This window comes from Nelumbo nucifera, chromosome 1, assembly GCF_055504915.1.
Source record: "Nelumbo nucifera cultivar China Antique chromosome 1, China Antique-T2T, whole genome shotgun sequence".
Taxonomy (NCBI): domain Eukaryota; kingdom Viridiplantae; phylum Streptophyta; class Magnoliopsida; order Proteales; family Nelumbonaceae; genus Nelumbo; species Nelumbo nucifera.
In genome coordinates this window covers 36132527-36204615 of record NC_142649.1, presented here as the reverse complement: position 1 = coordinate 36204615, position 72089 = coordinate 36132527, and the positions used below count along the sequence as shown (strand labels likewise).

Here is a 72089-nt window from a genome sequence, read left to right as displayed (position 1 = left end):
TCTAGAAGGGTGGAGAACAATAAAACCATTTTCAAGTTCTCTGTGAGTAAAGAATTTATTACTCAATTTAATTATAATCTTATTACTAAATAAAATAGAATAACCATTCTTATAGAACATAGAAACTGAAATTAAATTTATTTTAAGTGATGGAACATAAAGACAATCTTTCAAAATAATAATCCATTCTCTAAAAATTAATTCTACTGTTTCTATAGTAGCAGCTACAATAGTTGCAGATGTCCCCAAGTAGAGCACCACCTCGTCATCATTCATCCTTTTGCTCTCCTTGAACTCGTGCAATGTGTTACATGTATGAGTAAAAGCCCTAGAGTCAATACACCAAGATGCAAAAGTGACCAACATGTTGGTCTATTACTTGTGTTTTGAAATTACCTTCTTTTTTCTACTTGAGGGATTCTAGGTGTTGAGGAAAATTCATTTTTCAGTGCCCGGTCTCCTAGCAAAAGTGACATTCATCTGATGACTTGTTTTTTTCTGCTTCTTTTGTTTTCCGCCCTTCCTCTGAGGCCTTTTTTTGCCCTTTTGTTTCTTCTTGCCAGATTTGCTTCCTTCAACAAGCATGGTCACTGGCTTGTCCTTTCTAATTAGTTCATGGACTCTCTACAATATATTGTCGAGCTCTTGCAAGCTAGCTATTAGTTTGTTCATGTTGTAGTTCATGACAAACTAATTAAAGAATGTGGGGATAGAGTTTAAGATGACATCAATCTTGGTGTCATCATCCAGCTTGGAACCAAGAGCCTCCAATTCATTGATAAAACCTATCATTTTCATGATATGGTCATGAACCGGTTGATTCTCAGTCATCTTGGTGGTCATTAGCAATTTTATGACATCATGGTCTTTAAACTATCTAGAATATCTTTGCAGTTTTCTATTTTGTGAAACTGCCTCCGGATAGAGTTGTTTAGTGAGGCAATATTGTAACACTGAGCAAGAGGATTTTTCTCTTCCCATTCTTGATATTCCCTTCTTGCCTCAGAGACTCTATCAAGGGGCCGTTCTGGTGTCGAGTTGGTGGCAATTTTGTTCAATTTCTCGGAAATGAGAACCATGTCAAGATTACAAAACCAGTTTGTGTAGTTTAGTCCCTTGAGTTTGTTGTCGTCTAAAAATTTAGATAATTGTCCATATGTCATTTATGATAAATAGCACTATGGCTACCTGACCCGGAGGGAGGGACGGTTTGTGGATATGAAGTTTGGAGTCACCACCTAAATTTTTGGAATTGGGAATTTAGGAAAACCTGAGATTTTTCAAGAAAAAACATTTTGATTTCCTTGGTGACTCGTTGCCCAATGGGGATGAGATTCTTAGGGTCCGGGGACCATGGTACGGTGTGGGAAAGTGTTAGGCACCCCACACTTGCCCAGTTAAATCAGCCTCTACTTTACCAAAGTTCAAAGGAAACTTTCATAATTTTTGGGCTTAGGAATAAAACACACACTAAACTAAGCAATTGAAATCTAGAAAAAAAGAGAGGAAGTTCTAAGCATTTAAGCAATTAACTAAGAGATGCATTTGAACTATTAGAACAATAACGATGGAGTGGGTTAGTAAATTAACAAACTAATTATTTGCAAAAAAAAAGAGAACTGAAATTTGTGACTAATGAGTGACTAATGGACGGAACCTACTACAAACCATGGAGATATGAAAAGTTAACTGCAAAAACTATAAGCTAGCAATAAACTATACATGAATAATAATGCTAGGACTAAAGCAACTAAGAACGATTGATATCATCAAAGAAAATTAATTGACAAATGACCCTATTTAAATCATAAGAGGAAAAAAGCATTATCAAGTTCTAAACTAATGATAAAAAGTACTAGCTAAATGGAAGAAGAAAATTAATCATATTATGATAAGAGCTTAAAAGACCAAAAGGAGCGAAATCCTAAATTTGCAAATGACATGTAATTAATTAAAATTAAGGTGACCTAATGATAATTCTAACACAAATAAACTAACTATGAATACAAACTAGAAACCTAATATGATATGACAAGCCTAGGTTATGCAAACTATTCTACACTAATTCAAAGATAACAAGGTACGAATGGGATCACTACTTACATATGCAAATGCAAATGTAGGAAGCTAATTAAACAAATGGATAATGCTAATGAAATTTAAAATAAAAGAGAGACTCACTTAAATGCTTGATTAGAAATAGGCCAAATTTAATTCTCTAAGAACAACATGAAACACAACTATTCTAATGCAATTTTCAAAAAATTGATGGTAGACGTTTCTTAGACAATTAATTAGGAAATGATTGGCATGAAATTCTAACGATTCCGGAATTTAGGCTTAAAAGTGAAAACAATGAACTAAAAACAAAAATAAATAAATAAATAAAGGATAAAAAAAAGAAAATGCATGCAAGTGATTGTTGGACTAAACAAAGAGCACTCTAAGGGTGGGACTTTCATCTCCGGACAACTAATAAACTAATCCTACTATATTACTTTGAAAGAAGCAAAAGTTTTCTAAAATAGAATGGAAACAGCAGACCTATATGAAAAAAAATAAATAAATAAAAGAATGGAAGTAGAGAATGGCATACCTTAATAGTTGGCTTTACAAAGTCGGAGTCGCCTCTCCCATTTTATCATTACATTCAATAGCTTCCCTCAATAACTCCGACCTTGACAGCTACCCTTGTTATTTCTGACTGTAACTTTTCTGCAACAAGATCTTTGCTTCAAGAATGCTTCACACTTCTTTGCTTAGATGTATGCATGACTTGGGGAGCTCTTGGACTGAAACACTGATATGGGGAGACTCTAGGGACGTGGGTAATGGCTGTGAGAGTTGGGCTCTCTCCCTAAGCTAGCTTGTGTCTAGGTTAGATTATGTGTATAGGATTTGAGAAAGGGGTGGTATTTATAGATTTTTTGAGAGGGGGATGGAGGGCTGAAATGGGTGATAAGGGAGATCAATGGCTGATGTTTAAATGGTTTTTGGAGGGAGATTGATTGAGAGAATGGGCTGTCAAGAGAGTTTTGTGAGAGATTCTCTCAATCAATCAAGACAAAGAGTGAAAGATTTCACCAATTTACCTAACTTGGACATTCCAAGTTTAGGTGATTGGCTTGACTGATTGGAGGCTATAGCTGGTCAAATCTTAGTTTTTTAAGATGTTTCTAGAGGCTGTGGGGAGGTTTAGGTCGTGGAATGCCCTAGGTTCTAAGTTATTGTGAAGAGGATTCTAAATGGAGGGCTCAGATCGAGTCTAGTTTCGGGTCTCAAGATGGAGGGGCTAACGGTGTCGGAATTGGACGATCTTGGTACCGTTGGACTCGGGATTTCGAGATCTATCCATCTATAAGATTGGATTTCAGATTTTATGGGGGTTAGGATTTAGGATCAGAGATGATCTCGATTGGACGATTAGAATCGGTTCCGATTTCAGGTCTTGAGATGAAGGGGTAAGAGGTGTCAGATTCGGGTGATCTTGGTGTTGTTGGATTCGGGTTTTTGGGACTTACGTACCTATGGTCTTGGATTTTGGATTTGATGTGAAATGAGTATTAGGTTTAAAATGACTCCGATCAGACGATCGAAATCGGTTTGGGCTTCGGGGCTCAAGATGAAGGGGTAAACGGTGTTGGATTTGGGTGATCTTGGTGTTGTTGGATTTGGATTTTAGGCTCTACGTACCTATAGTTTTGGATTTCTAATTTGGTGTGAAATGTGGTTTAGGGTCAAAATGACACCGATCGAACAATCGAAATCAGTTCCGGTTTTGGGTATAAAGATGAAGGGGTAAACGATGTTGGATTTGGGTGATTTTGGTATCATTGGATTTGGATTTTCACGCTCTACATACCTATAGTTTTGAATTTCTGATTTGGTGTGAAATGTGGTTTTGGGTCAAAATGACTCCGATCGGACAATCGAAATCAGTTTCGGCTTTGAGTTTAAAGATGAAGGTGTAAACAGTGTCAGGGTGATACTGGTGTCTAGGTTTGGCTTTTTGGGCTCTACGTACCTATGGTTTTGGATCCTTGAGGCCCCAACTTTTATAAAATTCCAAAAATACCCCCAGGTTGACCGCGAGGTTAGCTGAAGCATGCTTGAAGCTCAAAGTGCTACAGAAAGACTGAGGAGCGCAAAATTGGGCTGTCTACAAGCACGAATATATTAGTCCACAACTTAATCATTGTTTCATGTTATGTACCATAGAAATGACATTTATCTACGTTCCATTTCTATTTGTTTATCTCTAAGATTTCCCTCTATCTCAGGGATGGAGACTCTATTCATATCTCTGGAAATATGGAAAATCACATAGGTGCTTGGGGTCAAATGTTTTAACTAAATAACTCCATCACTTTCTATGAAGGATCACGTATCCACCCATCTGATGAGTTTTTCCTTTGGCTTTCATCATACTAGGTTCATTGTCATTTTAGGTTAAACCTTTCTGACAAGTAAGTGTTGACCCGTCATATCAGGAACCCCAAGATACTGTGAAAAAGTCTTTTGTTTTAGGATATGCCTCTCCCACTAGTCTATGATGCCCCTATCTTCCTATGAAGCAATCCCACTAACTGTCTCAATAAAATGGGTAGCCCAATTTTATGGTGCATCTCTGCCCACCAATTCAATCCACTTTCATGCTAATGATGGAAGACATTTAGATATATCATATTATGGCATTCCCTATCTCACAACACTTATATTAATCATGAGTGAACAAGTATATCATTCCCTCAGTCAACTTTAGGTCTTACCATAGTGACTCCCACTGACTTTTATAAAGTCAAATTCAAATGGGCCCTAAATGGGTTAGGGTTCTTGCGGGGTTCCTCTTTGGAGAGGAAATAAGAGAAGTGCCCATTGAAGGGAGAGCATACAATGATCCATGGACATAATGGCAATAATGTGCATTCAGCCATGATGGGCGTGGAGAGCCACATAAGTCCTTTCATGGTCTAAGCACTTATGACCCATGTACGAATCACATTTACATAGCACATCACACAAAAATGATCAGAATCAAATTAAGTCTTATATAATGATAATTAATTAGACTAACACATGATCAACCCATCTATGGACCCAATTATCTAATAATGTTCATCTTGGTATATGAGCCCAACTACAAAAAGTAGTTCGTCCCATATAGTTGTCCATACTTAAATGGGATTATCTTGCCTTAATCTAATTCTAATTAGATTTTACAAGTATGGGCCGAATTGGTCCATGTAACTGCCCATCAAACCGCTGGCCTAAATATATATTTGATCACTTAATTAGTGATCCAAGGGGCTGTAATCAGTCCCCAACCAACCATAGGTTTGGCCCACATAGGTTGGACCAAAACTAAGTCAAATTGGCCTAGGGTTTGGTGCCCAAAACATGCACCAATCCACATAGATTATGATATGAAATTCTCAATTATGATTCACAATCATATTAGCAAATAAATAGTAATTAATCAAATAAATAACTAGGGCCGATAGTGTGATGGTTCGATGCCAATCCTAACAAAAGTAGGACCCCAACGAACTACTATCTCTAAATCGATCTCCATCTTCTTCTGCAATCTCCAACGAGTCTTTCGATGTAAATAAATAGAAAAACCCTAATTTCTATTGCTTACATCAGAAAAAACCTAATACATTCTTTATAGAAAATAATAAGAATTAAGTACATACCAAATAATCAAATAATCAAATGGTGTTCATTAATCTAGCCACCATCAAAGATTTCGATCTCCATCGCACTTTCATCCCAAGAATTCAAGAATGTAGCATAGAACAGTTCCATAATATATTATAAAATATAAAGATTAAATATCAGATCATTGGCCCCAAATTTGGGAACTGAATTCTCAATTTTTCATGATGTCTAGGTCAAATCGGCTTGACTAGTTCTTGTTAATTTGATCTTTCTTTCAAATCTGATTCGGTTCAATTGAAGAACTGAACCTAGTGCTGAGATAAAACTGTTGGAAGGGTTAGAATCCATCTTATGGATGGCCGAACCATGGTAGATGGTTGTCCGAAATTTCAAAAATTTTCTAACCCTTATGGGAACCGATTTCCCAGTGTTTTGAAAAACCACATTTTCTATATCCATCTTGCATTGAATTGAACTAGATTTGAAATCAAATCAAAAGGGAAAAATATATTTGATACGGATACTGCAGGCGTAGATCCCATGGTGGAAATTCACGCCTAAATCAGTCCTAAAACTAGCCTCCATTGAAGATGGAGCATTGTATAGGTGAAGCTAGTTAAACAACATTATTTTCTCTAGAATTGCTATCCAACTTGCTTGGACCGAATGGGGTGAGTGAGCCTGATCTTCCTTAATGTTTTTCTTACAAAAACTTGAAGAAAAAATGATAAAAAATCAGTTCTTGAAAGCCTAGGTCAAATTAGGGTTTCGTGGAAGAGAAGAGAGAGCTAGAGAGCTAGAGAGCTAGAGAGAGAGAGAGAGAGGTGTTATAGTCTGGTTCACCCTTTTCTTCTTTTATCTCCTTATGGAGCACTCTCCTAATCTAATTAGGAGATTATCCAAATCTGATTTGGATCTGAACTCTTTTAAGAGATAAGTCTTATCCTCTTAAGAGGATAGGTGCTTTATACCCAATACCAAACCCAAATTCGACCTAGAGCACATGACAACTTGTTAGCTTAATTAATCTTATTAATTTTGGACCTTAGGCCCATTTACTTCAAAGGCTTACGACCCAAGTTGTTGCATAGCCACTTTAGGCCTGATATTATATGGTGTGGGACCCTACAATGATCTCACACAAGTCCACATGGGTTCGGAAAAACCTCTAAAAGAGGCTAAGCCGAATTCATTGTTCAAGGTAGTGAACCCCTGATCCAATCAGCATTGGTCCAGTTTGGGCCCAACATTTACACTTAAATGATAATTGGATTCAGCCACCCTATGAAGACCTAAGGATAACGGACTAATGTAAGACAAAGCCTATCAGGTTATCAACCCTAAAATGGTTTCTTAAACTTAACCTCTTAGATGGATCCTAGGATTAAAACCTTTTTCATAAAATAGTAGTATTTAACATATAAGTACATTTTGCAAAATTAGATTTCAAACACAAGTGAAATCCACTGCCAATAGTTTAGGTTTCCACCAAAGAGAGTGTAAACCCTGAAATTCACTTTGTTCAACAAAGGGGCTGATCCTATATCTATGATCACCCACCTAGGTGAATTCTTAGACTACCCCAACATACCCAGGTATTTGACTCTTAATGGATTTCACTAATTGGCATATCAAAGATAGCCTTGTCCAATACCTAGTGTAATACCATAATCAAGTATAGGGTTATGTGTAACTTTCTAGTTTTGCCCATCTATCTTCAATGTTTAGGGCATAATTAGAAATTGGTCTGGGTTCAGTGCTTCTAATAAAGACCTTGTGGTCTAACCCTAGCAACTGAGACAAGATGCTCCAAATCCTTCATAGCACATCAGTGTTAGCCTTGTCAGGATAAACTCCCCAGATCTATCCATTGGTTGAGAACATTCTAAACTAACATGAGTCTCTTAAGTATCCAGTTTAAGGGGTAATACATAAAAACATATCAATATTAACATGAAACAATAATGTACTTTATTAATTTACAAATAAATGTTTATGTATATCAGTTTGATTGGAGTTAAGGGTATACACTGTCTAACATGACGAAGGGGAAACATCACCATCAATAGAAGAAACTTCATTAACCGAGGATGAAGACATGACAAGGATTCTTCAAGGGCACCCCATGTGTAATGAAGAAGTGATAGAACAGTTGAAGGAACTGGCATCCCATTTAAGCTTCACACAAGCACTTCAAATACCATAGAAGGTTCACCTACAACTTGGGTCACGTCCACACAACAGACCCTTGTATGTTGCTGGATATGTTTGTGAAAAGAAGATGTCACTCGTCCTCATTGATTGTGGATCTATCGTCATCATTATGCTAATCTCCACAATGAAACAACTTGGGATTGACAAGGATGAGTTGTTAAAGAGAAAGTTGACAATCCAAGGGCTTCAATCAAAAGGGACAACTTTCTACAGGCATGGTGCGCCTCGACATAGAAATAGGGGACTTGACATCTTCAGACCTTCTACATGCCATCGACACCAAGACATCCTACCAACTACTTTCGGATGTCCTTGGTTGTATGAGATAAAGGTGGTTCCTTCAACATGACACTAATACATTAAATGCTATCATAATGGAACACAAAGGAAAGTAGTTGTTGAGCTAGAGCCTTTTAACAAAGCCGAAACACATTTTGCTAATGCTAAGTTCTATGCTGATAATGTCATATAAGAAGCTCTTCCTATCTCTATGCCAAAGTCTTCCACAATGAAGGTCTAGAAGGAAAATGAAGACATAGTGCACAAAGAAGAAAATCCATCTTCAAGTGGTGACAAGAACCCTATACAAAACCGACATGCATCTGCTACTATGCTAACAACTCCACCTTTAGCACCCTCTACTAATAACCAATAAGTATTTGTACTTCGTTATACACCAAAGTCAAGGAGAAGGGAAGGGCAACTACCTTTTGAGGTAATGGCTACACCAAGCACTGCACCAATATCAACAAGTAACATTCAAGTTTTTGAGAAGGATCTTGTGCTTCCAATCTCCATGGCATCTAAGTGATTGGTCTCTAAACCATCACTAAAGAGATTTGTCAAAGCCTCATCAACTAGTAAATTAGGGCAAAAAAAAAAAGGATGGTTTGACCCCAATACTGAAAGCACCTCAAGAAGGCAAGGTACGGAAAAGGTGAAAATTGTTGGCTAGGGAACCTTGAGCCAATCCTTGGAAGAAGACAAGCCTATGGCTTAATAAAGACACAAAGAACTTTACAAAATGGAGTTCTCCACATTCTTCAGCAGAATATTGGCTTAGGATACCATCGGAGTCCACCAACTCGAATTTCACGGAGGAAGGCATCACCCAACCACATCACCATAGAAGTGGTTGATAAGAAGAAACAGAAGCATAGACAACGAAGTCCAGTCTTCGACCAACTTGGAGAATCGAGAGAAAGGAAATTAGTGTTTAATAGGCTCGGAGGACAACATGCTACTCTAACGTCATCTACTCAAGCACAAAAGACTTCAACACTCTCCTGCATTAGGCCTAAGGGTAACAATATGAAGAGAAAATGCCAGCAACAAAACCAAAGCCTATAGTGCAACATTGCTACAAAGGAAAAGTTAGAGCCTCAAAGTGTTGTTCCTTCTCGGATGAAGAGGGTGGCAAACTTGGAAGTTTCCTCTAATGATACCTTGATAGTTAGACAATAGATTATTGTTATCACATCTCCATCATCTTCTTAATCAATGTTTAACTTTTTCTTAGAATAAGGTACAAAAGTGAAAAATGAAGGGATAATCGAGGATGAAGACATTGTATCGGGTAATCACGTCACCATCGAGGAGGAGGATGAAGATCCGTCAAACTCTTCCTCAAATGAAGAACTTCAACCTACTCCACCTACCTTTGAGAGGGAGGCCAAGCAACAGTTGATGACTTGAAGAAACAAAACTTTGACATGTTGGACAACTTTTGTATGCCCTTAGCTTCAATCAGTTTTGATGTACTTTTGATATTTAATGTAAATAAATGAAGTACATGTTTGATTCATGTTGTGTGGTATACTTCTGTGTGTAAGACCCTAAAATTGGACACTTAATGAGACTTGTGTTGGTTTTAAATGTTCACAGTCATTGGATAAGTCTGGGGAGATTTATTCTGCCAAGGCTGACACTGGTGTGCTGCCAACTGTTGGGGTGGCTTGTCTCAGCCGCCAGGGTGAGACCCAAGGCACATGCAGTGTAGGATTACTTGAACCCTTGAACCAGACTAGATTTCCAGTATTGCCCTGGACCTTGGAGATTGATGGGCAAAACTGGAAAGTTACACCTGACCCCTAGACCCAATTATGGTACTGCACTAGGTGTCGGATTGGGCTGTCTTTGATATGCCAAACAGTGAGATCCTTAGCGGGGGTCAAAACTTGGGTATGTTGAAACAGTCTGAGAATTTATTTGATTGGGTGATCATAGTGACGGGATCAACCCCTTTGTCGGACAAAGGTAATGATCGGGGATGCACTCTCTCTGATGGAAACCAAACTACCGGCAGTTGATTTCAATCGTCGGAATTTTGTTTTGCAAAATTTATATATATAATATATATTTAAGTATGGTTTCAAAATATTTGCAAATGGTTTTAATTCTCGGGATCCTTGTAAGTAGAGAGTGCAGCACTGTTCCTTGCAGCCGAGGGAGAGGTCCTCTCTTGTTGGGCAGTGATTGATCATTATGGGCTGAGAGGTTAAGTGTAAGGCCATTTGGGATAACACCTGATGGGCTAATCTTGCACCTGCCCACAGTCCTTGGGTTTTTATAAGATGGCTTGGCCCAGGGACCACTTAGTGTAAGTGTTGGGCCCATAGGGTCCATATGATGGGCTCAAGGGGTTCACTGGGCTCTCCAGTGAATTCGGCCAGGCCTTGTAATAGAGGTTGGGCCTAACCCATGTGGCTGGTGTGTAGATCAATGCTTGGGTCCCACGCCATACAAAAAAGGCCAACTGGGCAAAAGTTTGGAAGACTTTTGAGCACTTGATTCTTATTGGGCCTAAAGCCCATTTCGAACTGGGCTGATTTGATCAGTCATTAACAAGGGGCGGATCTGAGATTAGGATGAGCCCAAAAGCTTATCTAATCTGCAGATAGGATTAAGAAGAGTCCTAATCCAAATACAGATTTGGATAAGGACAACTCCTTATATGATCAGGAGATCTTTTCTTAATCATTAAGCAACTGGAGGAAACCCTATTCGAATAACAAGAATTCGAACCCTAGGGGATTTACATAGAACACACCCTGCAGTTTTGTGAGATAGGATCTCAGAAACCCTAGAGAAGAAAAAGCAGTTTGCCATCTTCTTCTCTAGCTCCCTCCTGTTGCAGCCGCCACTATTTGTTGCAGTTCATTTTCTCTGTCAGAGAAAGATCAAGAAAAGTTCTTGATATCAATCTTTGTTGAAAGGCTGATTCTGTTTGGTGCTCATTGTCATCCAAAGGATTCTTGTGAAGGATTCAGTGTGTAGGACGCACTCTGCTGGTTCTGTTTCACAGTTGTTGTGTCATCTTTAGCAGGAGCAGATCTTGGTGCCTTCTTCGGGCATGAACACCAACTTTGGGAGATATTATTTCTCTGTAATTACTCCATTCTCTTTTGGTTCAGATCTGGTTCGGTTCTGGTTCAAGTAGGATCCTTGGATCTTGATTCTAAAATTAGGGAATGCGATTCCCAGTTGAAAGGTAGGTAGAAAATTTTTGAAATTTGCCCACCCATTCCGTAATTGTTTTGGCGTCCATACGATGGATTCTACCATCCCTTTCATGACACTAATGAGGAACCTAGACCAATCTACGTCAGTGCATTCCTAAGTCTAGAAGAGGAGGCCAAATACTTCAAATTACTTCAAGAGAACAAGGACATCTTTGCTTGGACATAAGAAGAATGACCAAATTCAGGTTTGTATTGACTTTCGAGACCTAAATCAAGCATGCCCAAAGGATGACTTTCCCTTACCCATCACAGAGCTCATGGTAGATGCAACTACATGACATGAGGCATTATCCTTCATGGACGGTTCATTTGGATACAATCAAATCCACATGGCACCTAAGGATGAAGAACCCATGGCCTTCCGAACACCAAAGGGGATACTATTACAAAGTTATGCCTTTTGGGTTTAAAAATGTTGGTGCTACATACCAACGCGATGCTATAGATCTTTGATGACATTCTTTACAAGAAGGTCGAGTGCTGCGTCGATGACTTGGTTGTCAAGTCTAAGAAAAGAGAAGACCACCTCGATGATTTGCATATCATTTTCAATAAGCTAAGAAGATATTAACTAAAGATGAACCCTCTCAAGTGTGCATTTGGAGTCACTTCAGAAAAGTTCTTTAGGTTCATTGTTCTCCATCAAAGGGTTGAAATTGATTAGTCAAAGATTGACACCATCCAAAACTTGTCAAAACCATAGAACTTACAAGAGTTAAAGAGTCTTCAAGGATGACTGGCTTACATTCGACTTCTCATCTCCAATCTTGTAGGATGTTGTCAACCATTCAATAAGTTGATGAAGCCTGCAAAAATTCCATAGAGAGTATAAAGCAATACCTCCTTAAACCCCTAGTACTTGTCACACCAATTCTTAGGAATCCGCTCATCCTATGCTTTGTAGCACAAGAGTAGTCATTGGGAGCTTTGTTGGAACAAGTTAATGAAGAAGGGAAAGATAAAGCACTTTACTACCTCAGTTGGACACTAATAGGAGCTAAGTGAAACTATTCATCCATAGAGAAGACTTGTTTTGCTCTCATCTTTGCCACAAAGAAGCTATGACACTATATGTTAGCACATACTATCCACCTCATCTCAAGGGCAGACCCCCTCAAGTACATCATGAAGCAACCTGTACTATCAAGGAGATTAGCTAAGTGGGTTATCCTCCTATCATAATTTGACATCATCTACGTCCCATAGAAAGCTGTAAAAGGACAAACACTAGTAGACTTCCTTGTAGATCATCCTATTCTGGCAGATTGGGAAATATCCGAAGACCTTCCTGATGAAGAGGCTTTCTACATAGACATCTTAACAACATGGATAATGTTCTTTGATGGAGTAGCACACAAAGATGGTGTAGGTGTTGGTGTTGTATTTGTCTCACCACAAAGAGAAGTCCTCCCCAACTCATTTGTCTTAACTAAGCCTTGCTCCAACAACATGGTAGAATACCAAGCTTTAATCATTGGCTTAGAAATGGCCCTTAATCTAGAAATTCACCACATCACAGTGAATAGGGATTCGAAATTGGTAATCAACTAGCTAAAGATAGAGTATGAAGTGCACAAGGATGACCAGGTTCCTTACCACCATTATGCAATACAATTACTGAAGGAGTTCGAGCATGCTACCATTGATCATATACTTGAAGTGAAATAAACAAGTAGATGCCCTTGCTAGTCTAGCGGCAGTCTTAGTACTCACGGGTGATGAAGCAATAACAATACCTATTTGTGCAAAATGGGTTCTACCCCTAAGTTACCTCAAGAAGAGGTGAAACAAAAAACTAATATACTTTCTATATTTACTATTGAAGCTGAGGACAACCTTTCACCGACTACTTATAGCATGTAAAGTTGCCTGGAGATCCCAAACTTAGAATTGAGATACGACATCGAGCACCCTGTTCCCTATATTGTAATGGCAACCTCTACAGGCACTCCTTTAATGAAGTTTACATGAGGTGTATCCACAGAGATGAAATTCAAGGCGCACTCAACCAAGCACACTTTGGAGTTTGTGGTGCTCACTAGTTAGGACCTAAGCTCAATGATCGGCTTAAAAGAATGGGATTCTATTGGTCAAACAATGGTGCAAGACTCAATAGAATATACCTAAAGATGTCAAACATGTCAATTTCATGGTGATTTTATTCGCCAACCACTAGAGCCTCTACATCCTATAGTTGCATCGTAGTCATTTGGTGCATGGGGACTTGACGTGGTTGGTCCTTTACCTAAGTCTTCTCGCCAACACCTCTTCATCCTAGTAGCAATAGATTAATTTTCCAAATGGGTTGATGCAGTTCCTCTTCGAGAAGTAAAGAAAGAAGATGTTGTCAACTTCCTCCGGACTCACATTGTCTACCACTATGGTGTTCCACATTACATAATCACAGATAATGGGAAGCCATTCTTAGTAGCATTGGTGACACAATTTTGTGACAAGTTTGGCATTAAACAGAGGTTTTCAACCTTATACAATGCAACAACCAATGGATTTGTAGAGGTCTTTAACAAAACCCTCTATAAATTACTTGAGAAGATTGTGTCCAAGTCCAAGAGAGATTGGCACGAATGCTTGTATGACACCTTATGGGCATACCCAAGGTTCAAAGTATCAGAAATGCCAAAGGTATCAGAAAGGCAATTTTAAGAGACATATTGGGATACGCCTTGGATACGTAAGCGTATCGGAGAAAAACTAAGATATGCATAGGTATGCTTGGGAACACTATAAATACTTTAATAAATCATAAAAATACATCAACAACACTAAATATAAGACCTCATTGAGGTGTATATACATTAAATTAATATATTTTAATGGTTTTATGAAGAAATATATTATAGCTACTTATAATTTCATTAAAAATCCTATGTTTAACTATAATTTATAAATTAAGTTTTAATGTTTTATGGGATGAGAAAAACCCAACTCTCCTTTCCAGCCATAAAACATGCAGTGGCACAACTTCTATGTGAAAAGATAATTAATAATTATTTATTATTTAAATAATTATTATTTATTATTCATTTCCAAAAATTATAAGAAATAAATAAACATTATATAATATATTCAAAAAATAGTTATTAAAGAAGAAATTTGAATTGCTTTGTGGATATGATAGATCATCCATAGAATTATAATATATTCAATCATTGTGATCAAAAGATAAAATATAATTAATTAATTATTTATTTTTTAATTCTAAAAATATAAAAATAAAAAAATAATTATTAAAGAAGAAATTTCAATTGGTCAGTGGATATGATAGATCATCCATAGGATTATAATATATTCAATTATTGTGATCAAATGATAAAATATAATTAATTATTATTTATATTTTTTAATTCTAAAAATATAAAAAATAGAAAAATATATATTAAAGAAGAAATTTCAATTGCTCTATGGATATGATAGATAAATCCATAGATCTAAAACATATTTAATCTTTATAGGTAAAGAAAAAAAATACATCTTCAAATTTTTATTTAATTTATATTTTCCCCAAGTATCTTCCTGAAATTTCCATAAATCTACTGATAACACAAAAAAAATTGTGATTTTGAATGTAAGAAATGTAGATCAACATAAATTTAAACATTCAAGAAAAAAATAAATCACAAGATATTATAAAAGATTGAAAAAAAATTACTTATTTTTGCCATATTTTTCAAAATTTGAAAAATCTTTAAAAAAATAACGATTCATACTTGTTTCTTGCAAACTTCTGCAAATCTAGTACTCTAGGAATGAAGTTTGGAGTTTTAGAGTCCTTTGGGGGGTGAAAAAAGGCTTATTTCGGGGAAAAGAACCTTCCTTTCCCCCTTTAATTTTTTTTTTTTAGTTTTTGGTCGTTTCTTTTTCATTGATATGCTATCAATACGCCTCGATACACCCCCGATACACCCTCAATACGCCCCCGATATGGGTCCAATACGCATGAAAAATATGAAACGTCAGATTTTCATGCGTTTCCTGTATCGTTTTTTCAAAGATACGATATGATACGCCCCATGGGCATATCGGACATCTTACCACACTACTACAAATGCAACTCCTATTGCTTTAATATATGGTGTAGAAACCATACTCCCCCTAGAGAGACAAATGAACTCCGTAAGGATGGCTATCCAAGAGGGGATTACAGAAGAAGATAATGCAAAGTTATGATTAGTTGAGCTCAAAGCGCTAGATGAGAATGAAGGGATTGAAAGGTCCATCGTATGGACACCCAAATCTTGCGGAATAAGGTGGGCGAATTTCAAAAAAAATCTCTCCCCTCAACTGGGAATCACATTCCCTATTTTAGAAAAGTCATATTTTTCAAGGATCAATCTTGAACCATGAATCAAACCAGATCTGAACAAAAGCAGTAGGAGAGGATTATACTTGATACGGAGAAATAATATCTCCCAACGAAGGTGTTCATGCCCAAGGAAGGATCCAAAGACTACTCCCACTGAAGATGGCGCAGTGTAGGATGGAGCAGAATCAACAGTGTTCTCTCCAAGAACCTAATCCTTCGCAAGAAATCTTAGGATGGCACGTGAACACAGCTTCCTATCAGTCCCTTCATAAGGAACTGATGTCAAGATCGAATCTTGATTTCTCCCACTGAACCGGAGATCGAATTGGCAGGTGAGGCGGTGGCAGGAAGGAGGCAACAAGAAAGAATTTCGCAGGGTTGCTGAATTCTTCCTTCTATGATTTCAGCTCTGAAGAGGATGTGAATGTATATTTTCTAAAGGCTGCCGCCCCCTCCTCCTTTTATAACTTTAAAGGGATCACTTTCTAATCCCATTAGGAGTTGCTGATCCAAATCATATTTGGATCAGAATTCCCTTTAACTGATAAGGGTAAACCCTTATCTTATCTGTAGATTAGATCAGCCTTCTCCTAATCTCATTAGGAGGTTTCCAGATCTGAATCACATTTAGATCTAGACTCTCTGAGTGGATAGGGTTAAGACCCAATCATATATGCTAATCCAATCTCAGAATTCACTCCTTATTTAACTGATTAAATTAGCCCAGTTCGAAATGGGCTTTAGGCCCATTAAGGTTATGTGTTCACTTAGCCTTCCTAACTACTGCCCAGTTGGGCTTCCTTGTATGGCATGGGACCCAAACATTGATCTACACATCAGCCACATGGGTTCAGCCCAACCTTTGTTACAAGGCCTGGCCGAATACACTATTATGGACAGTTTACCCCTTGAAACCCATCACATGGGCTCTATGGGCCCAACACTTACCCTAAGTGGTCCCTGGTCCAAGCCACCTTGTAACACCCAGGGACTGTGGGCAGATGCAAGATTAGCCCATCATGTATTACCCTCAATGGTCTTACACTTAACCTCTCAGCCCATAATGATCAAACACTGCCCGATAAGAGAGGACATCTCCCTCGGCTGCAAGGAACAGTGTTGCACTCTCTTCTTATATGGATCCCGAGAATTAAAACCTTTTGCAAACATTTTGGAAACCATAATATATATATACTTTTATATCTCATATAAAATATATTTTGCAAAACAAATCTCAACGATTGAAATCGACTGTCGACAGTCTTGGTTTCCATCAGAGAGAGTGCATCCCCGATCATTACCTTTGTCCGATAAAGGGGCTGATCCTATCACTATGATCACCCATTCAGATGAATTCTCAAACTGTCCCAACATACCCAGGTTTTGACCCCCGCTAAGGATCTCATTGATTGGTACATTAAAGACAGCCCAATCTGACACCTAGTGTAGTATCATAATCAAGTCTAGGGGTCGGGTGTAACTTTTCAGTTTTGCCTTTTAATCTCCAAGGTCCAGGGCAATACTGGAAATCTGGTCCAGTTCAAAGATTCAATTAATCCTACACTGCATGTGCCTTGGGTCTCACCCTGGCGGCTGAGACAGGCCACCCCAACCGACTTGGTGGCACATCAGTGTCAGCCTTATCAGGATAGGTCTCCCTAGACCGACCCACTGGCTGTGAACATTCTAAACTAACACAAGTCTCATTAAGTGTCCAGTTTAAGGGTATTACACAAAAACACACCACAAGAACATGAATCAAATATGTACTTTATTCATTTACAATAAACTCATAATGTACATTATTCTGATTGAAACTAAGGGCATACAAAAACTGTCTAACAGAGAAGAGGTTAGAAGCTCAACAAAGAATAGAGTGCTACCAAGCTCATTTGGCTCATGCATTCAACAAGAAGATTCGTCTTCGCTCTTTTTAAAAAGGAGATCTAGTCCTTACTATTCGATCACCAATCATTCTCTCACATCGTTTAGGAAGGAAATTTGACCCTAAATGGGATGGGCCTCATGTTGTGGAAGAAGTTTACACTAATGGTGCTTATCTCCTTGTCACACTAGAGGGTCTACATCTTAAGCCCATTAATGGAAAGTACCTTAAGTGGTACTATTCCTAGTTTTTTGTATTGTAATGCTCCTAGCTCGCATGAAACTAAACTATGAATGACAAAACCAAAAATGTCTTTTGCATTGTAATGTTCTTGGCCCACATGAGCCTAAACTGTGAATGACAAAACAAAATAAAAGTCTTTTGCATTATAACGATCCTGACCCACATGAGCCTAAACTGTGTATGACGAAAGAAAAAAAAAAAAAAACAAGTCTTTGCATTGAAATGCTCTTGACCCACAAGCGCCTAAATTGTGAATGGCAAAACAAATGTCAAACATGAACATTTCTTTCTTAGAAGAAAAGAGGGAAATATCAAGTCCACTTTCAACATTGTTTCACTACAATGTATAAGTTGTTCCATTTACAAGAGAAATACTACTTCTTAAAGTTTTATATCTACTTTTACAAAGAACAATGGATGCTTCTACAAGTTGTATTGTCATTTATCATTGACTTGCATCTCCTACTTGTTGGCTATGTTCAATTGTTTCAACTCACCATGCTGAGCTTTTCCACCAGAAGTTCTTCATTATCTTCCTACTACTTTTTCCTAGAGTATTATCTTTGAAGGTTAAGGAAAAGTGTTACTCTATTTACTTCTATTATTCCTCCTCTATTCCTTGCCTTCCCTCCTCAAGTGCACAGGACATTACATTAATGTGGGGCTGCTTGCTATCAATGGAAATCATGTCAAGTTTGATTTGAATTTTGTGGTTGCTAGAAAAGGACTTGTTCAATTCATGTGCATCACTTCAATAATTAGATCTACCAATTCCTACCTCCTTCTGTTTCTTAGTTGGAGCATGTTTAACTCTATCCCTATAAGCAAGGTACTCTTCTCCAATGATGAAAAGGAACCAACTTCTTGAACAAACAAGAACACATCAAGATGGTAGACCTCTTCAAGAACCTTTGTCACCATAGGCAGTTTGGTTATAGGCATCCACTCATGTGTGTAGAGATCTTTGCAACAAGATCCCTTAAAGAAATCAAGAGCAATCTTATCCCTTTCGTTTTAAATGAGTGCTCATTCTATATGATCTTCTAGAAGACTAGCAGACTCTTAAAAAAATAGAGGACTCTAGCACTACATGGTCTGCGACCCCCTTGGTTGGAGAGGTTCAAAGAGCTCCTCCTACTTAGCTATGTTTTGACAACAAGGACTTATCAAAAGTTCATTAGCTACAAGCATAAGTATGCTAAACGTTCTACAAGTAGAGAAATCATTCCTTCGAAGTTGGGTTTTTAGGCTTTGTTAACTTTCCTCCTTGAGGCAATTTCTTCTTTGGCAAAGGTATAGAAGATGATGATAAAACTTCATGACCAAATGAACTAGAAGAAGACATCACCTACATAAGCACAAGAGAAGTGTTAGTACAATAAAAAAATCAAAGTACCTTACCTCGAAAAGAAGAAAGTTCCGTGCATCAAGTCCTCTAGGGAAGAAGCTCTTTGCAAGATAATCCCTAGATTTAAGAGACCTCAAACTCGAAATTCTACAAAGCTCTAGACCTAGGGACCCCGGACCATTGAAGGTCTACAACGGCCTACTGCTGATGAAGCTCTGCATGGTGTGACTCTCTGGTGAAGAAGCTTTGTGCAAGATAATCCCTAAACCTAAGAGACTTTGGACCCAAAAGTCTATGAAGCTTCGGACCTCGGGACCCCAAACCATTGAAGGTTTGCGAGGGCCTACTGCTAATGAAGCTATGCATGCTGGGCTCTCTGGTGAAGAAGGAAGCTTTGTGTATCATGCTTTCTGGTGAATAAGCTCTGTGCAAGCTAATCCCTAAACCCAAGAAACTTCAAACCTGAAAGTCTACGAAGCTGTGGACCTAAGGACCCTAAACCATTGAAGGTCTGCAATGACCTACAGTTGATGAATCTCCGTATGTTGTGACTCTCTGGTAAAGAAACTCTATGCGAACTAATCCCTAAACCTAAGAGACCTCAAACCCACCCAAAAGTCTATGAAGCTCTGAGCTTAGGTACCCCAGACCATTGAAGGTCTGTGAGGGCCTGCTGCTGATGAAGCTCCGTATGTTGCGACTCTCTAATGAATAAACTCTATGCAGATTAATCCCTAAACCCAAGAAACCTCAAACCCGAAAGTCTACAATGCTCTGGGCCCAGAGACCCCAGGCCATTGAAGGTCTACGAGGGCCTACTATTGAAGAAGCCATACAAGTGTGCCAAGTGGTGAAGTTTGATAGAAATTAATGAATGGAGCTCATGATACCTTGACATTGAATGATGTTGTGCACAAGTGTGCATATCCTATGTACACAAGAATCCAACCATGAGATTTCGTCTCGACAAAAGGACAAAGTGACATATTGAGCTGCTATGCAGTAAATAAAAATAAAAAAGAGAAGTAGAAAGGATCCATCCTTGCGCTAAAAGCATCCAATTTGCAATCCTATGTTGTGGTCTCTATTCAGGGATAGAAAAAGGATAATAATAATGGCCAAAAAGGATTGAAGTGTTGCTAAAGGTAGAATGTTCATGAAAGACTCTCAGCTGCTCAAAAGACCCAGTTGTTTTAGGTTGTAAGAAAAAGCAGATTGAAGGTCAAACCTGCTCGGTATTGTTATTCCTAGTGGAGAAATTTCTTAAAGAAAAGGCAAAAGATGCAAGAGATGGTGAGCTCCATGGGTCAGTCACTTGGTCTTACTGTAATACCCGAACAGTTGCGGCACTCTTTGGGACCAATGTCTCACCATCGCAAGAAGGATGAATCAAATCAAAGCCAAGAATTTATCTTGACCATCAAGGGAAAGAAGAGTAGCCGTTAGAATACAATAGGAATACCTGTGGCACCCAAGACAGAGAGTGGGCATCGCATCCCTACCAATGTTTGTGCCAGAAGTCCTAGTCATTGAAGAAATAGTATTTTTCTCAAAAGTACTACGGTTTTATTAGGATTGCAACTCCCTAGACTAACAAGATTGCATGCATCATCAAACAAATATCTGAATGATATGTTTGATGTCAAGTGAATGAGAGTTTTGTTTCCATTTCGGCTTGGTAATAAGCAAACAACCTTTGTTCTTTGTTCGTGATGGGGTAACTATCTAAGCAACTAGCACAAACCTTGATAGAAAAGGGGAAAGTCTTGTTAAAAATCAATTAGAATTTAAAAGTGGTTTTCCCTTGATTAAATACAATAATCATATTATGGACAAGCCAAAACAAGTGGCAATGGGTTGTAGCTACATTACCAAAAGTATAAGTGGATTGCTACAATTGTATAAGATTGACAAGGGAGACAATATCAATAAAGCAAAAAGAAAGGGGCCGTTTGATAAGTTTTTTTTGAAAGATCTTGTGAAAGTTCTGACAGTTAAAGACGATGTGAGCTTTGCATCAAGATATTAATAGCTTGAAGGCCATTTTGTTAAGGCGCGTCTGTCTGCATGTCTTTTCGTGCAAGATGAATTGAAAAAAAATGCGAAAAATTCCATTTGGATCTTCCCTAAAATAGCCCGAAATGGGCTTCCTACATTTTTTTGGGACTGTGGTTTTCTGCAATTAAATCTTTTCCCAACCTAACAGGAGAAGACTAAAATATGGATTGCCAGGCTTCTAAAACGAAAACAGCCCATGTGAAAAGATGTGCCAAATGAGGCCAAAGTAAAGCAATAGATCCAATGTGCGTTTATAACTTTGTTGGTTTGGGCATCCAAATCATAAAGAGGTCAAAGGAAGTCAACGTGTTATGGCTGTAAATGGTACACTAACCTGAATCTGCAGTAATAACCTTTGTATTTTTGCGGAAGAAAATATGACCTTCTTCAATCTTTCAAAGATTTTGATCTCGGCTCTGATGGCAAGCAGCGGTAAAAGATTTTCACAAGCATTAAGAGCTCTTAATTGTAATTCAAGCTATTGTAAGCATTGCTTTTGCTTTTGAGTTAGTAAAGTCCTACAATGGTGGTGGAGACGTGTTTATCAAAGATTGGGGTGTACGAGTTGGAGACCAGATTTCTTACTCACTTTTCCTACCCACTCTCTATTTGTCGTGAATTGTTCCTACACATCTCTCAATTCATAATAGAGATGTGTGGCACCAATTCGCAACGGGTATAGAGTGGGTAGGAAAAGTGAATAGGAAATCCCGAGTGTATGAGTTGTACTAGGAGTCCAACAAACTATGGGACTCCTCCCTATAAGAGTCCACCAACAGGATAGTAGCAAATCCCAATTAGTGGATTGACTCGGTAGCTAATAGAGTAAGATAATTAGAGAAGCAAAAGGACTCTATAGAAAACGAACATCACATAGACCTTTGTAGAAGGAACATTGGCTACGAGACTTGTAAATTCTTTTGGGGTTTAGTTAACCAAGGTCAACCACATGTCATGACATCTCCTCAAGGTCCACAAGTTGAACAAGAACTCCACAAGCATTCTAGTCAAGTTACCAACATGGAAATCAATATCGTCGAGGACATTGGCACCATACGGAGTTCTGTCATCTCATCCTTGAGGGGGCATTTGTAGACATGTAAATTTTAAAGCCAAAGAAATGGGCTTAATTTACATGATAGGTTCTAAATTAATATGGGTCTCCATCCATAGGCTTAAGGCCCAAGTCTACATAAACATGACTATGGCCTAGAAATCCAAGTGTACTAAGTCTAATTAGGCCCATCTCCTATTGTAATAGGGTGGTCCCGTTGGTAAGACCACTAACTCTTATATAATGGTGCATGTATGGAATTAGCCCTAACCCAACATCCCACTTACATGGGATTTGTTAGCAAAGTGGGCTTAGTTGGCCGCCCTAATCCTAGGCTATAAATAGCCTTGCCTAGAAAGAAAGTCATTTTTCAACAATCACATGGCAAGAAGCTTTCCCACACCAATACTTGAGGATTAGAAAGAAAGTCATTTTTCAACAATCACATGGCAAGAAACTTTCACACACCAATACTTGAAAATTGCAAACAACCACAAGCTCCTGCAAACTCCAACAACTTCATGATCAAGAGAGAAGAAAAAAGGGAAAAGTTTCTTAGTTCTCTACAACACACTTGGATTCAAGCTCTCCAAAGAAAATCAAGCCACTACAAAAAGGCCCTTCTTTGAGAAGCATCATTCACAGCCGATCAAGCGTGAAGCCCGGAGTGAAGAAATCGACGTCAACTCTTCAGAAGCACCAAAATCAAGGAAATCTACATCAACACTTCAAAAAGTACGAGAAACATGCCAGCGGCCTTCGTATTCACCAAATACGACCGTTAATCAAAGGTTGCTCACATCATCGAGTAGAAATCAAAGAGAGTCCAAACCCCTTGTATTTTCTTTATTACAATTTTGTTTTTTTTTTTTGTAATTTGTCTCCATAAATTGTGTTAATCAAAAACACAAAATTTGTGTCGACACAACCAAACACTTTTCCTAAAAAATAAATTCTTTTCAAACAGGCAGGTGCCCTATATTGCTCATTTTCATTCATAGAAAAGGGTTAGACTATGATATGAAAAAGATATGATATCCGAAAAACAACTGACCAATAAACTGGAATTATAAACATTGTAACGAATCAGGTGTTATTTATCAAAATTCATGGGTGGGTTTTGATTGGTCAAAACTCTTTCCATACCATATCTTTGCCACATCATTAGATTTTCCCCTTAGGCTTAGTTTGGAAGCAGCACAAATGCAAATATGTACAGCGTAAATACAAACAAAATAATACAAAATATAAGATTTTGCACTTTACAAATTTGCATTTGTACTCCTTCCAAGCAATCATAAATTGCTGGCCTAGGTCTCCAAAATCGTTGCATAGATGTTTACTGGTGGATGACCGGTGGTCAATGCCCATTAACATAAGTTTCCATGGCAATCCACCAATAAACATTTATGGTGATGGTTTTATAGACTTAAGTTGGCGGTTTATGACCTCTTGCATAGAGTTTCTTTAAAGAATGAAATGGATTACCACAATTTTTATGCTATGGGTTGATTTTTCTTTCTAAAGAGAATGAGGCCCATGACAAGCATTTTATAAGCAAACAATCTAATAATGTTATTCATTCTTGCACAAAATGAGCAAGAATTGAAAAACAAATGAGGTATAAAGAAGTAAAACAAACATGACCTTAATTGATGCTTAAGCGGTAGTCTTGTGATACTGACAAGATTCAAAGCGAGTAAGAGGACATAAGGGAGAATTCTCTTTCAAATGGCATCTTCTTGGGCTGAATGGATTACCACCTGATGAGGGCAGATTTGGCCCTCCAGTGAAATTGCGACACGTCGCACCTCGTGACAACTAGGCAAGCACCCAGGCAACAACTTACCAAGTTGGTGTCCCCCCCGGGCACCGGTCTGGCTGGCCTGGCGCGACCTGCACGCGGCCAGGCGCGGCCTGCGCAGCCTGCGCGACCTGGCGCGACCTGCGCGCGGCCTGGCCGGATCAGCTTGCCACAGGCGCCGACCTGGCAACTTGGCCCGGACACAGGCGCCGACCTGGCAATCTGGCCCGGACACAGGTGCCGACCTGACAACCTGACTCGGACACAGGCGTCGGCCTGGCAACCTGGCCTGGACACCGACCCGCCAACTGACACAGGCGTCGACCTGACAACCTGGCCCGGACACAGGAGCCGACCTAGCAACCTGGCCCGGACACCAACCCATCGACTGACACAGGTGCCGACCTGACAACCTGGCCCGGACACAGGCGCCGACCTGACAACCTGGCCCGGACACCGACCCGCCGACAGACATAGGCACCGGCCTGGCAACCTAGCCCGGACACCGACCTGCCGACTGACAAAGGCGCCGACCTGACAACCTGGCCCAGGCGCCGACCTGGCCGCCTGGCAAAAGCGCCAGCCTAACAACCTCGAGGAGTTCATCACCATACCCCGATTCTGACGGGATATGACGTCTTACCATTTGAAGGCTTTTCACCCACCTAACCCGCGAGGGCACCACTATATAAGGACTCCGACCCCCAAATCCAGAGGGAGAAAAAAGGATGGTAACCCCCGCTCTCTAGCTCTCTCATTTCTCTCCAAGCCCTCTGTAATCAGAATGCTAACTTAGGCATCGGAGAGTCCCCGCCGGGACAATACCCCCGGGTCCTCTGATTTAGTTCTCGCAGGTCCCTCAGCTCCCGCCGTCTATAAAGGAGAGAAAATCACCTCACGCGGAGGGTAGTCGGGTTGCGCTGCACCAGAGAGCTCCACCATCCTCTGAGTTGCAGACCGCCTAGGAGCAAGTCAAGTGACGAGTTTGCCATCAAGCAGTTCGCCATCAGGCAGTTCGCCACCAGGGAGTTCACCACCAGGGAGTTCACCACCAAGCAGTTCGCCACCAGGCAGTTCGCCACCAGGGAGCACTACCAGGCTGTTTGCCATCAGGCAGTTCGCCACCAGGCAATTCGCCACCAGGCAATTCGCCACCAGGCAGTTCACCCCCAGGCAGTTCGCCACCAGGGAGCACTACCAGGCAGTTCGCCACCAGGCAGCTCGCCACCAGGCAGCTCGCCACCGGGCAGTTCGCAATCAGGCAGTTCGCCACCAGGGAGTTCACCACTAGGCAGTTCGCCACCAGGCAGTTCGCCATTAGGCAGTTCACCACCAGGCAGTTCGCCACCAGGCAGTTCGCCCCCAGGCAGTTCGCCACCAGGTAGCTCGCCACCAGGAAGTTCGCCACCAGGGAGCACTACTAGGCAGTTTGCCACCAGGCAGTTCGCCACCAGGCAGCTCGCCACCGGGCAGTTCGCCACCCGGGAGTTCACCACTAGGCAGTTCGCCCCCAGGCAGTTCGCCACCAGGGAGCACCACCAGGCAGTTCGCCACCCGGCAGTTCATCACCAAGTAGCTCTCTGCTAGGGAGCTCGTCACCAAGTAGTTCTCCCCCAGGGAGTTCGCCACCAAGTACCTCATCACCAAGGCACGTCACCACCGGGTCAAACAACGAGGTACTTAGCCAAAAAATTTATACATCACAGAAAATGGTACGTGACCAAAAACGGTTACATCAGTTGTAACCCCCGCTCTCTAGCTCTCTCATTTCTCTCCAAGCCCCGCCGGGAAAATACCCCCGGGTCCTCTTATTCAGTTCTCGCAGGTCCCTCAGCTCCCGCCGTCTACAAAGGAGAGAAAATCACCTCACGTGGAGGGTAGTCGGGTTGCGCTGCACCAGGGAGCTCCACCATCCTCTGAGTTGCAAACCGCCTAGGAGCAAGTCAAGTGACGAGTTCGCCATCAGGCTGTTCGCTACAGGGAGTTCACCACCAAGCAGTTCGCCATCAGGCTGTTCGCTACAGGGAGTTCACCACCAAGCAGTTCGCCACCAGGGAGCACTACTAGGCAGTTCACCATCAGGCAGTTCGCCACCAGGCAGTTCGCCACCAGGCAGTTCACCCCCATGTCACAGGTGACTCCTTCGTCGTGTCATCAAGCACCTACAGTGAGCCATCCGAGTGCCAACTGCATGCCTTCATGGTGTCAACATGTGTGTCATGGGTGGGCTTTGCTTGTATTTTGTAAGGGGGACCGCCAATGGCATTATTGTAATTACTTAGTATGCTTTTCCATCATTTTGATGTTTCCTATTGTCACTCCCCCAAAAGCTTAACGTACTCTTTGAGGGGAGGTAGGTAGTCGAGTGAGCTCATAAGCGTGTAAAGGTTAAGCACGAGATCCCCTCGACACTGTACTGTGTGCTTGTGCTTACCACTGATTAATGCAATACAAGTAGCCTTTTGCTAATTCGTGTGCCATCTTGTTGCCTTTGTGTGTGTGTTTGCTTTGTTTCGTAGGCTTACTCGCCCATTTCGAGTGCCGCACGGGGCCCCAACGATTACCCCCGTGACAATTGGTATCAGAGCAGGTGCTCCTACAAATACTCTGGACCGTCTTCGTCCCTACATCAACCCAATGAAGAGCAATCGGGGCGTTTCCGATGACACACCACATGGGCAAATTCAAGCCCACGACACTGACGAAGCTCCACTTGACGAACCTACCAAGACACAAGCCCCAAAGGGGCGTACAACCAAAGCTAGCAAGCATGACAAATCAGTCGACCAACTAGCTACCGTGGACATGCGCCTCCTACGTTGCGAGGTGACAGTGGGAGAAACCCGAGATCGGGTTGATGAACTCCACCTCAACTTAGAGACGGTAGAGAATGCAGTGGTGGAACTAGAAGGACGTTTCAATGGCGCCTTCAGAGACATGCACACCACCATACAGAATTCAGGAGCTGGGCCTTGCCAAAGCAGCCTACAGGACTTGCTAGACAGATTCCAAGCGCAATTGGATGAGATGAGAGATGAGATGACTCTCCTAAAGAGGGCAGTGGCCAACACACCAAGCACTCCCTCCACCCTAGCTTCCATGAACATCAAGATCCGAGAGCCAACACCTTACTCGGGTGCCCGGGATGCTAGGGAGCTTGACAACTTCTTGTGGCAATTGGAGCAATATTTCTCTGCCACTGGCATCATTGATAACCAAACTCAGGTACGTATAGCTGTTATGTATTTGACTGATATCGCAATGTTATGGTGGTGTAGGTGTTGCCAAGACATTGAACGTGGAACCCGTACCATCGACACTTGGGTTGGATTCAAGCGTGAGATCAAGCAGTAGTTCTACCTAGAAAATGTGGAGTACTTGGCGCGCCGAAGAATGAAGAATCTCAGACATCAAGAATCACTACTTGACTATGTCAAGGAGTTTTCGGCCTTGACGCTGGAGATCATTGACATGTCAGACAAGGATCTTCTGTTCAATTTTATGGATGGTCTCAGGCCATGGGCTGAGCTCAAACTCCAGCGACGTGGGGTTGAGGACCTCGCCACCGCCATGGCCATAGCTGAACAGCTTGTTGATCTGAGAACACCTAAGGAAGATGCGCAAAGACCATCCAGCCCAGGTACCATGAGTTTGAGTGGGGGAGATCCACAATCAACCCCTACAAAGGAGAAGCCAGTGCCTGCGAACAAGCCCTACACTTACCAACAAGGGAAGAAGCCACAAGGAGGCCCAAGCTACCAGGGCCACCAATCCACTAGGAGAACTCCTCCTGCGCCGTGTTACCTTTGCAATGGGAAGCATTGGATGAGTGACTGTCCAACCCGAAAGAAAATAACTGCCCTCATCGCCAAACTCAGCGATAGTGAAGAGAGTGATGAGGAGAAACCCACAGCGGCACCCAGAGTAGGCGCCCTCCAACTCATCAATGCCATGGTCAAGAAAGAGGCCACATCAAAGCGGCCCACCAAAGCCCACAAGGGGCTGAGTTATGTAGACATCACCCTCGGCGGGAGGCCGACCCAAGCCTTGGTGGACACTGGGGCCACCCATAACTTCATTTCACTTGCGGAGGCAAAGCGACTCGACTTGACCACCACCAAACAAACTGGGTGGGTCAAGGCTGTCAACTCCGGGGCCAAAGCAGTAGAGGGCACGGCCCGTGGAGTAGAACTCCGAGCTGGACCATGGAAAGGACCCATCAATCTATCTGTGGTTCCCTTGGATGATTTTTAGGTGGTTCTTGGAGTGGAGTTCCTCAAGCAGGCGGAAGCAGCACTTATGCCACACATCAACAGTTTGCTTATTCTGGACGAACACTCCCCTTGCATGGTTCCTGTCTCATCAGCCTTGCAGATACTTGGGAAGCAGCTTTCAGCCTTGCAGTTGTACCAAGAAACTATCAACCATGAAGACAGCTCTGCGTCAACAAGGAAGAACCCCTGTCAAGTACCTCACATCGACACTAGAACTGGTTGGGAAGTCGTCACCAAGAAGAAGTCACCCCCAAGACAGTTCCATTTTCAACGCCAACACCAATGCCAGCGCCCAAGTCAACACCTATGCCAGTGCCCAAGTCAACACCAGTAGCAGCATCAGCTTCAGCGTCAACCACATCAGCAGAAGTCGACTTCGCAGCAGAAGCCGCAAGTGCCCGCAACTGGTGGGCCCAACAGAAGAAGACCCAAGGCCGTGTCAAACCTTGCCCATATCTACTACCACAACCACCGGGGAGAGCGAGTGCCACCCAAGCCATCTCGGGACCACATTCACATCATCCCTAAGGCTAGTTCCCGTAGTAGCCCGGTGAGATACCCTTGGGGAAAAATGCATGGGAATCCACACCTTAATAATCCAAAACACCATTTTGATCCTTCCCTGGCCCAAACCTACCCCTTAGCCAAACAGAACCAGCCACTAACATACCTTGAGGCTGCCAGGAAAGGACTTAGCCATAGGAAACCTCAACAGAATGAGCCAACCCGACCATGCCACCAAAATATACACCTCGGCCTTGGACGACAGCCGGTTCGGGGAGCAGCAGAAGAACCCTCCTTCCGCAACAGTGACTCTAAGGGACCAGCCGAAGCCGATCTCTGAGGACGTAGGTCGAATTGAGTGGGGGAGAATGTCACAGGTGACTCCTTCGTCGCACCATCAAGCACCTACAGTGAGTCATCCGAGTGCCAACCGCGTGCCTTCATGGTGTCAACATGTGTGTCATGGGTGGGCTTTGCTTGTATTTTGTAAGGGGGACCGCCAATGGCATTATTGTAATTACTTAGTATGCTTTTCCATCATTTTGATGTTTCCTATTGTCACTCCCCCAAAAGCTTAACGTACTCTTTGAGGGGAGGTAGGTAATCGAGTGAGCTCATAAGCGTGTAAAGGTTAAGCACGAGATCCCCTCGACACTGTACTGTGTGCTTGTGCTTACCACTAATTAATGCAATACAAGTAGCCTTTTGCTAATTAGTGTGCCATCTTGTTGCCTTTGTGTGTGTGTTTGCTTTGTTTCGTAGGCTTACTCGCCCATTTCGAGTGCCGCACGGGGCCCCAACGATTACCCCCGTGACACCCAGGCAGTTCGCCACCAGGGAGCACTACCAGGCAGTTCGCCACCAGGCAGCTTGCCACCGGGCAGTTCGCCATCAGGCAGTTCGCCACCAGGGAGTTCACCACTAGGCAGTTCGCCACCAGGCAGTTCGCCATTAGGCAGTTCGCCCCCAGGCAGTTCGCCACTAGGTAGCTCGCCACCAGGCAGTTCGCCACCAGGGAGTACTACCAGGCAGTTTGCCACCAGGCAGTTCGCCACCAGGCAGCTCGCCACCGGGCAGTTCGCCACTAGGCAGTTCGCCACCAGGTAGTTCGCCACCAGGCAGTTCGCCCCCAGGCAGTTCGCCACCAGGGAGCACCACCAGGCAGTTCGCCACCAGGCAATTCGCCACCCGGCAGTTCGTCACCAAGTAGCTCTCCGCCAGGGAGCTCATCACCAGGGAGTTCACCACTAGGCAGTTCGCCACCAGGCAGTTCGCCTCCAGGCAATTCGCCACCAGGGAGCACCACCAGGCAGTTCGCCACCAGGCAGTTCGCCACCCGGCAGTTCGTCACCAAGTAGCTCTCCGCCAGGGAGCTCGTCACCAAGTAGTTCTCCCCCAGGGAGTTCGCCACCAAGTAGCTCATCACCAAGGCACGTCACCACCGGGTCAAACAACGAGGTACTTAGCCAAAAAATTTATACATCACAAAAAATGGTACGTGACCAAAAACGGTTACATCAATTGGCGTTGTCTGTGGGAACGCTACGAAAAGCTAAGTTCTCATCCTACAAAAGTTAAGTTCTCATCTTACCAAAGCCAAGTCCTCACTTTTTTGAAGCTATCACTTTATAGTTTACATTTTTTATGAACTCAAAAACTATGCAGGGGGCTAACAGACTAAGTAGCTCTACCAACCTTACTTTCAATTCAGATAATGCCTCATTAATCCTCTCCGCAAGGTCCCCCTACAAAGATGAGCTCTTCGTGGCTTCCGCGGGAGTTGACGGCCAACAGACTACATAGGCGCCCTTACCGGTCGAGCCTTCCAAGGCTCCCGTGTGAGCTGGCAACCTAAAGTTAGTAGTGCTGCCCCCGAAGGTCGAGCTCTTAGTAGCTTCTTGTAGGAGTGGGTGACCGGCATTACGAAGCTGATGCAGCACAATCATAGCTCGACACCTCACAGGCAAAGCCTATGGGCCACATTACTGCTTAAGACCCGGTCGCCTCTCCAACACGGGCAAAAGTCAAAAAAGAGTAGACTATGAGTCACTCCCAAAAGCCTACGGGCCACATTACTGCTTAAGACCCGGTCACCTCTCCGGCATGGGCAAAGTCAAAAAAGAGTAGACTACGAGTCACTCCCAAAAGCCTACGGGCCACATTACTGCTTAAGACCCGGTCGCCTCTCCGGCACGGGCAAAGTCAAAAAAGAGTAGACTACAAGTCACTCCCAAAAGCCTACGGGCCACATTACTGCTTTAGACCCGATCGCCTCTCTGACATGGGCAAAAGTCAAAAAAGAGTAGACTACGAGTCACTCCCAAAAGCCTACGGGCCACATTACTGCTTAAGACCTGGTCGCCTCTCCGGCACGGGCAAAAGTCAAAAAAGAGTAGACTATGAGTCACTCCCAAAAGCCTACGGGCCACATTACTGCTTAAGACCTGGTCGCCTCTCCGACACGGGCAAAAGTCAAAAAAGAGTAGACTACGAGTCACTCCCAAAAAGCCTACGGGCCACATTACTGCTTAAGACCCGGTCGCTTCTCCGGCACGGGAAAGTCAAAAAAGAGTAGACTACGAGTCACTCCCAAAGCCTACGAGCCACATTACTGCTTAAGGCCCGGTCGCCTCTCCGACACGAGCAAAAGTCAAAAAAGAGTAGACTACGAGTCACTCCCAAAGCCTACGGGCCACACTATTGCTAAATATCTAGTCGCTTTCTCAGCAGGAACAAAATCAGCAAAAGTGAACTATAAGTTGCCCCAGAGCCTAAGGGCTACACTACTGAACTAGCGGAGACCCCCTCGTCTTACTGGCAGCTCGCCACATACAGGCAGCTCCCAAAGCCTAAGGAATTGGATCAAAACTTACTAGCTTGTCGACTTACGGGCCAAAAGAAATCTACTCCCTTCGCTGAGTTACTCTCAGCTTGGGAGTGGGGGGCAATTGATGAGGGCAGATTTGGCCCTCCAGTGAAATTGCGACATGTGGCACCTCGTGACAACTAGGCAAGCACCCAGGCAACAACTTACCAAGTTGGTGTCCCCCCCGGGCACCGGTCTGGCTGGCCTGGCGCGACCTGTACACAGCCCACGGGCGGCCTGCGCGTGACCTGCACAGCCTGCGCGACCTGCGCACGGCCTGCGCGACCTGCGCGCGGCCTGCGCGACCTGCGCACGGCCTGCGCGACCTGACCGGATCAGCCTGCCACAGGCGCCGACCTGGCAACCTGGCCCGGACACAGGCGCCGACCTGGCAATCTGGCCCGGACACAGGTGCTAACCTGACAATCTGACCCGGACACAGGCGTCGGCCTGGCAACCTAACCCGGACATCAACCCGCCGACTGACACAGGCACCGACCTGACAACCTGGCCCGGACACAGGCGCCGACCTGGCAACCTGGCCCGGACACCGACCCGCCGACTGACACAGGCGCCGACCTGACAACCTGGCCCAGGCGCCGACCTGGCCGCCTGGCAAAAGCGCCAACCTGACAACCTCGAGGAGTTCATCACCGTACCCCGGTTCTAACGGGATATGACGTCTTACCATTTGAAGGCTTTTCACCCACCTAACCCGCGAGAGCACCACTATATAAGGACTCCGACCCCCAAATCCAGAGGGAGAAAAAAGGATGGTAACCCCCGCTCTCTAGCTCTCTCATTTCTCTCCAAGCCCTCTGTAATTAGAATGCTAACTTAGACATCGGAGAGTCCCCGCCGGGAAAATACCCCCGGGTCCTCTGATTCAGTTCTCGCAGGTCCCTCAGCTCCCGCCGTCTACAAAGGAGAGAAAATCACCTCACGCGGAGGGTAGTTGAGTTGCGCTGCACCAGGGAGCTCCACCATCCTCTGAGTTGCAGACCGCCTAGGAGCAAGTCAAGTGACGAGTTCGCCATCAGGCAGTTCGCCACCAGGGAGTTCACCACCAGGCAGTTCGCCACCAGGGAGCACTACCAGGCAGTTCGCCACCAGGTAGTTCGCCACCAGGCAGTTCACCCCCAGACAGTTCACCACCAGGCAGTTCGCCACCAGGGAGCACTACCAGGCAGTTCGCCACCAGGCAGCTCGCCACCGGGCAGTTCGCCATCAGGCAGTTCGCCACCAGGGAGTTCACCACTAGGCAGTTCGCCACCAGGCAGTTCGCCATCAGGCAGTTCGCCACCAGGCAGTTCGCCCCCAGGCAGTTCGCCACCAAGTAGCTCGCCACCAGGCAGTTCGCCACCAGGGACTACTACCAGGCAGTTCGCCACCAGGCAGTTCGCCACCGGGCAGTTTGCCACCAGGGAGTTCACCACTAGGCAGTTCACCACCAGGCAGTTCGCCACCAGGCAGTTCGCCACTAGGGAGCACCACCAGGCAGTTCGCCACCCGGTAGTTCGTCACCAAGTAGCTCTCCGCCAGGGAGCTCGTCACCAAGTAGTTCTCCCCCAGGGAGTTTGCCACCAAGGCACGTCACCACCGGGTCAAACAACGAGGTACTTAGCCAAAAAATTTATACATCACAAAAAATGGTACGTGACCAAAAATGGTTACATCACCACCCGTTTAGTGGTTCTTGGTCTAGAGATGACTTCAACCTCCTTGAACTTTGAGACAAAGAAGAATCCTTCTGATAATTTCACCAAAAATGAGGAGCAGGGAATCGTCAGAGATGTCTCAAACTCTCAGTGTTAGATTGCACATCTTGATCGCTTCTTTACAATCACTCCCCACCATTATTTAACTCTCGTGAATAGCGAGAAACAACGTAAAAATTTGGCTTTCCCAAGGAATTTGGTATTCGTCTCTAATACATTATCGCTATTGTAATCACCCTTCATCTTTCATGCATCATGAGTCATGATAAAGCTTATCACAACATTGGAATGTATCTTAATTTGAAAACACAAATAAAATAAATCATAATAAGTTGACATAATGTATTTGACCTAATACATTATCATGCATTCATATTTTATGTGAGGAATGAGATAAAGATGGTCTTCAGCCATGTTAGGATTAATACTCTGAATTATCGATTAATTAGTATGGCGATCTAGAAAACAATTGAGAAAATATGTGAATTATAAAGCAAATAATAAAAGTAAAAGCGAAAGGTAAAGGTAAAGATGACATTAGATTTACGTGGTTCAATCAAAGTGACCTACATCCACGGGAGAGGGAGGAAAACTTGTTTTATTGATGTCATTGATGAGAGTATTACAAACTGGCCATCTTAATAGTGTCGAGATGCTTTTAACGGAGCCCTGACGCACTCCATGGCATAGGTTGCAAAGGCAGAGAAACTAGTAGATAACAATATCTGCAACAAAATTGAATGACCACAAAGTGTTCACTGCTCAGTGATCGACAAGAGGAAACATCTGGATGGACTCCGACAAATGTGTTTATCACTCAAAAATTGTGGCTCTCTCAATTTTACTCTCTACGTATAAGAGTTCTCTGATGCTCACTGCCCACCTTGATCTCTCCATGGAAGCTCCTTTTATAGAGAAGAAAGTGGGAACGTGGTCCCTGAATTTCAGCAAGATGAAAGGGGTGGAGCAATTAGTGGACTATTGAATTACTAAGCCACACCAAACGTCAACAATCTCCACCTTGCAAGAATTCAACAAGTTCTTTTAATCAGCAAATCTCCGGAACCTCCCTCTCCAAATGCCCCAAGGGCATCAAGCATCAAATGAGACGAGACCAACCAAGTCGGTGCAAGCATCGAACTTGGATGATGGTAATGGCTTTGTCAACATATCTGCGGAATTCTCAGCGGAAGCTATTTTGTTGACTAAAACTCAACCATCCTCAACAACATCACGAACAAAGTGGTAACGCACATCAGTGTGCTTGGTCCTCTCATGAAACATCTGGTCATGAGTCAGATGTATGGCACTCTGACAGTCACAATAGATCATTTTAGCCTCCTGACTACCTGTGAGTTCACCAACCAGATTTCGCAACCATAAAGCTTCCTTAGCGGCATCAGCCACCGCCATATACTCAGCTTCAATCATAGACAAAGCAACAATCGACTGAAGTGAAGCTTTCCAACTAACATATGTACTACCCAAAGTGAAACAATAGCCAGTGAGAGATCTCCTCCGATCAAGATCTACAGCGTAATCAGAATCACAATAACCGACAAGCTTTTGTGTGGATCTTCCAAACTCAAGGCAGATATCAGACGTACCTCTCAAATACCTAAGTATCCACTTCACTGCTTCCCAATGAGCCTTCCCCGAATAGGACATATAACGGCTCACAACACTGACTGTTTGAGCAATATCTGGATGCGAACATACCACAGCATACTTGATGCTACCAACAGCACTAGAGTAAGGCACACAAGCCATATAGACCTTCTCCTCATTAGACTTCAGTGGCTGCTTCGCCGACAACTTGAAGTGAGCTACTAGAGGAGTGGAGACAGGTTTGGCATCTGACATGCAAAAACGATCAAGAACTTTCTCAATATAGTTCTGTTGACTGAGAAACAGTTTCTTGTTCTCACGATCACGAATAATCTCCATACCCAGAATTTTCTTCGCTGGACCCAGATTCTTCATCTCGAACTCACTGTTCAAGAGAGACTTAAACTTCACAATTTCAGACTTATTCTTAGAAGCAATGAGCATGTCGTCAACATATAATAACAGATAAACGAAGGAATCATCAGAGAGCTTCCTGAAATAAACACAATTGTCAAAAGCACTCCTAGAATAACCACTAGAAGTCATGAAAGCGTCAAAGCGCTTATACCACTGCCTTGGAGACTGCTTAAGGCCATACAGAGACTTCTTTAACAAACAAACGTGATCTTCCTTTCCTTCCACAACAAAACCGTCAGGTTGTTTCATATAAATCTTCTCTTTCAAATCACCATGCAAGAATGCAGTTTTAACATCTAACTGAACTAATTCCATATCATGCATAGCTACCAAAGCAAGCAAGGTACGAATAGAATAATGTTTAATAACAGGGGAGAAGACTTCAATATAGTCAATACTTGCAACCTGACTGAAACCCTGTGCCACTAACCTTGCTTTGTATCGAGCATCCTCAACACCAGGAATCCCCTCCTTAGTCTTGTAGACCCACTTGTACCCAACAATTGTCTTCTTTGGTGGTGGCGTTACAAGCTCCCATGTGCTATTCTTTTCGAGAGATGCAATCTCCTCTTCCATGGCAACTAACCACTTACCATTGTCCAGACTAGATATGGCTTCATCGTAAGTGGTCGGATCGGTAGTGCCATCTACTTCACAAGCGACAGTCAATGCATAAGACACACAATCATCAAATCTCCTTGGTGGTCTTATTTGTCGCCTCGGTCTATCTTTGGCAATAGTGCGTGACTCCTGATTGGGCTGAACATCACCCGATGTGACCGGCTCATCTGAAATAGACTGAGAAGGTTATGAAGATGGACTGGGCTCCACCTCCACCTGCATCTGGGCATCCTATGATGTACCTGAATCACCAGCAACATAATCCTCCTTCCTTGGAGATAACATATGTGATTCATCAAATATGACATCGTAGCTAATAATAATTTTCCTGCTCGAAGGGCAATCAACTTGTAACCCTTTACACCAGAGCCATAGCCCACAAAGATACATTTCTTGGCTCTAGGTTCTAACTTTCCATCGTTAACATGAGTATAAGCAGGACAACCAAAAAGTCTCAAAGATGAATAATCAGCAGGAGTACCTGACCAAATCTCAAACGGAGTCTTAGCCTCGAGAGTTGAATGCAGAAATTGGTTCACTAAATAGGCTGCCATGGAAACTACCTCGACCCAAAAGGACTTATCCAAACTTGCATTGGACAACATGCAACGAGCCCTTTCCAAGAGTGTGCAGTTCATCCGCTCTGCCACACCGTTCCATTGTGGTCGATCAACACAGGTGCGGTGTCTGACGATACCTTCCTTCAAACAATAATTTGTAAAGTCAGACTCACAAAACTCGAGCCCATTATCAGCCCTCAACCTTTTAATTTGCCTCCCTGTCTACTTCTCGATCATAGTCTTCCACTGCAAGAAGACTCCAAACACATCATTTTTATTTTTGAGAAAATACACCCATACCTTTCTAGAGAAGTCATCGATGAATGTCAGAAGATAATTTGCTCCACCCTTCGAAGAAACACGAGAAGGGTCCCATAAATCTGAATGAATGTAATTAAGTGTACCTTTGGTCCTATGTACCCCTTTGGCAAAGCTAACCTTTTTGTGTTTACCAAACACACAATGTTCACAGAATTCAAGAGTACTTGTGTCATGCCCACAAAGCAAGCCTCGCTTGCTCAAAGAAGTCATCCCTTTCTCGCTCATATGTCCGAGCCTCATATGCCACATCTTTGTAAGATCTTCCTCGAACATGGATGACAAGGCCAAAGCAGAAGATTCTATCACAGTACTTCCATGCAATACATATAATCTGCCAACCTTGTTAGCTTTCATAACTACCAAAGCACCTTTGGTTACCTTATGAACTCCACCTTTAGCTGAATATCTACAACCACTGGAGTCAAGTGTACCCAAAGAAATCAGGTTCTTCTTCAGATCAGGAACATGACGGACTTCATTTAATGTCCTCACAATACCATCGTGCATACGCACCCGAATGGTCCTTTTACCAACAACCTTGCAAGTTGCGTTGTTGCCCATCAAAACAACTCCACCATCAAAATTCTCATATGTGGAGAATGCACTTTTGTCGGGACACATGTGGTAAGAACATCCTGAGTCCATAATCCATTCTGAACCCTTCCTTGCAACTGCATCTGCTATCATCAAAAGATCATTCTCTAACTCATCCGCCGCAACACTTGCTTCGGCTTGAGGATCTTTCTTTGTGTCACCGCTTGCCTAATGTTTCTGTTTATTTTTCAACGTGAAACATTCAACCTTAACATGACCTTTCTTTTTGCAGTAGTTGCAAGTCAAATTACGATGCTTTGGCTTAGACCGAACCCTTGACTTACTGTCGCGACCTCTTTTAGATGGCCTGCCACAAACAATGAGACCCTCGGTTGTGGAGTTACTTGGGTTATTGGTCAGTTGATTATCAGTCAATTCGCGTTGTAACAACGCATTCTTTACATCTTCAACTGTAATCTCCTCACGCCCATACAATAAAGTTTCTCTAAAATGCTTATATGATGCGGGTAAAGAACACAAAAGAGTGATAGCCAAATCTTCATCATCAATCACAACATCAATATTTTGCAGATCCATGACAATCGAGAAAAACTCATCAAGGTGGGTTTTAATTGAGTTACCTTCCCGAAGACGAAGGTCCTTAATTCTGCTTTTCAACAGAAGCTGATTGGTCACACTCTTTATCATATAGAGTGACTCTAATTTGAGCCACAATTCTGTCATAGAGGTTTCTTTAGCAACTTCACGAAGAATCTCGTTCGATAAGCACAAATGAATAGTCGGCATGGCTTTCATATCAATCTCCTCCCACTTTTCATTAAACATGGATTCAGGTTTTTTCTTTTGTCCGGCCAAAGCCTTCTCCAAGCCATTTTGAATCAGAATCGCTCTCATCTTGAGCTTTCATAGACCAAAATTCACATATCTATCAAATTTCTCAATATCAAACTTCATTGATGCCATTAATAACAAAATTAATTGGTAACTCTGATACCAATTTATTAGGATTAATACTCTGAATTACTGATTAATTAGTATAGCGATCTAGAAAACAATTGAGAAAATATGTGAATTATAAAACAAATAATAAAAGCAAAAGCGAAAGGTAAAAATGACACGAGATTTACATGATTCGGTATATACATCCACGGGAGAGGGAGGAGAACTTCTTTTATTATGTCCTTTGACTATAGACTAGAGTATTACAAACTGGCCATCTTAATAGTGCCGAGATGCTTTTAACGAACCCTTGACGCACTCCATGGCATAGGCTGCAAAGGCAGAGAAACCAGTAGATAACAATATCTGCAACAAAATTGAATGACACTGCTGAGTGATGACAAGAAGAAACATCTGGATGGACTCTGACAAATGTGTTTATCACTCAAAAATTGTGGCTCTCTCAATTTTTCTCTCTCCGTATAAGAGCTCTCTGATGCTCACTGCCCACCTTGATCTCTCCCTGGAAGCTCCTTTTATAGAGAAGAAAGTGGGAACGTGGTCCCTGAATTTCAGCAAGATGAAAGGGGTGGAGTAATTAGTGGACTGTTGAATTACTGAGCCACACCAAACGTCAACAAGCCATGTGAAGTTTACAAGTGCGTGCCCGTCAAATTATAATATGAACGTAACCTCTTTGAGTTTTGTTTTGAATTTCTTTTAGTTTTTCTCCGTCTGTGCTACTACTCTGTGCTTTCTGCTAAGTTGTTTTGATATTTTCTTGGTTTTGTTTTTCAGTGTTCTGTTGTTTCCTCTTTTCTTTCTCATGGTTTTTCATTTTTAGTTTGTTTTGTTTATTTTTGCAGTTTCTGGGTTCTTTGAGGTTCTTTAGAAGTTTCTCGATATCTTTGCTCTGCTTTTTTTTTGGTAAACTGTTAATTCAGTTAATGAGAAGAAATCATTCTTTTCCTGTTTGGAATTTCGATTTGGCTGTTGTAGGTTTGTTTTGATTTACAAAATGACTAGTGGATCTGGGGTTTCTGTTGTTGATGGCAAGTTGATGGTTTTGGGAAACTGCATTCTGTCTGATGTTCACGAGAACATCGTTGTAACTCCTGTCAGTGGTAATGAATTCATTAATGGAGCTTTTATTGGCGTTACATCTGATCATAGTGGGAGTCACCGCATTTTCCCCATCGGCAAGCTCAAGTAAGTTCTCAAAATTTCTAAGTTACAAGGAAGTGTCTTTCAGTTCTCCCTTTTCTTAATTTGTACCTTCAATTTAGGAATTAGTTCTAATTAGCTTTCTGTCATTGCTTGGTTGATCTGTAATATCGGTAGACATAAGTTGTATGTTTATTGTGGTTTACTGGATTCGTGCTTCTCTGTTTTGATAATCGTTTTAAATTTACAGGGGATTGCGTTTTATGTGTCTTTTTCGCTTCAAATTATGGTGGATGATCCAGAGGATGGGTTCTTCGGGCAAAGATATCCCATTCGAGACGCAATTTTTGATTGTTGAAGGACATAATGGTTCTTACTTTTGTGAGGAAAGTGAAGATCAAGTAGCTGAGTCTGCTACGTATATTGTTTTCTTACCTATTTTGGAGGGAGCTTTTAGAGCTGTTCTTCAAGGGAACTCAAATGACGAATTGGAGATATGTTTGGAAAGTGGTAGACATACGGATTTCAGATTTTGACCTCCTTGTTCTCGCTTGGAGTGTGCTTTATGTTTGTGTGATGCTGGTATAAATGTAAAATGTTGGTTTGGTACCTTTCAGGAGACCCTGCCATTGATGAGTTTGAGGGGAGCCATTTGGTTTTCGTGGGAAATGGATCAGACCCTTTTGATGTCATCACAAATGCTGTAAAGTAGGAATATTATTAATTCATGAAGCATGTTTAAAATTTAAATTTTCACTTACCTCTATTTAGCATCTTGAGTTCTGACTAGATGTTAATATTGTCCATTGATCATGTCTAAGAAATTGTTCGTATTTGGAGTTAGGTGAGATTGTACATCAGAACCTTTTTTTTCTTTGCACTAGCCATTAGAACATTAGTTCATTAGAATTTAGAAAATGTCCCAAACTTGATACTCTTTTGTTTCTATTCAGCATCTTGTTGTTTGATGGAATTAACTTGAAACTCTAAATGAGGAGAATAGATATTAATTGCTATGTATTAGTTCAGATATGAGCTTGGTAGCAAGATTAGATCAAATTAATAAGATATCTTTTATGATAGAAACTTATTTAGATTTGAGAACTTAGAATTTTTTTTTTTCATGAATGTGTCCCTTGATAGAGTAGAAAGACAAAAGGCAAATCAGGATTAATCTAGCTGATTACTTGGTTGAATTCCTGGAGCTTCACCAGAAAAACAACAGCTCAAGAGTATCTTATTGCATTTGCTTGTTTACTCAGCTAACAAGGGATTGGATGGATATCATAGATCTTGTTGGAGCCTTTCATGCTTGGTCTTAAATGTTAAATTTGAGTTGATTTGGAGTTAGGCAACCTAATATGCTGTCTCACACTACTGGATTGGTGCATAGTGAAATGATGGGATTGTATGTTATAGGTTATAGCTAGAGTGAGGCTTTGATCAAACTACAATAGGTTAATGTAGTGTCAATTATATAGTTAAATTCAAATCAGCACATAATATGATACTTCTAAGTTCTAACAATATTAAATGGCACAAATACCCTTGACATTACTTGTAACATTGGGCATACTAGATATAACCAAATCTGATGGGTTAATACTTAAACAAAACAAACCAATAGAGAATTAGTAGATTTTGGTATCTATATTAAGTATTTAATTTGCTTACTGCCATGATATGGAGAGTGAATTTTGAACTGATATTATTGCTCTTCGTTTCTGTGTACCCTTCTTCTACCCTTTGATTTTGTCCAACCTTGGATCAGCATTGGCATCAACTCTGATCCAGAAGTAACAATAGTTATTTAAATTAATTATTGATGTATTTACATCTCAAACTTATATAGGGAAGTTGAGAAGCACCTACAGACATTTTCTCATCGTGAAAAGAAGAAGGTAGTCTATTTTCAAGTAGTCTTAAACTTGCTTTGTACATGAGGTCCATGTTGATGAATGTGGATATTGATATCGACTACTATTAATTACTTTTTTGTTATTTTAGATGCCAGACATACTCAACTGGTTTGGCTGGTGTACATGGGATGCATTCTATACTGATGTTACTGCAGAGGGAGTGGAGCAAGGGCTAGAAAGGTCTGGCTTCTAATTGCTGTGCTTCAGATATCATCCCAATGGTGGGCTGATATACTGGTGTTTCTTGCAGTTTAGAGAAAGGTGGGATTCACCCAAAGTTTGTTATAGTTGACGATGGATGGCAATCTGTTGGTATGGATGCCAATGGGATTGATTCCAATCTCCCATATGCAGCCAAGTAAGAACCCTTCTCAGAATCCAACCTTATTTGGTTTTCCATCTTTTCTTTCACATGTTATATATTTTTTTCACTTTCTTGCTTGCAGTTTTGCTAACAGGTTAACCCATATGAAAGAAAATCATAAATTTCAGAAAAATGGCAAAGAGGGCCTCAGAGAAGAAGATCCAGCAATGGGACTTGCTCATGTTGTTACTGAGATCAAAGAGAAACATGCTTTGAAGTAAGACTGCCTTTTTCAAATTATAAAGTCAAAGAAAAGGAAATTATGACTCAAACTTCTCCTACAAAAGCAAAATTTCCTCCAGATATAATCTCAGTTTACTGTTTCTTCAATCCATATAATATCTTCAAGAGAAATTATTCCGACCATTCATCCATCTTCCTTCCAAACTTTTCCAGGTATGTGTATGTATGGCATGCAATAACTGGGAATTGGGGTGGTGTTATGCCAAATGTTACTGAAATGGAATACTATGAATCTAAGATGAACCATCCCATTCCATCTCCCGGGGTTCAGTGTTGTGAGGTTTTTAACAGCATTGCTGCAAATGGTGTTTCTCTTGTAAACCCTGAGAAAATTTTTAACTTCTATGATGACCTTCACTCTTATCTTGCATCATCTGGCATTGATGGAGTCAAAGTAGATGCTCAGAGCATCCTTGAGACTCTAGGAGTGGGCCATGGAGGAAGAGTGAAACTAACCAGGAAGTACCATGAGGCATTAGAAGCTTCAATTTCTAAAAACTTTCATGGTAATGGAATCATATCCTGCATGAGTCACAACACTGATAGTTTGTACAGGTGCGCTCATTTCTTTTTAGTATTGCTTTTAGTGATTCTAATTGTCTCATTTTATACCCAAAGAGTTTTGATTTGGTATGATATTGCATTCTTGATATAGCTCAAAGCAGGCAGCTGTAATAAGAGCTTCAGATGATTTCTTTCCAAGAGATCCAGCATCCCACACAATTCATATTGCATCTGTCGCCTACAATTCTATTTTCCTTGGGGAATTTATGCAACCTGATTGGGATATGTTCCATGTAAGCTATAAAAAACCAATTTTCTGGTATCTAAGCTTCTAAAAGCCACATCAGTTGTTGGATTTTAACCCATAAATCATTTTGTGGTCAGAGTCTTCACCCCATGGCTGAATTCCATGCAGCAGCTCGTGCTGTTGGAGGATGTGCTATTTATGTCAGGTTTACAACTAAATTAATTTGTGATAACTCTGGCCATTGACAATAGTTTAGTGGAAGGATATTTTTTCTCATGATGGAAATCCATTTCGTGCAGTGACAAACCTGGATACCATGACTTTAATCTGCTGAAGAAACTTGTGCTTCCTGACGGGACCACACTGCGAGCAGGACTTCCAGGAAGACCTACAAGAGATTGCTTATTTTCAGATCCTACCAAAGATGGGAAGAGGTGAGCAAAAGTTATTTTACTTTACATGCATATAGTCATATGCATGTGCAAATTGGTCTTGTCATATTGATCATACTTAATTGCAAGATTAACTTGATCTAATGTAGAGAGAAATGTGACAATTGGCAAACCATCAGGTGTGCCTGATTAGATACTGTGCCTGGACATGGAAATCATGTTTGGCCTTGAAGAGGCTGGACATGGAAGTGATAACTGTTGTGCATTGAAGGGACTCACCAAAACCGGAGATCTCATGTATGCATAAATAGGACTTGCATACAAGAATTGAACACCAATTTTAACCCAAAATTAGAGCTTGAGCTATTGGGTTGTGAGCCAATTCTTGTATATAAGTTCCCTGCATCTCCATCTTTTTCCAATGTGAAACTTTTCTTCTCACACACAGACACAGTCATCCCAACATCTCCCCTCATGTGTTAGTCTCTTCCATATTAACTATTCTGTACTCCCCTTCGAACAAAATGTGTTATCATTATCACCAAGTTTGACACACACCAATCAAGAGCCCTTTGCTTACAACCATAGGGAGCCAACTATGAGAGTGCATTCCCGTGGATGGAGTCATTATGGAGATCATCTGCTCATGCTAACTACTTGACCATGGGTAAACCGGCAAAGCCATGGGAACTACTATGTGCATCCAACAAAACTTTTGACTTTGAGACCACCATTGTACATTAAGGGGAGTCTCCAAAACTGGGGAGCTCATGTACATGGACAAGAGTTTGACATCACCTTTATCCCAAAAGCTTAAGCCACTAGGTTGTTGACCAATCCTTGTATATATCCCTTGCATCTTTTATCTTTTTATAATGCAGGATTTTTCTTATACACTCAAACATGCATCCCAACAATTATCAATGTCATAAAGGCCAGGGTTGTCTATGCCTCTTCCCTCAACATGTATTTAGCAAACCCATGTGCTTATTAGTGTCAATAAACCTAGACTGGATGTCAACCTGCCAATGTTGGCAGATTGCAGGTAAACAGTCTGACTATTCAGGTCAACTTTTTGACCTGCTTGAAGGAAATATGCAAGAAATTAAAATCCAATAGAATTAGAATAAGGCCTTTTATCATGGTTATCCATGAGGACTTTGACCAGATCAATTTGGATAATCATTCATCTTGGAAGCGGTAACCTAGTATTTTTTTTTTTTTTTTTTTTGATCAGCAACAATATCAAATTTTATTACTTAGAAAGCGGTAACCTAGTATTGAGGTCAAAACAGTCCAACCATATGGACTGTTTGGTTCTCAAAGCACTAATGCTTATACGTGCATAATACAAACACACTTAAACTGGCTTGCACACACCCACACACAGGATTTTCTATTTAATCCACAATTGTTGCTATACAGTCTCATGAAGATATGGAATCTGAATGATTTCTCTGGAGTTATGGGGGTTTTTAACTGCCAAGGAGCAGCATGGTGTACAGTTCGAAAGAAGAATATGATCCATGATGAAAAAACAAGCTCAATCACTGGGATTATTCGTTCAAAGGATGTTGACCACATACATAAAATTGCTGAGGAGGGATGGAGTGGGGATGCTGTCATTTATTCCCACTTAGGTGGTAAGCGTTGCTTGCTGAACTTGTATAATGTATCTTTATCATGTTTATGTTACTTGAATATAAGAAAATTATAGAATTTTGAATTTCAAACTAAACTCCTCTGTCATGAAAAATTTGAAATGATTGAAGTGAACCTCAGGTTTTTAAAGAAAAAAAACCAAATTATTTGGTTTCCTAATTAATTTAGTCTGATATTTTGCAGGAAAAGTGATTTATCTTCCAGAGAACGCATCTTTTTCAATTACGCTGAAATCCCACGAGTATGAAGTTCTTACAGTGGTTCCTGTTAAGGAATTGTCCAACGGAGCTTATTTTGCCCCGATTGGACCAATCCAGATGTTCAATCCTGGAGGAGCCATCAAAGAGTTGAGATATGAACTGAAAAGAAGTTCAGTTATTGACATGAAAGTTCGAGGCTGTGGTACATTTGGAGCCTATTCATCTGTTAGACCTAGGAGGATTACTGTTGATGCTGATGAAGTAGAATTCACATATGATGAAGGGTCTGGTTTTGTGAGCCTTGTCTTGAGAATTCCCAAGGAAGAGCTATACCAATGGAACATAACTGTAGAGCTATAAAATGGCTATACCAGCTACCCTTTCTGTAAGGAACTATTTTCTCAGTTAAAATGCAGATTTTCTGTTCAACTAAAAAAATCCACTATTCGGATAGTCTACATTAAATTATATTGTTCTTTTAATTGGGTGAAAAGAATGATTTAGAAAATGGTTTAACTGTAATTAGTAAAAAACAGTAACTTTTTAACGAAAGAAAGGATATGGATAGGGACTACCATGGCTCAGTTATAGTGCAGATCATTCTCATGCATAAGATTATGTAGAAAATCATCTAAAGCACCTTGTTAAAATTAATAAGAAACTAGCGGAGGGGTCCCTGCCTCGCAGGGGCTGGAATGGAATTACAACATTGCTATTTACTACATTAAAAAAGACAATGGTTTCTTAATAAGAAACCTGCAATTATAAGTACTCAACTCTTGAAACTCGTGTAAAGACTTAAAAGAGATCATCATGTGTTCATTTTTTAAAATTCAGCAAAGCATCTCATATATAAGAATACGATCACATCGAGAACTCTCAGTTGACCTAGACAATAGGACCATTCAGCCCGAGAACCGTCCATGCAACCGGTTTTGTTTTACTCTAAACCCAGTCCCTGGCAAAAAATCGTTGAATCAATCAACGACCCATTGATCCAAGCAGTCAAACCATCGACCCGTTGACCCGTTTAAAGGTTTTTGTCCATTTTTATTTTTTAATTTTTAATTTTTGTTGTCAAAATAGGCCATCCATTTGAACTAGACGGCCGAACCGTCAACCTAGAAACAGGTGACCAGAACGGTTTCGTTTCCGGGTCGTTTTTTCTAGATGTCAATAATTAGACGAAATAACTTTATAGTCATAGTCATGGGAAGGGTGGATATTGCAAGGGATTCCAAAACCTTGAAAGATAAATCCAAAGTGACCTTAAACACAAAAAATTGGCGGTAAATCCACCAAACTAGAAAAGCCAAGGAAAAAAAAAAACAGAAAATCAACTCCAAAGTTCTGCTTTGAGACGGAGCTAAATGTACATGCAATCAAAGAAAGAGAAAAAGCATATCATCTTGTAAGAAAAAAAAAAACATTGCACAAGAAAACCCAAAGAAAAAACAAAAGGGAATAAATAAAATGATGGTAAACCCTATACCGTACATGCTCGAATAAAGCCAACAATAGAAGAAGCCTTTGAATAGTGAAAATCCAAAAGCATAAAAAACCATGGTATTCGAACTGCCATTGACCCGGACGGACGGACATTTTGGCCCAGGAACCGTCCAAGCAATTGATTCCGTTTTACCCCAATCCTGGTTCTTGGCCAAAAACCGTTGAATTGATCAATGACCCATTGATCCGGATGGTCGATTTGTCAACCCATTGACCCATTCAATGGTTTTTGACCGCTTTTTATTTTTTTAATTGGGAGCCGTCCAGGAAACCGGTTCCATTTTATCCCAATCCCGGTCCTTGGCCAAAAACCATTGAATCGGTCAATGACACATTGACTCAGGCGGTCGAACCATTGACCCATTGACCCGTTCAATGGTTTTTGGCCATTTTTCATAATTTTTTTAATTTTTGTTGTTAGAATGGGACGCCCGTTCAAACCAGACGGTCGGACCGTTGACCCAAAAACCGGTGACCAGAACAATTCCATTTTTAGGTCGTATGAGTCACACGCTCAAATGACATAACACGTATGATACTGCTTAATGGACCTCATACACTCAATTTTTTGCCCGCAATTTTTGTTGTCAAAATGGGCCATCCATTTGAACCGGATGGTTGAACCACCATTTTTTTATTTTTTTAATTGGGAACCATCTAGGTAACTGGTTCGGTTTTACCCCAATCTTGCACCCTTGCCAAAAACCGTTGAATCGGTCAACAACCCATTGACCCTAGTGGTCGAACTGTCGACCCGTTGACCTGTTCATTGGTTTTTGGCCATTTTTAATTTTCTAACTTTTGTTGTCAAAACGGGCTATTCATTCAAACTGGACGGTCGAGCCATCGACCCAAAAACTGGTGGCCAGAACAGTTCCATTTTTGGGTCGTATGAGTCATACACTCAAATGACACAAAGATGGATATGGCACTGAAGAGAACGAAATGCTGAAACAGGATTCATGTGGCACCCATAAAATTGACAAGGCTTACTAATTAATCAGGCGATTATTTATCAAATTGGGGAATTTTGATTGGGCAAAACCCTTTCAACATCATGTCTTTCTGGCAGCATTGATTTTTCACACACACACAAGTAGATAGCAATTTTAAGTACATGTAGCTTGGTATTGTAGGGATTGCGATGAGAACCTTGAACTACAAACATGCAAGGAATCCAAGTTGCGATGATAATTGCGATGGAACAAGACACAACGCTAAAACATCTGTGATAAACAAGACACAACGATAAAAACATCTGCGATAAGCAGCATGTCAGCACTAACTTTTGGCACGTATCCACATGCTTGAGCTTCTATATACATCTCTCAACGAAAAATGGTTAAACTTGACCTCTGAAGAATTTAAATGCGGAGTTGCAAAATGGACTCGACCATCCCTCTCTCGACTTCTGTCAAAAAGCAGGGGGCTGTGAATTCAATTTGACATACCTTTGATCCATACTTTTGATAGAATTCCTTCAATCAAGATGCTCTACTTGTTTCTTAATGCAATGCTTTCTATCAAAACACAAGGGGACTGGGTACTCTACCTACTAAGTGCCCATGCAGCACCCTCCCACTCACAAGGGAGACAGAAAAGATAGCACACCCAGCAAACCGCACTTTAGTGTTTTTCAATAGAAAACATTCTATCAAGATACAGGGGGGTTGAACATTAAAGTAACCGGCTATTTACTTTACTTGTTTCTTGATACAATGACTTCTATCAAGAAACAGGGGGTTGTAAACTTAAAACAACAAGTCATAGCAGACATGTTTCTTGACAGAAGGCCTTCCATCAAGAAACAAGGGAACTAAAGTAGAGGAAATATTGAGCTATACCTTACAAAATGCTCCTTCGGTTTCACCATCACTTACACCTTCAACACTTTATACATGACTTAAACAACCCAGAAAACAAGTACAAGTCAATACGACAGCACCAACAAAGAGAAGTCCAATAAGTAGGCCTAACCATGCCCCTCATTCCAACAGAGTATAGAATCACCAGGTTCCTTTCCTTTCGTGACACCCACTAAGTTGCAATCTAACAAATCAATCAGCTCCTCTGTTCTGAATCATCTAATCGTTACACAACACCAAACAAGCAATGAAAACCACAAAGGATGATTATTGACAAGAATACTCTTATCAATAAGCAGGGGACTAATGTAAGTACATGCAATTCACTATCACCGGAACTATAGTGGGGATGTTAAAAGAAAAATGGATCAATCCCAATGGGACACCTCTATAATGACACAATGACATTTTATCAAATTAATATAAGGCGCATGCACTTGTGATGAGCATAGAAGGCCATCCTACACATGGGATGAGAATGAAGCACTATCCAAGACCTGCGATGACCATAAAACACCTCCCCGGACCTATAATAAGCAATTAGTGTCACTTGAGACTTGCGATGAACATAAGATAATATTGCAAGTCCAAGATGAGCCCAATGCACTATTAGCACCTTGCGATGAGCATGAAATGGAAACTCCCGTTGTAACGAGCAGAGGATAGACCCCGAGGTCAGCAAAACCCGCCTACGGGAGATTAGCATTCCTTCTATTCACAACTAGCTATGACAAGGTGCCTCAAAGGCAGAACACCCGAGCACACCAATCAGATCCAGGTCTTGCCCTTGACACGTGCCCACAGGGAAACCCATAAGGAGACATAGCCTACACGTGCCATGCAAGAATCCTTAGGAGAAGGGAAACTGTCAAAAGATTTCGTTGGACACGTGGCGAAATCTCATTGGTGCTCCCTTAGTCGCCTGCATAAAGATAAATATCCCCTTTCTTAATAGGAAATATCTCCTTTTAGATCATTCTCCTTATAACCTTGGGGTCCTCTCTATAAAAAAGGGGAATAACTCTCCCCCATGTAGACAAATACCATGTAACCCTGACCTAGGGCTTCTTAAAAGAGCTCTCTCTCTCTCTCTCTCTCTCTCTCTCTCTCTCTCTCTCTCTTCCTTCTCTTATCTTCTCCCAATGTCCTCTACAATCAGTATTCCTTCTGACATTCTTTCCTATCATCTTCTCCAAACCTTCGAAGACTTGACCAACCTCTGTCACCTTACAACCGCAATTACACTGACTTAGGCATTATTCAAAGGGAATGTACTATGCTTTGGTAGTTGTAGTTCTGCTCCAATTTGGACAAAGATGATGGCTTTATTACGGGTTGGGAGGTCAACAGGAAGTTCAACTATAGAGCTCTTGATTAAAAACTAAATTTCCTCAAGCATGCTTTTGGGACTCTGAGAGGGGACAAGCTCTACCTTCTTTTGTGGGTAGACAATCCTGAACGGACTAATCACTCTCTTATAAGTAAGCATATTAGGCAAGGGAAAGAGAAGTGGGGGAAAATAATATTTTATTTATGAAAGTGGTTGGACCCATGAGATGGGCTGCTCTATGTACCCCTTTGAAAGGGATCAGGACAAACATAGTTCAAAATGCCTTGGATGGCAAAAGAGATGAGAGAAAACTAAATGCACTAACAAAATGAGACTCTTGGTGGTTAGAAGCAGGGTAGAGAGCATTGACCCCCTGACATAGAGATTACATTCACATTTACACAATTGGTTCGACACCACAAATAATACCCAACACTAGCCAAAGATGACACTCAAAATATGTTGACGAAATGGAGAACAACTCAATTAAAAGATGATTCATGAGGCTCAAGAAATGCAATGAAACCTTAATCAATTAGCTTTTGAACTACAACCTTGAGTTGATGGCAATTGTCAATGATTTGCCACAGGCTTTTATGATAGTCACAATAGGCATTCTCATCATAATGCTTTGGTTTATACACCGGCGAATGTCTCTCTTCACGTAACTCTAGATATTCATCTTTAACCAAGGCAAGTAACAACTAAGAGTGTGGACAAGGAAGTGGGGTCAACTCCTTTTTTGTTTGGAGGGATTGTTGCGCCCTTGGGATGTGCTGCTATTGACGTGATTATGAACGCATTAAAGTATGCACCCTGAAAGAAGGATTAGATGGAATTTGTGGCCACAAAGCTAGCTAGGTGGCTAGATATAAATTATACTTCACTCCTTCCTTTGATACTTGGTTCCAAACTTCTTTGGCTCAGAGATGATTGCCCCTATCCCAATCATCAATGGATTAATCTGGCCATGCCTAAGAGATTCTTTAATTCTGACAGCTCCTTTCACTATTTCGTTGAAGTCCTTAAGTGGTTGTGCAACCAATAGAGTATGGTATGGATCTTTCAAAGTCTTGACAAAAAGCCTAACCATTTCTTCCTTGGGTATGGGGTGTCGCAGTTTGTATGCCATTTCACACCACCTGTAAGCATAGTCTAAGAAAGATTCTCCAGGACTCTGAGTCATGAACTCAAGATCTACTGAATCTGGTAGTAGTTCCATGTAGGAAAAGTGATCTAAGAATTATTTAGATACTCGTTTCCATGATTTCTTTTTCTCTTCCTCAAGATTGGAAAATCACATTCTAGCACTCCCAGTTAGGATCTTCTGAAACATTTGGGTCAAGAGCTTCTCATCATAACCATATTGAAATATATCCCCACAAAATACTTTTAAGTAAGTCTGCGGACAGCCTTTTCCATCATATTTCTCAAAATCGGGCATCTTGAACTTCTCGAGTAGCTTAGCATCTGAGTACAAGAATAACTCCTTAAAACTTGTGATCCCCAAATTACGCACTCCCTTCACTTGCCTCATCTCATCTTTCAATCTCTCCACATAATCCTTTAGGGGATTTTGGAATGAAGGAGGTGGTGTACTAAACTTAGGGTTGTTTTTGCCGAATAGGGTCAAAGAGGGTCGGGGATAGGACTGCCTCAGAAAGTTGAAGGTTGGTGATGTGGAGGTTGGCAGTAGAACTGTTCTACAAAGTTAAGGCTGGTTGGGGTGGATGTTGACAGTAGGACCATTCTACAAAGATAAAGGTTGGTCGGGGTGGAGGCTGGCGTGACGAAGTAGTAAACACAAAAGGGAGAGGTGTAAAGGTAGTATTAGGTGTAGAGGATGTTGGGAACGAAGATGATGTGAAAGGTGGGAAAGTTGTTGATGTGCTCAAAGGTGTGAAGGCGGGAAAGGTTTCCAATGCTGATAAACGAGTGCTTTGATCTGTTGGGGGAGGAGGAGGTGGTTCTGATCGGGTATGCTCTTCGAGAAAAGCTGCAAACTAGGCTATTACATCCCCTAGCTTCTCTTGAAGTTTGAGATACTCAATGTACGGAACCAAGGCTAGTATGCTTGGGCCTGCAGAAACAGACAAACCTATAGATGAGGAGGAGGTTGTGTGATCATTCTTGACTGAGTCTTTTGCCATGGCTCAGGCAACCAATTGGGTTATTACGTGACTGGTCAAAGGTTTAAGATTCCCAGTGGTGCTCTCCTGTCAACATAACTTAGTTAGCAACTCCTTAATTTATTCTTCTCTCACTTACTCATTCTCTCTCTTTTTTATTTTTATGATTTTTCGGAGGTTTTTTAAATTGTTTATCCCTCTCTCGTATCCAATAGGTGGGGCATGTTAGACAGTGTATGCCCTTATCTCTAATCATATTGATGTACAAATAGATTTATTGTAAATGAATAAAAGTACATTATTGTTTCATGTTGATATTGGTATGTTTCTATGAAATTACTCCTTAAACTAAACACTTATGAGACTCGTGGTAGTTTAGAATGTTCTCAGTCATTGGATAGACTTAGGGAGTTTATCCAACAAGGTTAACACTGATGTGCTTCCAAAGAAGTTGGGGTAGCTTGTCTTAGTTGCTATGGTTAGACCCAAAGCACACGTAGTGTGCATTTGGTTGAAACACTGAACCTGGACCATTTTCCAGTTATGCCCTGGACCTAGGAGATTGATGGGCAAAACTGAAAAGTTGCACATAACCCCTAGACTTGATTATGGTACTGCACTAGGTGTCGGATTGGGTTGTCTTTGATATGTCAATCAGTGATATCCATTATGGGTCAAAACCTAGGTATGCTGGGGCAGTCTAAGAATTCACTTAAGTAGGTGATCATAGTGATATCATCGGCCCCTTTGCTGGACAAAGTGAATGATAGGGTTTACACTCTCTAATGGAAAACTAAACTGTCGGCAGTGGATTTCAACCGTGTTTGAGATTTGGTTTTACAAAATTATATTTATATGATATATATTATGTTTTATGAAAAATGTTTGCAAAAGGAATTCCCGAGATCCATCCGAGCAAAGAGTGTGACACTGCACCTTGCAACCAGGGGAGAGGCCATTCCCTATCAAACAGTGTTTAATCATTATGGGCCAAAAGGTTAAGTGTAAGATACCATTAAAGTTCATTATCCTTGAGTTTTCATAGGATGACTGAATTCAATGATCATTTAAGTGTAAATGTTGGGCCCATTTTGAGCCCATAGAGATGTGCTTAGGGGTTTACTACGTTTAATAGTGAATTCGGTCAGGCCTTTTCACAGAGGCTGGGCCGAACCCATGTGGATTTATGTAAGGTCATTGTGGGGTTCCACACCATACAAATCAGGCCTAAGTTGGTCATGCAACACTCTTGGGTCGTGAGCCTTATAGCTGATGGGCCTAAAGCCCATAATTAATATGATTAATTAAGTTGTCACATGACAGCTTAAGTTGTCATGTACATGGGGCGAATCTGGGCTTGGAAATGAGTATAGAGCACCTATCCTCTTAAGAGGATAAGACCTATATCTTAATAGAGTCCAAATCCAAATTAGAATTGGATAATCTCCTAATTTGATTTGGAGAAGTGCTCCATAAAGAGATAAAAGAATAAGAGGGCAAACTGATCAAGAACACCTCTCAATTCTGCTCTCTTTTCTTCTTTTGTCTTCCAAGAAACTCTAGTTCAACCACAGCTATTTTGGGACTGATAGAGATCCGTTTTCTTCTGATTTTTGCAAGAAAATTCAAAGGAATTCATGCTCACATCCCCAATTTGATCCAAGCAGTTGGATTGCAATTTTGTCGAAAATTGCATTGTTGAACTAGCTTCAAATCTGATTTGGGTGTGAACTTCCACATTGGGATCTACGTTTATGGCATCAATATCAGGTATATATCTCCCTCTTTGTTTGGTTTCAAATCAAGTACAATTCAGTGCAAGATCGATCCTAAAAAATGTAATTTTTTTAAATATAGAGAATTCGATTTCCAAACGGATTAGGAAATTTTTACAATTTCGCTAAACCATCTAACATAATATGACCATCCATATGATGGATCCTAACCAAATAATACAAGCATACACAAAATTTGATACACTCGATTGAACTTAGTATCAGATTGGTCAATTAGCCCCCACTAACCAGCGGTGGGATGGAGTGGCAAAGGAAAACTTAAGCTTCAAAAAAAAAAAAAATCGCAAACCAAAAGAAAAATACCTTCGTATGGGCCCACGTTTGTCCCTTTGCGACTGGGTGTGTGGCCAACATAAATTAGTCTATGAATATCAGTTAAAAGAAAATAAATTAAGATACATGAGATGGATGAGATGAGGCATTGCAAAACAAACTAGAGGATGGCATTTTACTTGAATACAACCATTTCATTTCCCACCACTGCTGCTTTTCTTATTCTACGCTTTAGCAGAGAGAGAGAAAACAACCTCCAAACACTAAACGACCGATCGACCTCTGCTTTCCTTCCATGCCCAACTGCCCTCACCATTCATTTTCTATGCTTAACTGATCAAAGAAATGAGATCAAGGCTGTTTCCACTTTCCACACACTAAATGATGCTGGGTGACGCCGGATTCTGGTGATATCTACGTCGGAGGAACGCTGTTTCTTTCTGCCATTCATCAGCCTTACCGTCACATGGCTGCTCCACCTATTAACTTGAATTGTCCTTTGACAAAACCAATCAAAGTTTCTGTCTACCCGCCGTTGTCTTCGGTTCTTCCCACGAAACATGAGCAGCGGAAGGTTGGAAATCTAGTCATTTCAAGAGGAAACTTTTTCTGCTCTGCTGTGCAAGAGTCATCCACCTCAACAGGTAGATTTTCTTATCTTCTGGTCCTTCTCTGTGCTTTAATTTTGATTACTTTCTAACTGATAGAGAAGATTGACTGAGACTGAACATAGCTTTTTTCCCATGGAAATTTCAAGGTTTTGAACTTTATGCAACTCTTGTTTCACTTGCTTAATTTCTTATTTTCCTTCCCTCCCATAGTTGCTGCTGACAAACCTGAGGCAAAGACAGCTGCAAAAGAAGCTCCGGCGAAGCCGAAGCCTCCAGCAAAAGCTCCGGCCAAACCTCTGCCTCAACTTATGGAAGAGGATGTAATCCCGGCATTGAAGACAATTCTTGAAGCTCAAGATGATCTCTCGGAAATTGAGCTTTTCTTTCGGGATAACAAGGTTAGTCATACTTTTTTTTTCCTTGGTTTGGGGTATTGCCCAATTATTTTTATAGTAATCTGATCAACAATATCAGTATCTGAGCTTAACTGGCTAACTGCTAAGCCAGTAGTGCTACTATTTGTCGATAAGAAAATTCTATTGGACAATATTATGTTGAATAAAATCAAAGACTTCTGGTTTGATTAAGGTTTCAATTCGAATATCAGTTTTATTTTCTTTGGCCAATAGTAGGTTTTGATTGGTAAGTTTCTATTTTTTGGAGATTTGCAGTCTGTATCAACCCTGTTTGGGGTCATCGTTAAACACCCAAGAAACTCAATAAAATTTTTATTCTTGTTCTAATTTCTCATTTTTGTTTCCAACAGTTGGAAGGTTCATTCCTAAAGAATGGTTTTCCCTATTCATTTTGGGCATTCTTCCCAAATGGAGTGCTCACAGGTAGCTACTGGATTCTATATTCATAACACACAACACTCCATGTGAAATATTTTCATTGTTTTAATTCTTTTCTAATATTTTCTTCACTTTTCCCCAGGTCCAAAGGGATTTTCTTTATCTTCTTATGGTTCAGGAGTGAGTACTGTCGAACCCTTTCTCATTGATGAGAAGAGAATCACAGCAAAACATGTGGTATTTTGGGTTGAGAAGAGGCTGGCAGCCCAAGGGATCATTCCTGTCTGGAAGGAATAATCTTTATGAACCATTAGGCTTTGAATTCAATCAAAATGATCACATAGAATGCTCATTGTCCCTACTTATTTTTTGTTTATTAATAATGCTGTAACATTGTGATATTTTGTTGATCAAGATATACCAGCTGATTCATACATATATATAAACATTGTCTCATCACTCGGTGAAACTTATTCACGCCCTTCTTCCTAATGCTCCAGAGATCTTTCAAAGCTAAACCCTAAAAGCTATTTTATCATTGTGAGTATTGTCAAATTGCAAGACTCTTTTGTTTGGCCTAGTTTATCTGATAAATTATAAAAACCATTTCATAGATGGAAATTAAACGTACTTCTTCACTTTTCAACTGATGATCAATTCATATCAGCAGAAGTTACAGTGCACCAGATGCCTCCTATATTAGGCTGTGCTTGGTTTTAAAGAAAGGAAAGGGTCTCTTCCTTTCCTTTTCCTTCCCTTCTTTTCTTTCAAAGCAAATACAGCCTTGATGTTTTTTAACTTTCATATTGAACTAGTGACATGTAGGGGTGTCAATTGGACTGGATTTGGTACAATCCGATTTGGTCCAATATGAGTCCATTACAGATGGACTAGTTCCAATCCCATTCGATGAGTTTTTGGACCATTTTAGACCGGTTCAATTCAATGTCTCAATCGTCCAATCTGTTCAAATTGGTTTTAATTTAGATTGGTTCCAATCAAACCTGGTCCATTTAGATTGGTTCCAACCAAACCTGGTCCATTTGACACATGTATTCTTATCTTCTATCAATGGACCAGATATCGGTTCAATCGAATCCAATCCAATATAAATCCATTACGGATACGGATAGACTAGGTCCAATCCAATCTGATAAATATTTTGGACCATTAAGTCTGAACTGGTCCAATTCATTATGTCTTATTGGTTTGTTCAATCTGTCCAAATTGATTTTCATTTAGACGGGGTTGAACCCAAAATCGGTCCATTAACACCTCTAGTGGCATGGTGACCTTCCTTTCAATGGCTAACCACCCAGTTAACCAGGAAATCGGATTTGGTCCTCACAAGACCATTCTTACAATCCCTTACAGCCTTATATTGGGAATATCACCCCATTAAAACAGCATACAAGTACAGAAATATTCTCAATGCATGACTGTAAATGGATAAAGATGGTGTGAGACCGGTCTTGTAAGTACTGAATCCGCTCGTGGAACTGTAACCCAATGAACATTCTAGTTTCATGTCCAGTTCTAGTCTTACAACACATCCATAAAATTATCATCTTCAGGCTAAAATAAAGAACTTGTCAGATTTTATTCATAAATTAAACGATATAAAGACAAGATGTTTTCACATTTTACATTGCCAAAAAGATGATATTTTTACATTTACATTTAGGTTACGTTTTGGAGTGTTTAAAAATAAGTGCTTATTTAAAATAAGTATTTATTTGGACTGGGACCACACCATAAAGAACTTATTGGTGTTAGGGAAATAAGTATAAAACAAGTGTTTATTTTAAAACTAAGGGCTTATTTTTTAAGCCCAAATTTTCAGCTTTTTTTCAAGTATTGAGAAATAAGCATACAATTTAAATACTTGTTTTTAAGTACTTATTTTTAACATAACCACTCCCAAACATGGCCTTAGTCATTTATAGAAAGTAAACGTCAAATTAATTTGCACAAACATTATAAAAGAAATTGAGTTCAAAGTATTTAAATTGCAGTCTCAAAAGAATCCTATTAAAATTTTAAGGCAAGCTAATTGAATGTCTATGCAAGTATCTAGTGCTGCTCCATTCCCCCTCTGAAAAGCTTTGGTTTTGATGAGTTTATGAGCTGTGAGAGATCACTAACTACCAAAAAGTCTCTTAACCTGTATCTGTTGTTCCATCAAACATTTGGGAACCAAACTCCAATTTTTTTTTCCGCAAGAGGGTTTTGTTTACTTATATTTGAGCAAAAAGATAAAGTGTTGGACAATTTTGTATGCCCTTAGTTTCAATCAGAATGATGTACTTTATGAGTTTATTGTAAATGAATAAAAGTGCATATTTGATTCGTATTCCCTTAGTATGTTTATGTGTAATACCCTTAAACTGGACACTTAATGAGACTCGTGTTAGTTTAGAATGTTCACAGCCAGTGGATCGGTCTGAGGAGACCTATCCTGATAAGGCTGACACTGTTGTGCCACCAAGTCAGTTGGGCTGGCCTGTCTCAGCTGCCAGGGTGAGACCCTAGGCACATACAGTGTAGGATTAATTGAATCTTTGAATTGGACCAGATTTTCAGTATTGCCTTGGACCTTGGAGATTAATGGGCAAAACTGGAAAGTTACACCCGACCCCTAAACTCGATTATGATACTACACTAGGTGTCGGATTGGGCTGTCTTTGATGTACCAATCAGTGAGATCCTTAGCGGGGGTCAAAACCTGGGTATGTTGGGACAGTCTGAGAATTCATCTGAGTGGGTGATCATAGTGACAGGATCAACCCCTTTGTCGGACAAAGGTAATGATCGGGGATGCACTCTCACTGATGGAAACCAAGACTGCCGGCAGCCGATTTCAGTCATTGAGATTTGTTTTTGCAAAGTATATTTATATGAGATATAAAAGTATATATATTATGGTTTCTAAAATGTTTGCAAAAGGTTTTAATTCCCGGGATCCATATAAGCAGAGAGTGCAACATTGTTCCTTGCAGCCGAGGGAGAAGTCCTCTCTTGTCGGGCAGTGTTTGATCATTATGGGCTGAGAGGTTAAGTGTAAGACCATTGAGGGTAATGCCTGATGGGCTATTCTTGCATCTGCCTACAGTCCCTGAGTGTTACAAGGTGGCTTGGCCTAGGGACCACTTAGGGTAAGTGTTGGGCCCATAGAGCCCATTTGATGGGTTTCAGGGGGTGCATTGTCCATAACAGTGTATTCAGCCAGGCCTTGTAATAAAGGCTGGGCCGAACCCATGTGGCTGATGTGTAGATCAATGCTTGGGTCCCACGCCATACAAGGAAGCCCAACTGGGCAGCAGTTAGGAAGGTTAAGTGAGCACATAAGCTTAATGGGCCTAAAGCCCATTCCGAACTGGACTTATTTAATAAGTTAAATATGGGCAAATTCTGAGATGGATCAACAGATAGGATAGGGTTTTAACCCTATCCACTCAGAGAGTCCAAATCTGAATATGATTCAGATCTAGAAACCTCCTAATGAGATTGGAAGAGGGCTGATCTAATCTGTAGATAAGATAAGGGTTTATCCCTATCATCTAAAAGGATGTCTGATCCAAATATGATTTGGATCAGCAGCTCCTAATGGGATTAGGAGCTGATCTTTTAGGATTACAATAGAAGGAAGGGGCGGTAGCCTTTAGAGAGACATACTCACATCCTCTTCATAGCTGAAATCACAGAAGAAAGATTTCTGCAATCCCTACAAAAATCTTTCTTGACGTCTCCTTCCTGCAGCCGTCAGACATCCAGTTCGATCTCCAACTCTGTGGGAGAAGTCAAGATTTGATCTTGACATCAGTTCTTTGTGAAAGAATTGATTGGAAGCTATGCTCACGTGCCATCCTGTTGTTTCTTGCGAAGGACAGAGTTCTTGGAGAAGAACACTGTTGATTCTGATCCATCCTACACTGCACCATCTTTAGTGGGAGCAGTCTTTAGATCCTTCCTTGGGCGTGAACACCTTCGTTGGGAGATATTATTTCTCCGTATCAGGTATACCTCTCTCCTACTCCTTTTGGTTCAGATCTGGTTCAGTTTATGGTTCAAGATTGATCATTGAAAATATGATTTTCTAAATAGGGAATTCGATTCCCAATTAAAAGGGAGAGAAATTTTTGAAATTCGCCCACCTTATTCTGCAAGATTTGGGCGTCCATACGATGGATCTCTCATCACTTCATAAAGTGCTATCAGAATTGGAATCAAAATCGAAATCTTTTAGAATTCTCATACTCTGTTTAGTTCAGACAGGAATGAAAATAGGAATTTGAATTAACAGGAATGAGATTTCATTCCCAAGGGAGAAGTAGAGAGTGGTCGATCCCTCAAATGAGGGATTGCCATTCTAGCAGGAATGGGAATGAGATTCCAAATCTGCCCAACCAAATAGTTGGAAGTTGGAACAGGAATAGCCTATTCTAATTCTGATTCCATACCCTTATTCCTGTGAACCAAATGAGGCCTAATTACTTGAGACTCATTACTCTGAGCAAAGGGCCACTAATGGGCTGCTTCCTCCAAGGCCAGAGTTCTGCCTGAGATCTATAATCATTCCCAATTAGTAGTATAGAACAAGGAAATCTGAGCCCACTACAGTGGCCAAGGTAACTTTTGCAAGATTGTGGTTGTTTCTAAATAGTCCGGATTTCCTACCCATGACAACTTATCCACACCTACCCACATAACATCACAGCCACATATGGAGAATATCCCATCCTTCTACATGTTATTATGCACGGGAGGTGTTTCCAATTCACAGAGATAATGTTTTGTGTGTAGGCATGGATAGAGTTGTTGTGGGTAGGAGATCCATAGTCGTTTTTAAGCCCAAACCAGAAACCAATCATTTTTCCAAAGTGGCTTTGCAGACCAACATGGCTGGACCTAGAATCATATCTTAGACGGTATTTGGGAGGAATTTGGATTAGCTGAACATGATGGCTGTTCAATGGGCTGTGGAACCAATGATAATCTTCCACGTTAATAATAAACCATGAGCTCCGGTGCAAAAAGATATGGGTCTCATGGATTAGCTGAACAGCCGCGTTCAACTAATCTTACTCGTTTGAGGGTGGTTATTGTTTTTAAACGAGCTTTTCAAAATAGTGCATACTAGATAAGCAGTTTATGAGTGTTTGGTGAAAAGACAATTATTTTAAATGTGGGGTGGTATAAGTATTTTGAGCACAAAAGGATGTGCCAAAAATGTAATAAGCACTTTTTTTGAAAACAGCCAAAATTTTTTATTTGTGCTTTTCATTTGGCATCCAATTTTTTCAAGTGCTTATTTTAAAAAATAAGCACTTATTTCATATTGAGCATTTAGTAGTCTTTTTTTCTAATAAAGTAATAAGCACCTAAATAAGCATTTGTAATTATTTTGCCCTTCATTTTCTTTCAAAATTTACAAAAGCACCTCTGAAGTACTTTCATAAAAGTACTTTTACAATAAAAATACTTTCACAAAAGAACTTTAATAAAAACACTTTTACAGAAGTACTTTTATAAAATTAAACTAAGAATAGTTTTATAAGTGCTATTTTAAAATTCAAATAGAGATAATTTTGAAAGAAAAAAATTGAATAAGTACTTATACAATAAAACTTAAAAAAAAAAAAATCTAGAAATTTAGGCTTAAAAAATAAACCATTATTTTTAAAATAAACACTTATTTCAAACTTATTTTTCAAACACTAATAAATGCTTAATGGTGTAATCCCGGCCTAAATAAATACTTATTTTTAAGCACTTCCAAATATGCTAAACGCAGGCTTAATAGCTTTAGTTACAATTACACAGCACGTTGTATTGTATAAGAATAACATAATAAATTGGATCACGCAAAAAAATAATATTTGCCCACCAAAATGCAATTAAAACTTTTAACAGTGATTTCCCGCCCTCTTTTCAAGGTGAAACAAAAGGAGGCAGAAGAATCTTTCTGTTGTCTCCTGATTTGCTTTGCTGTCTCTGAAGTTTGAAAGACTCGAGACTGACTAGCTCCCAACCCAAAGCCACAATTCACTGAATCATTATTTAACATTATTAACACTGAAAGATGAATTCCGTAGCCAATAAATAAAACAATTCTTTTTGGCAAGAACCAAACGAAAACCAACAAATAAAACAATTCTCTTTGGCAAGAACCAAACGAAAAGTAACGATTCATTGAGGAGAAAGAATAGATGCAAATGCGTAACGTCCACACTCCACAAGAGAGAGACGTTATGCTTATGCAGTGTGCAGTTGTGCATTAACAACCCAAACACGCCGTGTCTTGGTCATCAACCAATTGTAGTGATGGGTGGCTTGTGGATTCGAATGCCACCTCACATATGACCTTACCAATGAATCAATGATGAATGAACCACCACACACTAGGCAGCCATAGAAAATGTAAATTCAATCAAAGAAAAAGAAAAATTCCAACTCAGACCGACACAAAAATAAAAATAAAAAAATATGGTGGAGAACCAAGCAAGAGGGGTTCTAAATGGTAAGTACAAGGATAACAAGACCCATTTCTCTGGGCTTGGGGTCCACCATGTGACAACTGACGACTGCAGCAACGCCATCACTGCCATCATGCGCCTCTCTCATTAGTCATTTCCATTTTTTTATTTTTTGTCTTTCTGCACTGTCTTTCGACTGTTTATAAACTGGGCAGACTGATTCTTGTTTGGTTTGTAAAAAATTTAGCTGCCAAAAGCCAAAGTGCTGAAAAGCCGTAAAAACCCTATTTTGAGCTGATTTCAAGAAATTCTAAATGAAAATTTTTGTGTCTTTTACGTTTTATTCTCATATAGAAAAATGCACGGAAGGACATGTACATGCCAAACTAACTTTGGACTACTCAGATCTTAATGCAAAAGCTCAATGTGTCTTTTAACAGCCTGAACTATCAAAATATCTTCTCAAAAAAACTTGCTAAACGGGCTTATAATCCCTCAGTCCCTTGCAAGCTGGGAAGGGAATTTATCTATTTTCATCATTACTAATCAACAATAAGAGAGGTAGACACTCGACAACTCGTTATTAATTAGAAAGGGGATCTGCTCCTCACACTTCGGTGCCTCACATACACATCCACCGTGCATTGAGAACATCTTCCATGAATAATTACTTACAAGTATGAAAGATGTTTCCAATGCATGATAGGATGTGCATGTGAGGTGCGTGTGAAACACCCTTTGTGAGGGGAAGATCCGGTCTCTATTAATTAATGGTTTTAACGGTCACCTACGAGGCTCCGACCCTACCACCCGATAAGCAGTACTTGACAGAAACAGATACTGGACAAATGAAAAGATTGCTTCTTCAGAACAAAACAAAACAAAATGAAATGAAATAAAATAAACGAGAAATCATTGCAAATTCTAATTCATATTTGCTCTAGTAAGTTTGCAGTCAACACATTTAGATTCGTACTTTTTTGCACAATTGACAATTTGGAAAGAGTACAAATACAAATGTGTAGTGTAAATACATAAAAAATATAAGGTTTTGAACTCTACAAATTTATATTTGTACCCCTTCCAAAGTTCCAAACTAAGCCATTATAAATGAAATTGCACTTCAAAGAAATAAGGCATAAAACCCAGTAGTAGCCGCTTTCCAATGAAGCAAACAAGGATGGATAGCCACGAGCCAAGCTTTTCACGAACTACTCGAATTCGGTTCGTGAAAAACTCGGCTTAGCTTAGTTTAAACTGAGCTTCGAACCGAACTCGAACCTAATTTGCAGGCTCGATTAATAAACGAGCCAAACTCAAGCCTAATAGAATTTGGCTTGTGAGGCTCGGGAGCCGAGCTATATATATAATAATTCTTAATTTTTTAAATATTGCTCGAACTCAAGCCTTGTAATTCCTAGGCAAGCCAAACTCGAGCCTCATACTATTTGGCTCAGCTCAACTTGAATCCACCCCTAGGTGTAAAATAAGAAGCATCTCATTCTCGTAAGCTGTCTTTAGGATGTGGAGTTGAATTAGAATGGCAGTACGGGATCTGCAACTAAGTGGATAATGAAAATGACCATCCAAAGTTCCAAATAGCCATCTTTGAAATCGGGTAATTAAATATATTCATCCCACCAATAACCAACAGAGAAAATGCAATATGAAAAGTATGTGTTTGGTTTCGTTTACATTTTTTCACTCAACATTTGTATTTTATTTGCTTGCAAAACTGAGAAAGTTAATAATTACAACCGTTTATGAAAACTACGCACCACTAGGCACCACTAGGCTCCACATCGGCGTAACAGTAAAAAAACGCTTGACTGTTTCTGAAAGCTTTAAAAAATAAATTCCCCAAACGATAGGCGTGCACAAAAACTGAAGTCCACTTTTGCCATTCTCGATGCGTATGGAAGAGCAAGAGAAAGAATCTGTTGAAGTGGTGCCTATGTGGCAGCATTTATTAAATAAACACCCACGGAACCAATCACACTGAAAATCCGCTACTTACCATGTTCCGCAAGACCCATCTTTGAAGATGAACAGAACACAACCTAAGAGAATAATTATCAAAAATATTTACTGAAAATCACATTTACATGACAACTTCTAAGAAGATTAAGGCTGCATTTTAAGGACTTATCCTTTTCTGCATTTAAGTGTTCATAGGGGCATCTTAACTGTAAAAAGGAAATAAGTCCTTAAAATAAGGAATGCCAAATGCAGCCTAAAAAACAAAGCAAAAGATACACTGTAGAAGTTTACTCACTAATCTCTTGAGACATGTACAAAATATGCATCTGGCACCTTTGCCAGATGGAACCAAAGAGAGTTGATTGAGAAAGTATCACTAACTGGGGTGGGTTCCATTGGAGAAGGTTTGCGCAGAATAAAGAATCAAACTAACAGCTTCTTAAGCAGGAGCAATGTAACAGAGAGATGAAATAATTGGCGTGGAAAAATGAATTTTTGAAGGTTGAAAGTACCATACATAGGGCCGAGCTGCTTATCAGCTTATGAATTGATGTTGCACTCTCGCAGATAGACTTCATCATAGTTGACAAATTTGGCCCAGTAGTTTCGGTACTGAGGCAAGCCTATCTCAAGCCATGGTTTCATGTTTCCATTATAGTGAATAACAGCTGCTTGCTCAATCTCCTCCAGATTAATATTTGGATTGTAGCCAAGACCCAGGGCATGCCAAGACCTATCAAGAGCAAACGTACGATTCCAAAATGTTATCAGACCAGGTGGAAGGGTTCCCAACTTCCACAACTGTCTGTCCTGGTTCTGTGTAACAAAAAAAGCATACAAGAAAAAACAGAAGTCAATAATTGTTTTGTGGTAATAACAAAAACAATATGAAAAAATTAAAACATCTATTGATTTAGAGCCAATGTATTATGCAATTGATAAACAGTTCTCTCTTACCAGTTTCTGCCATGTGTGGTACACCTCTGTTATGTTCTGCTTTTTCCATTCATCCAGATCAAATATATTCATTCCATATGCCCATCCACAAGCATGAGGATCGAAGTTCTTAGAAATTAGTGGATTTGAGAAGTTGAGATAATGATCAAACCGGTGGAAACTCTCACCACATGTCTCAACTGCTCCATTAACTTTTCCTTTCAAATCTAGTGACCAAAGGCCAGTGAGATCCTTCTGTACTACAATATCATCATCTAAGAATAGCAATTTACTGAGATTTGGGAAGATCTCTGGTAAGTAAAATCTAAGATGGTTTAAGATTGATAGGTATTTGGGGTTACGAAATTTCAAATTTGAATCAGAATTTGAGTGGTGATTCTTGAAGTAATAATCTATCATAGATGGAGAACCAAGCTGCTTGAGAACTGGACTATAACTTGAATTTAGCCATGTGAAATCTTCAATGTTCTCAACCTGGATTGTAGCTTTGCCTGGTGGATTAGCTAGAAACCACATCCTCATTGCAGCATAATTAAGCCTGTCAGTTACAATGTGGAAAACATGGTTCTCTGGCTCCTACAGAAGAGAACAAATCACCATCAATTAAAAAAAAAACCCAAGTATTGAGACAATATTTGATTATGCCTTGTTTCTATATCCCATAGCCTTACCTTTGCGTTGGAAATAGTTGAGTTTACAACAACCGCAGTTGCCAATATGTTGTCCGAAAATATAGCATAGTGGTACAGCATCGCGTCTTCTAGTTTCTCTTGATTCGGAAACTGCTGTTGGCTAGAATTCAGGGAATAGTATTCAGTTGAGAGGCGTAAAGGGAGGCAGTGAAGACCCTTTGGAAGGGTCTTTGCTGCAAGTTGTGTCAGGAACATGGTTTGCTTCTTGTATGCTTTGAGCTGCTCTTCTGTTGAGTGAAGTATAGCACGAAGCTTCTTTACTATAGCTGCACAGTCATCTTGAATTTGCTTACCCTTAGCCAATACTTGCTCCATTGCCTTCAGTTTGTCATAGGCACTGGGTTCAGAAATCATAGCTTAGAAAATGAAATTGACAAAAAACTCAATTAAAGGAGAACAATAGATTTATTGAGAAATTACATAAAGAAATCATTAGAAGAGAGCTAATAAAATAAAATATCATATAAATGCACAGTTGCACACACACATACATGCATGCAAACTGCAGCCAAAGATATTCCTTCACTCCCTTTTAAAATGGAAACTGAGCTAACAATCTCATTTCAAGGACTTACTTCCTAGAGAGCTGGGAATCCTTGGTTGCATCACCAAGTGCTCTTTGAATTTCTTTCATCCGCAACCGAAGCTCCTTTATGAAGTCGGGGTTGTTTCGAGTAGCACTAAGCCCAAGGTAAACCCTTGCCCTGATCAACTGATCTTTAAGCTGCCGGACACGTACATCTGGCATAACTGTTTGGTCAATCTGTTGCTTCGGTTTTGCCTTTACATGAGCAGAGGTTTTTGCAGATCGTTGCTTATTTACATTTTCCTGGGGAAAAGGCAAAAAATAAATTAAGCTCACTAGTCAGTTTATTTTCATATTCTTTTTTCACTTAAATTGAGAAAAAAAACAGCCAAACTTCTATTCTAATACTAGACTAAACTAGAAATCATTTTTCTCCTACCAGAACAAAGATGGAGGAAGTTTGTCAGAAAGTTGTATGGTGGTCGCTAAATTTTTGGATAAAATGGCTTACCCCATTCACTCAACAAGTTATGTATTGATAAACCATAAATTCTCGTATAATTAAATTTTAATGGAATTATTAATTGATAAAAAAAAGGAAAAAGAAAAAGAATAAAAGAAGTCAAAATCAAGAATTCTCCTAAATGTTTAGAATGACATGATATATTGTTGTTTAATTTTCATTTCACCCCAGAGCAGAAAGAAAAGGTCAAATGTTCATAATTAGAATTTTGCCCTGCTCCCCTGCAATATCAAATTACCATTCATCTTGGGATTTTCAGGTCCCATATCTCAGAACTCAATTCTGTGACAACTCAATAACCCATATCTAACCCGTTAAAAGGATATTGTAATGACAGTCATTTTAAAAAATTCTAAACACAAACCAATTCTAAGTTTCTAACCAGACATCTAGCCTATTAATTCTTAAGAGAGTCAGACCCTTGCAAATATAATCCCATCACCACATCTAATAATTACTAAAATCAAAAGATAAAGCACCTAGAAAACAACAGTCTGAACAAGAGAAAGTGCTTAAAATTTTATATCTATACTAACCAACTAAAGGAGATTTTTTCATGGTTGAAACGTTCTCAAGGGAGCTAAAATTGACAGTACAAACAAACGAAGGGCAACAAGAAAGTTACCATATTCTCAGAACTGTCATTGGACATCTGCTCAGATAACTTTGACTTCTCTTCATTTTCTCTTTTCCCTCGTTCTTCCTGGGTTTTCGTATCCCCAGTTGACTCAAATTTCTGTGAACCATCGCTCCCGTTCTTTGCTTGAGATCCATCAGTTACCTGCTTGATGGGGTTTTCCATTTCTGACCGGTTCCCTTCGTCAGTCATGGATAATACTCTGGTTTTATGCTCCCTCGAGTCTGCCAATGGAAATTCTGCATATAACAAGAAAAATATATGAAGGGTTTCATCTAGAAGAAATTCCTTATTATTAACAGTAATTATTAAAACAAAAGGCACAGGAAGGAACTATTATTTTATCTTAAACTACTGGCTTCAGCAAATTTCTCCGGTAGAAATTGTGCAATTCAAGAACCATAACATATAATCCTAGATTTGAGAAAGTCTCGACTTTGATTTGGATTCTAATGTTTCGGTTTGTGGAAAAAATAAATTACCTTCGAGGGCTGAATCGAGGTGTTTGACGGGGTGCTCTTCGGCCAATCCATCAGAACTTAAAACAGAATTGCTCGAATTGTTCGCAAAAACCAATCCAATCGGTTCTTTCAATTTATTATGGGGTTCCTACATAGTTGGAATGGGAAAATAGGTAAGATCTGTAGCTCATAACTCAAACTTAAAATATCGCAGCAAAAAAAAAAAAAAACTCAAACTAAAAATAATAAATCAAAGAAGTATATTACTTGGGGGAGCACATTTAATTGCTGTCTGGTTTCACTACTGAAAGTCTGAACAAGAAAATCAAAAAAAAATAAAACATATTAAAAATCATATTTTTGATGAAACACGAAGCCGAAACCTCAGATAAAAGAATCTACTCACGAGAGTCGAAAAATTTTCAATAAATTCGCTTCTAGCTGCAGAGCCATCAACATAAAAATATGAAATTAGAGCAGAAAAGGTACAACTTTTTAGCTTTTTTTCGCACATTTCTGAAAAAATAAATAAATAAAAATAAAAACTTACAGGACGAAATTGTGAAGCTTCCAAGCCTGTCTGTATAAAGAACAATCGGTGCAAGAACCGTGACGAACAGCAAGAATAATACTGGTTTCCTCAACCCCATCTTTTCCCAACAGAAAAAGAAAAAAAAAAAGGTTTTGCTGCAACAGCCAGGCAAAACACCAAGGCTTTCAAAGAAAAACAATCATTCAAGACGCCAAAATTCGCCGCTAGGAATCGCTCATTCCCCGATAAAGCTATATGCCCATGCTGATTTCATCGGAGATCTGCATCTGTAGAACCGCTAATATGCTCCAAAGAAAAACAGCAAAAGATCACCATTGGCCCAAGAAAAAATATAAAAACTTCGTATATTCCAGAAATGCCGGTCAAATTCCGCTACTCTTTCTGAAACAAGAGAAATTTAAGAACAGCTTCTCGATACTACACTTTTGGACCAGAGAAACACTCGCATTGAAGAAAAAAACCAGTTAAAACCTTTTGAAGGTAGGGAAACAACACTTTTCGGAAAAGAATAAAATAAAACTGAATCTTTAGTTTACAAGGAAAATTAATCTAATCTAATATATTTATCTAAACTTAAATATATACTTGATACAAAATTAGGCATATGAGGATGAGACGTGGATATATGAGAAAAGAGTAAAATGTATTTATTTACAATATGCCACTAATCTTCTGTCTTTTTCGTATTTGCTAAAAATTGTCTCTTTCGTTTGGGTTTGATTTTAACCCGGCCGGTATGCGTGGATTAGAATCGAGCCGATTTGAATAAATAGCTATTCGAACTTTACTTTGTTAAGCCAGTACAAGGCTCGAACTCCTTAACTTCGGAACATCAAGTTCGAGCTAGAATTTTGAGCTCAAGCTCGGCTTAAGTTAAAAGTTTATAAGTTTGAATTTGGCTCGATTCGAGTTCGATTTCAGAAAAATGTTATATAAAAATAAAAATTATTATATATGTTATTTATTTATTTATTTATTATTATTATTATTATTATTATTATTATTATTATATGTATGTATGTATCATTATTATATGTATGTATGTAGTTTTTTGAGGGTTTGTGCATCCCAAAAATATTATAATTGAGGGTTTTTTATTTTAGATAACTTTTTGAGATTTGTGCATCCCAAGGAGCCATAGGCACCTTACCTTTCTATTTTCTTAAAAAAAAAACTTTTTTAGCCTCAAATATATATATATATATATATATATATATATATATATATATGTATGTATATATATATACACACACATACATACATGCATTTACATATATATACCTAGTGGCAAAAACGATTCAGGATTTAGTTCGGTTTTTAAAACATTAACTTGGACCAATTTCAATAAAGTTGGGCTTGGTGATTAGGGCTCAAGCCTGAGCTTGGAGGCCTAAATTCTTATCCAATCCTGACCAACAATGGTCAAGTAGCTCAACAACTAATTAATAGATCAAGCTCGTAAAAAAGTCGAGCTTGATGTTTTGAGCCTGAGCTCGGAGGCCTAAATTCTTATCCAAGCCTGAACAAGAGTGGGTTAGGTGCCCCAATAGCTTGTTAACAACTCAGGCTAAAAAAAGAAAGTCGGTGTTTTGGGTCTAAGCTTGCAAGCCTAAATTCTTGTCCAAGCCCAACCAATAAGTAAATAAGTAAATAAATAAATAAAAGCTTGCAAGCCTAAATTCTTGTCCAAGCCCGGCCCGGCCCATGAACAGGTCTAGTGGCGGGTTGTGGGTACTCAGAATCTCATAGTAATCGGTTGAGTGTTTGGTGCTGAGGGTGGTGAAAATTACGCCTAATGCCATTATCAGTTTTGTCTTTTCTTATAGCAAACTGCAAAAGGGCAGAAGGGACTTCAGTATTCAGAGTCGCACATAACCGAGTTAAGTGTTTGGTGCTGAGGTTGGTGTAAATTATGCTAATGCCATCGGTTTTGTCTTTTTCTTATAGAAAAGGGCAGAAGGGAAATAGGGAGAGAGTGAGAGACCGACGCGTGGTGCTCTCTACCTCTCTCTCCTTTTTGTCTTTGGAGAACTGAGAGAAGCGTCGTGGGAACCGGTTCGGTTTTGATTTTATTGAATCGACCGATTATATCCCTTTCTTCCCCATTTTCGTCAGTTTTTTGTCCTTTTCTTATAAGAGAGAGAGAACTGAGAGACCGACGTGTGGCGCTTTCTCTCTCTCTCTATTTCTCTTTTTTTCTTTTCTTTGTCTTTGTAGAACTGAGAAACCAATAGGTTATATTTTTCATGTATATTCGTGGGTATCGGTTCGGTTTCGATCAACTGAGCCAACCGGTTATATCGCTCTCTCCCCCGTTTTCATCAGATTTTTGTCCTCTTCTTACAACAAAGGGAGAAAACTGAGAGACCGAACCAGTCAGTTTAAGGAATCGATTGACGAGCAGTGATGAACCAAACCGGTGATTATTGGTTACAGTTTTGGTTAACACCAAAATGGGTGAACCAAATCGATGGTTAATCGAACTAACTTTAACCAAAGGAAATAAGGGATGGAGTTTTTTATATTTACGATATTTTCAATCACGTGTTCACGTTACAAGTGTCGCGTGGTGCTTTTCAAAATTTTGTTATTTACGGTTTTACCATTTTTGTCTTCATATACTATTTTGTGAATGACCCCGTAATAATTACGGTGAATTAGTAACATTAAATTTACATTATGGAATCAATAATGTTAAAATTATTTTTATTAATATTTTAAATAATTATTAAAACTTCAAGAAATATTTATTTCAAAAAATAATTTTTTAATAATTATTAGAATATGGACCGTTTTCTATATCATATGGAAAAGATATGATATAAAAAGAGTTTTGACCAATCAAAACTCACCCATGAATTTTGATAAATAATACCTAATTTGCTACCATGCTTATGATTTCAGTTTATTAGTCAATTGTTTTTCGGATATCATTTTTTTCATATCATAGTTGAACCCTTTGTTATACGTAGAGAGTTAATGATTAACTGAGATTGATAGAATGTGGGCAGAAATGGTTGTGGATGACCACTTTTGCATTTTTTAAGAATAGATTGAAAACGGTGGTAGTGGGTTGAGCTTTAACAACAACTTTTCAGAAAATGTCACGTCTCTAGCTTTCCAAAAAAATGAGAAGGCCATCTGAATGGTGGGGGTTGTAGCCTGATAGTGGGTTATGGGCTTTAGCAGGAATTTCTCTAAAAATGAGAAGGTTACTTGTCTAAATGATGGTAGTGAGCTGTGGACTTTAATAGCAACTTCTTAGAAAATGCCATGTGTCTAAATTTGAAAAAACCATGTGTCTAAATGATGGGGGTTGTAGCTTAAAAGCCTTCATTTCTTATTCTTCTTAGATGTGAGAATTGTGAGCCTGAAATCGAAACGATGGGTAAGTTAGCCAAAAAGGGTTGGAGGTTTTGATACTTACGATTATGCGATTCATTTCTTCTTTCTTATAGCAAAAGGCGATAAGGGAGAGAGTGCCCCATGGCAATTTTCAAAGTTTTGTTATTTAAAAGAGCAAAGAATTGTGACCTTCATCCCTTTTGTAGGTGGTAGCTACATGGACAATGGGTCGCATTGCTACGCTTTTTGAGCTAGTTCAATTAATCAAGGATCTAAATATAGATACGATACGTCCAATACAGGGCGTATTGTATTGGTATCGACCGATGGGGATACAGGATACGCTACGAATAAACCCGTATCCCCTTAATCGCGTGTATCAGAGCGATACGCCTTCGTATCGGTTCGTATCGTGATGTATCGAAGCAATACGCACCGATTT

At 40.3% G+C, this 72089-nt stretch overlaps 3 protein-coding genes across 7 annotated transcripts; 2 read left to right on the top strand and 1 right to left on the bottom strand.

Moving 5' to 3' along the window:
• The first annotated feature begins 38757 nt into the window (after positions 1-38757).
• Positions 38758-45677, top strand: LOC104608284 (putative galactinol--sucrose galactosyltransferase 1). 2 transcript variants are annotated; one of them, XM_010274225.3, is made up of 14 exons: positions 38758-39154; positions 39495-39704; positions 39910-40169; positions 40277-40367; positions 41512-41560; positions 41667-41758; positions 41829-41936; positions 42025-42159; positions 42339-42740; positions 42841-42982; positions 43074-43141; positions 43236-43370; positions 44754-44971; positions 45174-45677. In XM_010274225.3, exons 2-14 carry the CDS (start codon positions 39514-39516, stop codon positions 45548-45550), a joined length of 2268 nt encoding a protein of 755 aa, XP_010272527.1. In that variant the 5' UTR covers positions 38758-39154; positions 39495-39513; the 3' UTR covers positions 45551-45677. The 2 variants fall into 2 exon arrangements, with proteins under 2 accessions (XP_010272527.1, XP_088752516.1); XM_088896390.1 differs by having other exon boundaries at positions 39047-39183.
• Positions 45678-54318: 8641 nt separating this feature from the next.
• LOC104608283 (DUF2996 family protein) lies at positions 54319-55974 on the top strand. Its single transcript, XM_010274223.3, has 4 exons — positions 54319-54736; positions 54914-55101; positions 55470-55542; positions 55640-55974. Exons 1-4 carry the CDS (start codon positions 54559-54561, stop codon positions 55792-55794), a joined length of 594 nt encoding a protein of 197 aa, XP_010272525.1. The 5' UTR covers positions 54319-54558; the 3' UTR covers positions 55795-55974.
• Positions 55975-63580: 7606 nt separating this feature from the next.
• Positions 63581-68838, bottom strand: LOC104608282 (putative galacturonosyltransferase 4). 4 transcript variants are annotated; one of them, XM_088896383.1, is made up of 10 exons: positions 68300-68838; positions 68156-68190; positions 68017-68061; positions 67771-67897; positions 67277-67527; positions 66178-66431; positions 65582-65939; positions 64911-65486; positions 64466-64769; positions 63581-64033 (listed from the first exon to the last, which is right to left on the bottom strand). In XM_088896383.1, the coding sequence occupies exons 1-9, from the start codon at positions 68397-68399 to the stop codon at positions 64494-64496; spliced, it is 2022 nt and encodes a 673-aa protein (XP_088752509.1). In that variant the 5' UTR covers positions 68400-68838; the 3' UTR covers positions 63581-64033; positions 64466-64493. The 4 variants fall into 4 exon arrangements, with proteins under 4 accessions (XP_088752509.1, XP_088752510.1, XP_010272524.1 ...); XM_088896384.1 differs by having other exon boundaries at positions 63581-64009; XM_010274222.3 differs by lacking the exon at positions 63581-64033 and having other exon boundaries at positions 64034-64769.
• Positions 68839-72089: the final 3251 nt, after the last annotated feature.

Coding starts and splice junctions, on each gene's coding strand:
- LOC104608283 (XM_010274223.3), top strand. CDS start 54,559: ATGGCTGCTCCACCTATTAACTTGAATTGTCCTTTGACAAAACCAATC. Junction 55,102..55,469: donor TTTTCTTTCGGGATAACAAG/GTTAGTCATACT, acceptor TGTTTCCAACAG/TTGGAAGGTTCATTCCTAAA. Junction 55,543..55,639: donor CCCAAATGGAGTGCTCACAG/GTAGCTACTGGA, acceptor ACTTTTCCCCAG/GTCCAAAGGGATTTTCTTTA.
- LOC104608284 (XM_010274225.3), top strand. CDS start 39,514: ATGACTAGTGGATCTGGGGTTTCTGTTGTTGATGGCAAGTTGATGGTT. Junction 41,759..41,828: donor GTGGAGCAAGGGCTAGAAAG/GTCTGGCTTCTA, acceptor TGTTTCTTGCAG/TTTAGAGAAAGGTGGGATTC. Junction 42,741..42,840: donor AACACTGATAGTTTGTACAG/GTGCGCTCATTT, acceptor TTCTTGATATAG/CTCAAAGCAGGCAGCTGTAA.
- LOC104608282 (XM_088896383.1), bottom strand. CDS start 68,399: ATGGGGTTGAGGAAACCAGTATTATTCTTGCTGTTCGTCACGGTTCTT. Junction 67,898..68,016: donor AATTAAATGTGCTCCCCCAA/GTAATATACTTC, acceptor CCAACTATGTAG/GAACCCCATAATAAATTGAA. Junction 64,770..64,910: donor ACCACACATGGCAGAAACTG/GTAAGAGAGAAC, acceptor TTTGTTACACAG/AACCAGGACAGACAGTTGTG.